General features: G+C 40.6%; 3 protein-coding genes across 8 annotated transcripts in view; 1 reads left to right on the top strand and 2 right to left on the bottom strand.

Annotated features, from left to right (window-relative positions):
* Positions 1-695: 695 nt before the first annotated feature.
* On the bottom strand, positions 696-24,363 carry UBA3 (ubiquitin like modifier activating enzyme 3). 4 transcript variants are annotated; one of them, XM_069084145.1, is made up of 18 exons: positions 24,157-24,349; positions 23,941-23,982; positions 21,515-21,635; positions 19,655-19,735; positions 17,267-17,349; positions 16,279-16,359; positions 10,132-10,175; positions 9,434-9,498; positions 8,450-8,605; positions 5,684-5,786; positions 5,419-5,532; positions 3,099-3,152; positions 2,379-2,415; positions 2,125-2,206; positions 1,452-1,552; positions 1,279-1,342; positions 1,135-1,189; positions 696-818 (listed from the first exon to the last, which is right to left on the bottom strand). In XM_069084145.1, the coding sequence occupies exons 1-18, from the start codon at positions 24,174-24,176 to the stop codon at positions 730-732; spliced, it is 1,392 nt and encodes a 463-aa protein (XP_068940246.1). In that variant the 5' UTR covers positions 24,177-24,349; the 3' UTR covers positions 696-729. The 4 variants fall into 4 exon arrangements, 3 of the variants coding, with proteins under 3 accessions (XP_068940246.1, XP_068940248.1, XP_068940247.1); XM_069084147.1 differs by lacking the exon at positions 8,450-8,605 and having other exon boundaries at positions 24,157-24,363; XM_069084146.1 differs by lacking the exon at positions 23,941-23,982 and having other exon boundaries at positions 24,157-24,350.
* Positions 24,364-38,498: 14,135 nt separating this feature from the next.
* ARL6IP5 (ARF like GTPase 6 interacting protein 5) lies at positions 38,499-65,813 on the top strand. The gene is made up of 3 exons (XM_069084144.1): positions 38,499-39,069; positions 60,649-60,866; positions 64,621-65,813. The coding sequence occupies exons 1-3, from the start codon at positions 38,894-38,896 to the stop codon at positions 64,791-64,793; spliced, it is 567 nt and encodes a 188-aa protein (XP_068940245.1). The 5' UTR covers positions 38,499-38,893; the 3' UTR covers positions 64,794-65,813.
* Positions 65,814-71,211: 5,398 nt separating this feature from the next.
* LMOD3 (leiomodin 3) overlaps positions 71,212-72,089 on the bottom strand; it is a 19,966-nt gene continuing 19,088 nt past the window's right edge. For all 3 annotated transcript variants that reach the window (XM_069084142.1, XM_069084143.1, XM_069084141.1), the window contains one exon: positions 71,212-71,618. In XM_069084142.1, the coding sequence (XP_068940243.1) occupies positions 71,592-71,618 (27 nt within the window). In that variant the 3' untranslated portion in view covers positions 71,212-71,591. The remainder of the gene's footprint in view (positions 71,619-72,089) is intronic.

Genomic DNA, 72,089 nt, shown 5'->3' with positions numbered 1-72,089 from the left:
CCAGTCTCAGAGGTGTGGTTTATTAATAAACAGCATAACAGATTCCGTGATAACTGTTCAAACATCAGGTTATCTTACAGAACGTCTGGGAGCGCCGGGCTTCATCGCTGTGCGTGTGAACTTCCAGGCACAGCTGATACACCCAAGAGCTCCCACTTCCATGCACAGATGTTAAGCTGAAAACACTGTAAAACATGGGGACAGCGTAATCCCTTTACAACACTTACTATTCATGTAGACAGTCAAAATCAAATGAATGTTCACTCAAAAAGGAAACCTCCTAAATTCAATGTATTATAGGTACCCAACTCTTCACACAGGTTATATTATAGTTATCTGACTTTACAAAACGGCATTTAATAGCTTAATTTTCTTTAAGGACATTCTTTTGCATATATGGTTATTCAACTGAAAACTGAAGATTTACACCATTTGACCATCCTAAAATCCTCATGTACAAGATGGCCTTTGACTTCTAAACAGAAACAGGAGCACTACAACCAGTCAGAATCTCTCTCCGGGCTTCTTCAGCCATATGTTAACGAAAACTCACAAACACCATCCCCCAAATTCTGGCTTGGAGGAACAGTTCTGAAGTAAGAAAGTGATCCATTATAAATGAGAAACACTAATACTAAAAGGGACATCAATTAGATCATTCTGAGCATCCACAGAGAGCACAATATTGCAGTAGATTTTAATCCTCTTTTAGATGTGCATTTATTGTTCTTAAGTAGTAAAATGAAGTTTGAACAGTACAGTCTGTGGTGTTGTAACATCGGCAACAGCAAGCTCTTGTCCATCCACAAGGCCCAACTCTAAAATGAGGAAAAATTCAAGTCAATATTTCAGCAAAAATTTCAAATACATACAATATGAAAGGACAATAAATTTCAGTAATCTGGAAGAACTAGTGAAAATAAACTCAAGTTCATTCTCTATAATTATAAGTCAATTAGCTTTTACAAATAAGGTTTTAGGTTATCGTGACACCTGTAGATCTTATCCTCAAAGAAAATACTTTATAAGCAAAATACTGTAAAGGTGCTTCATAAACCTTAAAGAACTATGTATATGTCTACTGTTGTTAAAAAACATTTAAACATATTAGGGAAATGTCTTTACTTAAAATACCTTTTAATGTCTTAGAAAGATTTGGCCTTGTCCGTTCTTCAATGGAAGTTATTGTCTAAAAATATTAAAACACATTTTACTTAAAATTCACAAACACAAATTCTTTAATTCCTAATGAAAGTACAAAAAGTAGGGATCCATCACCTGTAAGTAAAGCGTTCTGTTCTTTCCCTCTAATGTGGCTGTGATGGCTGGAGATTTCATCTGTCTATAAATCAAGAAGGAAATATTATCTTAAGGACAACTTTTTAAAAATGCAGAACGCCCCAAATGCCTAAAACTGTCTCACCCTCCTCCCACCAAAAGTTTATACTTACAATGAGGCATTATTAATTAGATAATCCAAAACCTCTTGCAGTTTGGCTGATGGAGGAAACTGGATATTCTGGGGAAGCTGGCTGCAAGCTGGGCAATTCTCCTATAAGCAGAAATAATAATAGCTAATATTTACAAAGTGTTTTATAAGTAGGGATCCTCACAACAAAGTTGTGAACTAGATGTTATGATCCCTACTTTACAGATGAGGAAACTAAGGTAGAGAATGTCTGAGGCAAGATTTGAACCCACGTGTCCCTGACTCAAAGTCCAGCATTCTATCCACTGAGCCAACCTGCCTCTTGTCAAAACAAATCACAGTATCATGCAAATCATACCAGTCTGTTAAAAATCCTTAAGAAGACTAAATTCCCATGCAAACACTCTGAAACAGTCTAGCATTCCAGTCTAAAATATAAATTAATTAGCTTGAAAATGTTTATGTCTAAGCAAAGCAGCTCTCTTGTTTATCAGAATCAATACTTGACTGGTAAGATTTCACATGCAGTAGGGCATAAAGCCAGGTGAGGCAGAGAAACTAAAGGGAAAAGTCTGGCAAAGTTAAACCATGAACAAGCTCACTCTCTTGTGATTTTAAGCAGGCACTTATGGACTTTAAAATCAAACTATGCATAGCTATGTACACAAACTGTTCATTATAGCAATCATACTAACCTTTCTTTCTGCTTCAAATGTATATGTGTACAGCCCATCTACATCATTAAATACCAAGTAATTATTAAGGGGAATATATGCACTGTAATGGAAAAACATGTTTATGTTTATATGTTTATATAATATAATACAATAAAGTATAATATATAATACAATATAGCCTTGTAGACAGACTTTGAGTATATGTTTATTATATGATATAGTTTGAAGTGTATAAGTGTGTGTGTATGTTTAAGAAAAAGTAAACACATTACCTTGTAGCTATTTTAAAAACTTCAGTGGCACACACAGCTGGAAAAGGGAAAAAAAACTGCTTTGTTCCATGAATTTTGAACACTTAAAAACAAAGTAAGCAACTTATATTTGGTTAGTACTAAGGAAAGATTACTTAACACTTTATTAGTGGAAAAGAAAAACTTCATTTCTAATAAAATACAACTCCTAATGAAAAAAAGCTCAACTGTGAAAAGGTTACTTTATGTTGTTTTATGTAATCCAGGCTTTTTTTTTTTTTAACCCTTTTGGCTAGAATGAGTCTAGTAATAATGCTGAGGACCCTGTCAGGGTGAGAAAAAAGAAACGACACTATAGTTACACCTTGTATTTACTAATTCGTACTTACAATGAACTCTCACATCTAGCACATGTTCTGAAATAAGTCACTACTTTTAAAGCCCTTATGTCACAATTGAAAAAGGTATGAAATCCCTGAAACACCTGAGCTCTCTGAAATCAGATGACTGCAAAAAATTCTACTCACATAATTTCATCCCAGAATTTGTGCTTTCCTCCTCCTGGGGACTCCCTGCACTGACACACCTCTGACAATTCCCTGAGAGCTAGACGGACAATCACTGACGGTGGCCTGGCTGAAAGAGTCATCCCCCTGCAGCTGCCTGCTGATGAGCTCCCGATTAAGAAACACAAGATGCCCAAGAAAAAAAACACATTCAGAGTGGCCTTTATCCTCTCACCTGCAATGACAGCATTTGTGGAAGCCACAGCTGGAATGATTCTTTTTACAACCCCTAGAGAAAAAGAACAATTACAAGTAGATACTTAGATATTTCTAAGAATAGTTCAAAATTGAGAATCTGGTTAGATCTTATACTACATTCTTGTGAACCTGTTCAATATTCAATCTCTCAATCTGCTTTACAGGCAAAAGGAAACACTAGAATTCTAAACAAAATTTCTTGTATAACTCTATAAAATGTATGCAACAAGGCTTATTCCTTAAATAATATATTTATCAAACACCATATATTTAATTCAACAGTTGTTGGGTACCTATAATATACAAGCTATTTGTATTTGGGTGACTGTATAAAATAAAATCACACCAAATTATTTATCAACACCATTAACTGAAGTAGATGAAATATCAATACAAGTATATATTTTAAAAGCCACTTGGCTTGCTTCCAAGTACAGTCGATCCTTCTCACCTTCCAACTCTTTCATGCCTACCTAACGATATAGCAGAGGTCAATAGAAAGAGGCCTTGTAGTCAGACTTTGACTATATAATCTCGGGCAAATCTCTCTGATGCCATTTCCTCAGCTGGAAGATTGGGTTTATAAACTCTATCTATAATCATAGTTGTTTCAATAATCAAATATGTGTGGAAAGTCTGCTGTTAATCATAAATCATTGTTTATATGTAAGCATTATTAATCATAGATTAGAAATTACCTGGATTAGAAAAGAGTAATTCAATTTTTGATGAGCCTTATTATCAATATAGCATTAACACTTATGGTACTCATAAAAATGAGACAGTAGATAAGCAGCTCTTTATTAAACATTTCTCCCATAGCTAGCACACTCAGGGCTGTTTCCCTGGCTTTCCCTATGAAGTTAGGGAATCCCAAGGCCCCTTCTAAACCTTCATTTAACTTGACTTCTCTTCAGCTTCTGATACCGTCAGCCACCTCCTGCCTCCCTCTCTCCTCGGATGACTTCTAGGATGCTGCTTTCTCATTTCTCCTTGTACCTGTGTACAACTGTTCCTTTCTGGCTCATCATCACCTATTGAGACTGGTAAGTACTATTTTGCCCATACTTAACATCTTCAGGACTGGTTTGGGTCCTCTTCTCTATTTCCTACTATAATCTCAGTGATTTCATCAGATGCCGAGTCCAATCACCTCTACATAGATCCCTCCCAAGTCTGTCCATACAGTCTTCATCTCTCAAATGTCAATCCTGCATCACAAACTGCCGCTCCACACTGCCCCTGGACGTCCCATTGGCATCTCAAGCTCACTTCATTATCTTGTCTCCTTCAGAGGGATCCCTCCCTGTCCGCTGACAGCATCGCTACCTGTCTAGTCAAGGGATTCATGTCTTTGGAGGCCTTTTTGATTCCTTCCTCTCCCTCACTCCTCACACTTAACTACTCGCTATGATCAATTCTACCTTGTAGTCACTCCTTACCTCTAGCCTGGACTATTTCAATAGCCTCCAAATTGGTCTCCACTCTCCAATCGATCTTCAGAAAAGTCAAATTCCTATGATATTTAAGTCTCACCATTCACTCAGAAATGTTCACTGGCTCCCTAGGTGGTACAGTAGATACAGCATTTGGTCTGGAGTCAAGACCTGAATTCAAATCCAGTCTCAGATACTAGCTGTGTAAACTTGGACAAATCACTTAAATCTATTTGTCTCAGTTTCCTCAAATGTATAATGAGGATAATAATAGCATCTACATCCCAGGGTTGTGGTGAAGGTCTAATGAGATAATAATTGTAAAATGCACAATGACTGGCAATTTCCCCTAGCATAAAATACAAAATCTTCAATCTGGCACCTGACCATACATATTGCTTGATATTCCCTTACAAAAGACTCTGTCTAGTGCAATCCAATTGGTCTCCTGGCTGTCCATCAAACTTGACATCCCACCTCCCATTTCACAGATGCCTTCCTGCTTCACAAAAGCCCTGCCCTCTTTGAAGACATCACCATCTGCCAGATAGAACCTCCTAAATAAAGCCTTTTGTGATTCCTTCCAGCGGTCAGTGTTCTCTCCCTCCAGAAATGACTCTGTATTCACTCATCTACATACGTGTTCTATTCCCCCCTCATCACATCAGCTCCTAGTTTCCTGCTAGTCTTAGGATATACAGAGCAGTGATTTGCATATCAAAGGCTCTTAATAAATGTCTGTCAAACTGAATTCAGCTAGATCCTCACTGGAATTCTCAAGGCTGTTTTACAGAGCCCACATGAAAGGACAAGGGGCCAAGGTCCCTTCACCAAGGATTACCTAACAACTCACTGGCTTACCTTGGGTTAACCTATAGGTAACACCCCTAATATTAAATTGTGATGCTCTCTCTAGTGATTTTTGAAAAATCCATTGAATGTGATCAGGATCATCTCCATCCAACGTAACTCCCTCTGGAAAAAAGGATATAAATACATAAAAACATTAATTTTTCTAGAAATAATAATTTAAAATATATTTAACATCACCAAAATGAATTTATGGCTCAACAAAATTGAATGTGTTTTGTTAATTATTTAGAATTCTTAAATTTGAGCTTTTTACCTCCAAAAGGTTGTTCCTTGGGCCACTGTAATATCCTTGCATACTCAATACAATGTTCTGGGAGCCTGGGCATAGATGCAATGGTACACATGGGGAAATTAACCTAAAACCAAAAAATAACTGTATTCAGCTGAGGGTTTTAAAGGGTGCCCTTTTTCCCTTTTAAATACAGCTTTAGAAGAACATTTTTTCTTAACTAAATTGTGTGCCTGAAAAATTGTATCTTTTTATTAAAGTATCTGATTCATAAAAATTTACCTTGGTGTGTTACTTATGCAGCTAAAACATTTTAAATCATTATAAAGTTTTCTAAAATGAGCTAAGAATAACAGAACACTTGTGGTCAGCCTAAAACAGTAGGTCTGGCAGTAAGCTTTAAAATGGAGCTACATAGGGTTAAACAGAGAATTAATGAGCAGATTCTCAACACAACAATCCTATTCCCATAAATTTAAATTGGAAAGTTAAAAAAATATAAATTCTTTACAGAAAAAAAAAATTAGCAACAAGTCATGCAAGCTGACATAAATTGTTAAACCCCAGCTCCAAAATTCTAAGTAACTATTAAGTAACTCTGAGATTTTGAGATTAAATGGAATAACCTTGCATTATGTTAATGCCTGCTGGTGCTATCTAATCAACGCTGGCAGAACTAAAAGGAATGGTTAATTTTATCTTCATTTCAACATGCCTAGGAAAAAAAAAACTATGGTGAAGCTTGGGGGTGAACTAGGTAATGGGATAAATCATTCTTTTTCTGGGTGATAGAGAGTATAAATGGACAAGTGATTATATATCAATGTATGAGAAAAAATCCAAAATCCCACAAAGACAACATGGAGACCCTGGCATCTGATGTAACTAAACATCTCCAATTCATGGCAGTCGGGTCAATCTGTAACTAAATAAGAAAGGAATGTGAGAAATTGGATCTTCTTTTGGGGGGTGGGGGGGCAGCCTGTAGATTAAAACAATGGTAGAATCAAGGACTAAGTCAAGTTAATTAGAGGTCAGTAATAGGTCAGTAAAAAAAAAAAATAGGTCAGTAAACTATAAAGCCCAATACTCTTATCCAGCATAGATATATTTGGGATTACTTGAAGGCTTATTATTTATTCCTCTATACTATTCTTTTCCCATATGAATAAATAAGCACACTGCTGGTCTGAAGTGTGTAATCCATGCATTAGAAGGAAAAGAGAGGGCAAGTATTGGAGCTTTCCTTGCACCTAGGTATGATCAGAGCAGAAGAGGAAGTAGTCAGAGCCTGGTGTTCAACAGATCTAAGAAACCCAAGGAGTCCAACAGCATCAGCTTAGTATTGGGAATCACTGAATACAGAACCATTGTTAAAGTGAACTATGAAAGAATCCTGGTGGCCAAACAGAACTCCAGAATCTGGTCAACCTGCACCTGACCAAGAATTAATAAATCACCAGCAGAACACTAAGTCTTTGCCTAGTCTTCCAGCGAGAGAAAACTAATTCTCTCGCCTATCCCCAATTCCTTCACTCAGTGTGGGGAAGTTTTTTTACTCACTTATTTAAAATAGCTTCTCTGTTACTTCTCCTCATGCTCCTAACTTCTGACTACTCTAAAACCAAGCAAAACAAGTCTTATCTCTCTGACATATGACAGCCCTTTCAAGTACAGAGAGGTCTCAATTTACGTAAGTAGGCCACTCCCAAGACCTCTACATAAAGCTACCTTATATCATGTAAATTGGCCCACAGAAGCAAGGGAGGGAGGCAGGCAGGAGGGGGCCACCATAGAATTTAAGGATGTGTGGGGGCCGAGGGCAGACACATGGTATCCAAGCACAGACAGATGGAAAACACATCAAGAGCTGGACATTCGGGCAGGTGGGCAGAGTGAGGCAAACGTCTTTCTGCACTGGAGTCTTGGTACTGGAGGTCTCAAACCAAGCCCCCAATCTGGTGATGGTGGCAATCTCTCCTCCCTTCCATTCTTTCACTTTTTTTTTTAAGGGTTTTTTTTTTTTTCTGGTGGCAGGTTGGGAGGCTGCAGAGCGCTGAGCCGAGGGGCAGAAGCAGAGAGAGCACAGTATTGTACAATGAAGTTAACAAGTATTTTTTTGGAAACGTGGATTTCTTTCAGAATTCTTTATATAAAGCTGAATTTGCATAATGTGAGAACTACTTATACTTGAAGATAACTGTATCACATTCCCACGAAGTCCTCAACTATCTAGGTTAAACTACCCTAGTTTCGACAGCTGTTTATATGATCCAATCGCTACCATCTTAAAGGTCCCTCTTCTTTAAATTCTCCCCAAACTTTGGTGTCCAGAACCAAACCTAGTCCCCTGAATATAGTCTGAGCAAGGCAGAGTACTCAAAGACCCTCACCTCTATCTTTTTGGACACTGCCTTTCTCAAGGCAGCCTAGAACAGGCTTTTCTGGCCACTAAGTCATGTAGTAGATTCAAAGTGAGTGTATCCTAGGAATGCTGAAGGAGAATTGCAAATGATTTAACCACTTGAAGAAACAAGAGGCCCCTGAATGGGACACTCTTAACCAAGTCTCTCTTATCTCCCCAAGTTCTCCATTCTGTTTATGTGGCATGAGCCACCCCAATCCCTACCCTACCCAAGCACACAAAAATGAGTTAATAATATGTTACAAGTATAACAAGGATAAAGATGTTTAGTCTATTTTAATTTCTTTTTCTAAATTATATCTAGTAGGTCTTAAAACATGTTAATTAAAACTTAATTCCCTTCAGTAGTCTGTAAAACAAATTACCTGTGGTGGATAAAGTTCCAATGTACATTCAATACAAGCTGTCATTCCAGGTAGAATTACCCTAGCATTTCCTTTAAAACCTTCTGTTCCCCCATCTATCAAAGGAATAATGGAACTTGGATCTAATACACCATCTTCATAATTTAGAAGTGATATCTAGAAGAACATAAAACAACTATAAAAACAGAATTAATGCCAAAATTATCTCAGAACCTTCAAGGTAACATCACTGGGGAGTTGGGGGAAAGGGGAAAGGAAGCTGTTATAAAGTTAATTAGTTTTATTAATAAAAGTAGATTACCATACTGGTCTGAATATATGCTATCATTAAATAATAAATTCACCCTTAAAAGTGAAATTTCTCCAAAAAGAAAAATAGAACTAAGGATTTATTAAAAAGTTACCACATAATAATACACATATGTGCTCATGAATTTTTTTTTAACATTTCTTTCAATTAAAATACAGATGTTTTATTCATTTTTATCATAACTGTTCTCAGTTATCAGATTTATCATACAGAGACAGCATGGTGCAGAAGAAAGAATATGGAATCTGGAGTCCAAAGACCTGAGTTTGAAGCCCTTGTGCACATCTCTTAACTTTAGTGGACTTCAGCTTCCTATGAAAGGAGGAAGCTAGGCAGGATCCCCTTTAAGCTCAGGCCCTTTCATCTCTAAGTCTATGGTCCCAAGAGCTTTGTTAACAAAGAGATAAATTATAGACAACACTCTGGTTTTGTGCAAGTCAGATTTGGAAGAAAAGTTTGGGTACAGTCAGACAATTCAATAACTTCTTTACCCACAGTCAGAAAGGTTTCTACTAACTAATCTCCTACCCACAAAGCAGTGGGTTATAACTACTAATTCAAAACTAAGCAGTAATCTTGAGTTTTCAAAATCACCCCACGCAATGTAACTCTAAATTACTTGATGCCAGATCACCAAGAACTTAGAGAAACCAGAAAAAATATGAAAACATTACCAGCATGCCATTTATCCATCTTCTAGCAATAATGGAGTCCAGACCACAAACAATGATATGAAATTCTAAGAAAAAACAATGGAGTTTTAGTTAAAAAAAAAAATAAAAGGAAACCGTCTTCTTTATCCCCCTCCCTGCAGAACCTGCACTCTGCCCCAAGACCCTGGGCTCTTACTGGCAGGTTTTTACAATCATGTCCAGAACCAAACCTTCAGCCATCACTTTCTGGTTATTTTCAGTCTCAACCCTTTCAAGCATCCGTTTATGTGTTGCCTTCCCCAGTTAAGTTCCATGGGACAGTCTTGCCTGCCTATATTTATATCCCCACCTTACAGCAATGTGACAAGTACCTAGTATGCACTTAATGATTTTTCATTCATTTATAAATTGTAAATAATTCAGATTTACAAAGGACAGCATATTTTATCGGTATGTAAAAATATCAATTTTAAAATCCAATCTTTTAACTCTGGTTTTGCTAAATGAAACAAGGAGAAATTTAGCCTTTAAATTAGCACCACTTCTCTTTTACCACATCATCAATGGTTGTTAATGACCCAGTTTAGAAAAAGAAATACAAGATACCATTACTTTGCAGAGAGTTAATATTATCTCTATAAAGGAAAAAAACTAACTTTAAAACAATGACTTAGTAAAACATTTATTGTAAAATTATGAGATCTCAAGTGAAAACTTACGTCTATAGAAAGTATCGTCAAAATTTTGAATCTTGTTGAAATGTCTGAATATGAGTAAAGGAACGAATATATGTATGTATATGTACATATGTATATATGTGTATATATCAACATATATACACATATATAAGAGACAGACATACTCAAAATTTAGTTATGACTTAAAGTCACCAGCATTCAAAACAACTAAACTCATAAGACATTTGACAAATCAGACAAGTTAGCATTATCCATTTATTTACACACTTTAGATATGAATAACTGTTGAAAAGCTAATGCCAACTATGAGGTGCTACTAAAGTTTTGGGGGGAGGGGAGACTAAGGAGTCATCTCCTTTGCTGTGTAAAAGAGCCTTTCTATTTAATTCCATACCATATAGTCTTCATCTATCAGTCAGGTAGTTCTGTTAAAGCAGCTAGACTCAGATTAATTATGAAGAACAATTTTGGTCCCAGAGAACAGATTTCATAAACAGAATGCTCCCTATATACACTGTCAGATACCTACCGTGTTTCCCCAATAATAAGACCTATCCCGAAAATAAGCCCTCCCCTTACTGTGTAAGATTCCTCTAAAATAAGCCCTCCCCCGAAAATGAGCCCTATTGAGATTGCTACTGTAGTGAAGGTGATCCCCTGCGCTACACGCTACATTACGGTACCCTCCGTATGCACCGTTTCCCTCCCCCCTGTGAAATGCACCCCGCGCTCCAAGCTGCATCCAATCAGAGCTGCAGCAGTGAGCGCGTCATCCTGTTCTTCCCCAGTGATTTGCTTATTGAATAAAGGTACGTTTTTTTGTTCACATTTACCTGTTTATTAAAATTGCTGTCAATGTTCATTAAAATAAGCCCTCCCCTGAAAATAAGCCCTCTGGTGTTTTTCTGTCCAAAAAAATTTAATAAGACAGTGTCTTATTATCGGGGAAACACGGTAGCTCACCTCCTCTCTAAAAACTTCTCTAAGCAATGCACTCTGGAATCAGCTTTCCTTCTGCAGGATTCAGGATCATTTATGTAGAGCTAGACTAGACTTTGGTGGGAATCTAGGCCAAATTTTACAGATGAAGAAATACCAATTTGGAGAGGCCACCCATGTGAATGTTAAGAAAACAGAAAGAATGAACAAAGTATCATCTAAGTTAGGAAATCTTTGTGTAAGGCAAGAGAATCAAACAATGTCAAAAGAGATGACAAAGGTACACATTGTTTCATGTTCGTACTTTTTTTAGCCAAATAGTATTACACATCCATCATGTGTAAAGATCTGTCCTAATCATCAGGAAAAGACTAAAGAGACAGTCCAATGCTTCAGGGCACTTATCTTTTCTAACGTCCATATTTCATTCTTTACATATCAGTAACAAAAAAACCTGTTTCTTGCCTAATATTGCTGGCTCTTCCTGGATTTTCTACTATCAGCAACTCAAAAGTTGCCAAGCTGTGACATCAAAGTTCGGTCTTAATTAATGTCTCCTCCTGGTGTTTGGGGACCTGGGTCCTCCAGGCCACACCAGCAGAACACAAGGTCTGGCAGGTTCTGAGGTGGAAAGGTCCCAAGTATGGTCTGAGCTATAGGCTGTGTCTGAGATCTTAAGAGTCAGCCTAGCCAAGGAAGGAAATGGCTGTCACCACAAAGCTGGCCACAGAAACAATGAAACCTATAAAAAATACCAAATGGGCTTAGAGTCTAGATAGAAGCCCACATTCAGAGTCAATCATCAGAAAAAGGCCAGAGGCAGTTAAGAATCATGTGTCTTCACCATCTTGAAACATTTAAGTTAATACCAGATACCCTTTAATTTGAGATCTTTCAATAATTACCAACTAGAGGAATAAAAGTCTACAGATCATATTGACATTCTCCCTCTGAATGAAAACAGAGAAAATGAAGTTGGAACAGAGCACAGAATGGCTCAAAGGGTCTCCTTAAACAGGCAAATAAAGACCACAGAATCACAGATTTTGAGTTGTAAGGCACCTTAGATGTCTTCTAACCCAATCCCCCCATTTTACTGATGAAGAAACTGAGGCTCAGAGATGGAAAAAACCTGAAGTCATATAGGTAGTAAGTTGCCAAAGTGGAACTGAAAGCCATTTCCTCCGACTCTAAACCCAGTACTCACTCTACTGAACCATGCTGCAGTTAGTTTTACTGGGGACCCCAAGGCAATATGAAACATCTTTTCATGGGGAATGTGGTCATCTCACTTAAGAGTATTTATAAACTAGTTATCATGAGAAATGTTAACTAGTTATTCTGCAAATAAGCATAAAGACCACCAAGAAGACAAAAAATAAATCCAACAAGCATTTATTAAGCAATGACTAGATACCAGGCTCCAAGGACACAAAGACAAAAAGCAAGTATTTCCTGCCCTCCAGGAACCTGCATTCTACCAAGGAAGACACTAAGTACAACACAGATGCCTAAGTTTATACAAAATAAATACAAGGTAACTTTTGGAGGGGAGGAGCACTCACAGGAGGACAGGAATAAGGCTTAATCAATGCAGGTGGCTCCTGAGATGAGCTCTGAAGAAAAAGTCAAGAGATTAGGAGGCCATTGCCACAGTCTAGTCAAATAAGTGATAAGGGCCGTGCTTCCAAGGAAGAAAGTGGGTATGTTTGAGAGACATTGTGAAGGTAGAAAAGAGTTTATAAGATGTCTTGAGACTTAGTGATGTCAATGGAAAAGCCGGAAAGGATGGCAGGAATTGTTGGAAAGGCATCAAGTATGTCTGATAAAAACCTAGCATCCAAAATAAACGGAACTGGCACAAATTTCTAAGGACAGGAGCCATTCCACAATAGCTAAGTGGTCAAATGATATGAAAAGTTTTCAAAATAAATGCAATTAGAGAACCACAGAATCTGAGTGGGAAGAGACTTCAGGGACCATCTGTCCAATCCATGCCTGAAAAATAACCCTACCTACAACATACCTGACAAATTCCTTCCATGAGTAAGTGCACAGTCTTTCCCGAGCAGTCCATCATCCATCTGAATAGCTCTGGTACAAAGGCTTTCCTTAACTCAATATGCCTCTTTACAATTCCTATTCTAAGTCATGCCACCCTGCCTCTTCTATAGGAAAGCTCCTCTCTCAGTTCCCAGGAGACTGCTCCTATTCAGGCTAAACATCACAGCTCCTTTAACTGATTTTCCTACAAAACATGTTCCAGGCTCGTCACCATCCTGCCTGACCTCCTCTAGACATTTTTTTAGTTTATCAACGAAATATGGTGCCCACAACTGAACATTAATATTCTGAAAATGGTCTGACCATAATACAAAAAGACTATCACTTCCCTATTGCTGGAAAGGAAACCTGTATGCAAAAATGTTCCAAATTACCAATACAGAAAACTAAAATGAAAACAATCCTTGGATATCATCTCAAACCAATGAAATTAGCAAAGACAACAGAAAACGAAAGTCTATACTGGAAAGGCTATAAAAGCACAGCAATTCAGTTAGTGGGGTGAGAAGTAGCTAACAATTCTAGAGGCTAATTTGTGATTATTTGAGAAAAGTTACTCAATAGATTGTGATTCAGAGATCCTACTAGGCATCTAGACAATGATAACAAAAGAAAAGTCCCATTTATGCCAAAATAATTATGGTAGCAATAGAAACAAAGTATAGAACAAATAAAGAAAAGCTGAACACATTTTGATTTATGAATGTAAAGGAATATTACAGAATAACAAATATGATGAATTCAGGGAAACATGGTAAGATTTATAGAAAATGATTCAGTCTAGAAAACAGAACCAGAAGAGTAGAGACTATAATAACATTAAAAAAAAAAACACTAAAAGGTAAAAGAAATCACATCCAATGCAACAGGTTAAAGGCAGAGGCAACAGAAAAAGGAAGAGCTTTCCTACTAAAAGGGATTATATTCCAAACTTTTTTTTCAATGATGATCAAAACTTGGTTATTTATGGCCCAAAGCCACTGAAAAACCTCCAGAACAAAGAGGTTTCAAGGTTACTGATTCAAATTCTGATGACCAAAGAAACTCAATACCTACCTCAAAGTATTTATAATCTTTTACCTTGTTTTCAAATCTTGAGCATCAAAATGTTCCATCACTGCAGGCTGTGAAAGGGCTCTGGAACTAAGGCCAGGACACTCAGGATCACTGAGGACAGTGCATATTTCCTGGCTTTTTGGAGAGGGCCAGATCAGCCCAATCCTAAGAGGGAGTATATGAGTGAGCTGATCTAAAGAACTCTTATAACCAGCAAAGAAATTACATAAAGGACACACTCTATAGGATTTGAGATCACCTAAACCAGGGGTGGGGAACCTGTGGCCTCAAGGCCCTATATGGCCTTCTAGGTCCTTGGGTACATACAGCCTTTTGACTGAGCCCAAGTTTTATACAACAAATACTTTTATTTAAGGGGATTTGCTCTGTGAAGTTTAGATTCAGATAAAGTGCTGCATGTGAGGACCTAGAGGGTCACATGTGGTCTTGAAGCCGTAGGATCCCCACCCCTGACCTAAACAAATGTTTAATGAGTATCTCTGGGCCAGCATAAGGAACTACGCTAAGTGTTACAAATCTGACAGTCAGGACCCTATTCCAGTCATAGAGAGCTTATATAGCTTTGTGGAAAGATAGAAATATATAAAATGTTCAAAAAGCAAGGAACAGCACCTCAAGATAATGATAAGAGAGACATTACAAGACACCACATAATTCATCATCACATTATACAGAGAGAAGACCCCTGGATTTGGAATCAGACACCCTAGACGTAGTTCTATCACTTGTTACCTGTTACCTCAGGCAGGTTAGGTTGCTTTATCTCTCTAGATCCAAACGTCCTTGTCTAGAAAACTGAAGGGGGTGGCCTAGACAATCTCTCGATTTCCTTCTGTCTCTACATCTATGACCTTATGATCCCACACCTATATGGCCTTGGGTAAGTCAGAGCTGTTCCTTCTAGTTCTAAAATGAGGATCTTAAAATGACTATTGGTTCTGTAGCATACTTCCTTCCTCTTGATAGGGAGTGAGCACCTAAAGGTACAGTTACATACTCTGTAAGGCCCACCACTGTATAAGGAGGTTTTGCCTAATTATTTTACCTGTTTTAAGGGAAGGTGCTATGAGAGTATGGTATATAAAATGCATTAACATGACAGTAAAAGGTTATAGATTTTTAAAATGAAAAATAGCAAAGATTGGTAGAGATTCCTCAGAAATTTTACAGTGGTACATCACAAATGCTTTTTACAAGAAGAAAATCCAAAGGCACTGGTCATGACAACCATGAACAAAAATGAAACAAAACAAAATGATACCAAAGAGAATGAAGTTCTCTGACCAGATACACCAGCTAAAGAAAAAAATTAACTCTGAAGGAGCCAAATGTGCTAAAAAGGCAATAAAATAGGCATTTTTAAGGTATCTCAAAGAGAAGAGTTCAAAGAATGGAAAAGATAATAGGTGGTATTTTTATATGTGTGTATATTGAGGGAAATCAGTAACTCATCAGCAAATGATCCATATACATACTTTCTCAACTCTATAAAAATCTTTATGAAAACTATACACACATGAAAAGAATCCTGGATGAAAACCTAACAGAGCTAGCTAGACATACTCTTCTGGAATGCTATTAAAAATACTTCTTTCCAAGAATGCATTTCACTTGTAAGATTTTACAATTTATTTACATCAAAGATTTATGACTTTCCCTGGGTGAGGACAGATGTCACTTCTCTTAGTAGAAAGGCCTCAGGAACTGCTAGCTAAACACGATTCATCATCTCAAGGGCAGCCTTCGGGAAATAAGCTTACCCTGTGCTCCGCCTCCAAGCCTATGGTGACAGTCTAACAGGGACAGCAGAGCTTGTGCTGCAGTGCCAGAGCCTTCCAGAAGTGAAGGCCATCTGATAATCAGGATAAAATATCCAAAGGGAGCATTAGAAAAGGCCCATCCCATTTTCCCACTCCATTTCAGGGTTTTTAACCAATAATTTTTTTTCTAAATTCTTTCTGTCAACCTATACAAAAACAAACCCTAACCCTACACAAAGGTCAAGATTTTTAGAAAAGATGGCATCTAACATGTCATTTTAGTTTGAAATAAATGAATCAAAAGACTGCTTCACAGCAAAAAGGATACGGAACTACAGCACAATTAGGGATCCTTTCGTTTAGGAATTCTGCAGCAACTTCAGCTTTGGATCTTCCGACATCTTTAGGCCTGGAAAAATACACCATTTAAAAAGCTCTAAGTCACGATTACTGTCTACAGAAGAAAACTCTTTCAGAGGATCTATTTAAATTCTCAAACATATCAGTAAATCATTGATTGCCACTGCCTTGCTCCCCACCCCTGCTTTGAAGTCAAGGGCTGTCTCTCTCCCAACCACTCAGCTGCTCCTTCTCCTGCTTTCCTGGTTAAAACCAGTCCTCACCTCACTCAGGTCTTCTCGTGTTCTTTCATACTCAAGTTTTCCAGGCTCCTGTTAACTAAAAGTCTCACAGTGGTCTACAACTCCACATCCCTACCATCCACATCTACACATCCTCCCAGGCCCTCATAAGCACTAACCTCACCCAATACCAGGCTCTGCTGCAGGGACGTCTCCACTTTAGAAATGCACATATCATTACTTCCATTGCACTGTCATTACATGTAGGTGAGTCACATCTACTAGACTATAGAGCTCCTTCATAATTGCAAGGAATGTTTTATCTCAACTTTGCATCTCATTTACCATCTGGCACAGGGCTCAGGAGGAGGTTAAGGTTTATAGTGCAATGAATTTCCAAACAACTTCAGCTGGAAAAATATCACAGATACGACTGCTACAGTTGCATATTGATTTAGCTAACCTGTCCGGTCAAGAATATTCAAAAATCTGCACAGACAGTTCATTATTAAGACAGATTTGCTTAAATGTATTCACTCTATTTTCAGCAGAATATCACCTTGAAAGTGTTTTTCCTGTAAACTTTTAACCTGTAATCAAATATTTTTATAGAAAACAGTATCATTATCCATACATGAATTTATTTTTAAAAGAATCACTGAAATTAAACCTATTAATAAAAGTTTGTAAAATAGCATGAAACCTAAGAAATAAATAATTTAGGACAACACTTACCTAAACAAAAACTGCCTATTTAGGTTGGAAACATCTATGGTGTCCATGTCTATTACATGAATTTGTCTAAAACCAGACAATGCCTGCAGGAATAAAAAAAAAAATTCAAGTAAATAGAACAGTGGGGGATTGTCTGACTTTCAACCAAAGGAAAGATTTCTCTCCCACTTTTCAGTGACGAGCCACCACAATACTACCAATTCTGCCTCAGCAGTAATAAATTCTGGTTAAGATTGCAAGTTCTATCCAATTGTAGAGGATCCTAACAGCTTTCAGCAAGATTTATAAATTTTCAACATGGCTAAAAGGCCTAATACTATCTAGTTCTAAATATAGTACCAGCATCCCAAATTTAAGGGATAATAATATCCCTTATAATCCAGAAACTTCGTTGATCAAATTTGCTGAAAACAAAGTCCCTAATAAAGTCATCTTTTTAAAAATCCTGCTTGACAGGATATTTGGCCTGGTGAAGATGAGTAGCAACACTCTCTTTCTGAATTACAATTCCTTTGGCATCTGCCTGCAGATTTAGGTAAAGCTCACAGTTGCGCCCCCTATGGAGAGGCAGAACGTCTAGCTAGTTTTTTTGTATAATGCTGCAAACAGTCCTACTCCAACATTTTAAAGAAATCAAGCCAACTTTCAATGTTTCAGTTTTCTCAGAAAGATAGTCACTATTCATCTTCACCAGGCAGAAGGTTCTATCCCTGCTTCCAGATTAAAGAATTGTTCCCAAAAGTGACACTTCATTGAAAATGTCGATCTTTACTAATTTGGCCCAATATGTTTAAGTGATCACAATAAAACATTTAAACATTTTATTTAAAATAAATACTACAATCCTCAGACCCTAATCTTGTTTTTGTTTTAAATCAGGTTAACAAACTGAAAAGAAATCTTGTTTGTATTTTATATGATTATCTCTAAAAAGCAAGAGAACAAATTAGAAGTAAAATAAAATTTTCCAAAAAAATAAAATTCAATTCTCCCACTTGAAAAGCTTAGTCTTACACATGAAATGTGTAGGCTGACCAGTAATGAAGTTGTTAAACTATTCTTAAATTATTAAATAGGTAAAATTCCTGTTTCATGAATTTCCACACATATAAATGAAGTCTCCTTAATTAGTATTCAAAAGAAAAAAATTTGTAGATTATCACAGAATGTGTATCAGAATATATCGTTTTTTAAAAACTCCATATTTGCAAATAACAACTTCTTGAGAGTACAGAGGATAAATGAAAGGCAATTTCCCCTTTACCTAAATCTTACTTAGCCTTCAAGAATCACAGTGCAAATCTTTTTCTTCATAAATAAAGTTTTGCCTAACTACTACTCAAACATACACATTGACCTCTCTGACATCCTATGATACTGTGTCTATAACAATGTGCTGCCCCCCTTGGCAACTGTGTGCTATTTCTAGTCATGACTCATTCCAAATGTGTCTAATCTTCCTGAAGATAACATAAGCCCCTGGAAGGCTGGACACCATGGAGTATTTGTTTTGTACTTTTCAGTGACTGCTCAGTAATGAGCACATAATGTGTAATTAATTGCATTTGTGCAATTCCCTTTAAAGATGAGTTTAAAGTTTATGGTTAATAAAATGCTGCTGAAAATAAATACATATTTATACATCCCTCTGCTATCTAATTCCATCTCTACCCACTCTGTCCACTTACCCCACTCTGCATCCCACACAGACCTTCCAGAAACAAACTCTTCAAGAAAACAAACTGACAGGAACTAGTAAACCCCTGCTTTTATGTTAATAAAAATCACTGTTACTACTGGTCACCAGACAAGACACAGTCAAAGCTTCACTAAATAGCACCCTTTATCAAGATAGAATTTATTAAAATGCTGTTTAGCCAGAACACTAAAAGGGGTGCTGGCATTCCTGATTCAAGGAATCCCCTCTCAATACACCGGGGGATCTATGAATTCACCAATGTGAATATTTCCCCTGATAATGCAGATTAAAGCCTATCCACGTTCTCAACAATTTTTTAAAAGTTCTAAAGCCTGCCATCCCTACCATCCCTAGCCTAGTTCCGCAAAAATTTCACTGAAACCAGCACATGCTTTTGCCATAATAAGTCCAGGGTTTGGTTGGTAAAGCACTAAGGTAAGGAAACTATAACCAAGGAATGTTATTTGATACTCATATTTACTGACTTTGAGAGGAGATACTTAAGAGTTGAAATGTAATCAAAGTTCCCAACACATATTTTAACAACCTCCTAGAATTTAATCAGCTGAATTCATCTAAAAAACAAAAAAAGAGAAAAATTATAATCAAATGCAATAAAGTTCCTGGGATTAGAAATGAGGGAAAGGTTTAAATTCTCTCAGAAAAATAAAAAAAAATCAATTCATTACCAGATTTTTCAGGAGTTCACATCCTAATCCTCCTGCTCCAATGACTAGCACTTTACAAGTATCTAACAAAAACTGAAGAGACTGTAAAGAATAGAAAAGTACATTACAATATGGAGATATAAGGTAAAATTTGCACACCATGAAAGGCATCAAATTAAAGATTCATAAAATCTTAATAGTTTTATGTTTGTGAAAAATAAAATATAGGGTTTTTTAAAAGCACACACATATTTAAGCTGCTTATATGTATTCAGTAGTTAAAACTTAAATTCCAAACCTTTAATTTTTCTGATATTCTTTCAGTTTCTTTTTTTTCCTCACTATTGAAATTTTTAAAAGGTATTTTAATTTTCCCTATCAAATTTGATAAAGTGAAAAACTGTTCCTAGGTTAGGCTTGCTTTCTTTTAATGCAGAAGTAGGGAAGGAATCAAGTTTATTATATCTGCAATTTAACAATTTAATGGACACAAAAAGTATCCCAATAATCCTCAATAGGGACAGGGACAAGAACAGGGACTGGACTTGTGATTTCACTGGCAGGTCACTCCAGGATGAAGAAATGTCCTCTACCAAAGCAGGTCAACATCTTCTTTGCAAATTACATACTTAAGATTAGCCTACAGCAAGCACTGAGAGCTTAAATGACTGGAACCGGGTCACTCAGCAGAAGGTGTCAGGGCAGAGCTTGAACCCATATATTCCTGGCTTCTAGAAGAATGTTCTATCCATTAGGCCACAATGCTTTTCTCTCATTAAGTATTTAATGAGCCTTCAACATTTTAAAGTAAGTTCCAAAGTCAGAAGCCATTTTTTCAAATGTAAAAACACAAAACCAACACTTGACAAGAGTTGGCAATATTAAAGAAAAGACAAGCCTATTAACAATGATAATAGTACTAATATTGGGCTGTAAAGGGCGAGCCTGTGTAAAAACTGGCTAAAATGTTATCTGGAAAATTATAACTAAAAAGGCAGGAAATTCGTATTACTTGAAATACAATTATCTTGTAGCAAAACATTAAAAAAATAAATGACCCAACGATAGCAAATACATTAAATGGAAAATTAAATAGAAAGACACATTCTCCAACACTTAGGAAAAAATGTAAACAAATATTCATTCTACCATTCTTTGAACTGTCAACAGTTGGAGAAAGAGAAATTCAAATTTGCATTTTGTTTTTATGAAGATGCTTCTCTCTCAAAATGAAAAAAAAAATCTCAAAGTACAAATACACACATATTTTCCCCCCCATCACAAAGTGAAACAAATAGCTGTGAGAGGAAAAAAACAGATAAAAATTATTTCAAGTCATGTCTCTTCCAGTTCTAAAAATTCTATGAGTCTGAGTCCAAATTAATTTCAATTCAAAATATTTAAGTGTCTATGTGCAAAGTACTGATTTAAATGATTTGTAAATGATTACATGATTTAGAGTTACTCTGTGTTCAATGGGAGTGAATGTTCCAAGTAAACAGCCAATATTATAAAAGTGACATATTAAATGATCAATGCTTATTTTCACTAGAATTCCAAATGAGCTATTACCAGATTTTGAATGAGTAAAATGAACTCTCCAAAAAAGGTTTTCAATTGATACAGCAACATAAAGATGAAACTGATAATTTAAGGACGTGTGTGTGCGTGTGTGTATTCATATGCACATACATTCTTAAAATTAGTTGCAAATATTTGGCTTTTTGATAGTTAAAGAATTAAGATTGAAGATGTTAAGGTTTCTCTAAACATGGTGATTAGTATCACTCCTAAATCAGAGAACAAGTAAAACAGGTATTGTTTTGTTATGAATTTGAAACAGAACTACAAGAGGAGTTATTTAAAATAAATACTTCTCACTTCAGTGCTTGGTTCGAAATCAGGGTGTGTGAATGGTCCAGATCGCTCGAGGAACTTCTTTACATGGTTCCAGCGACCGTCCCAGTCTCCAGTGTCCCCACACCCACCATCAACAGCCATTCTGCATAGAACACAGTAAATTGAGCTGCAAAAAAATCAGTATAAAAAAACTGTACCTACAGCTACTTATGTGATTTTTTTTTTTACATTGCAGGAAAACAATCTGCCCAAATACTACAAGAATATATTCTAAGAATACATGATGCTTTCAAAATTTTTCTAAGCTACTCAGTTCATTAAAAGTTTAGAAATGTCTCACAAACAATCTATTCCTATTTCCATTTCATTCTATGAAATACTCCTACAGCATGTCCATATCCTCATTATTTGAAACTATGTTAACCAAGTTTATGATGAAGCATTTTAAAAATAAGTTTTGATTTTTCTTAAATCTTGTAGAGCAGTATAAAAAATCAAGCTCACCCTTTGGGCTGTCAAGAAAACAAATTCTTGTAATGTCTACAAAGGGGACATTTTTGTAAGCTTTTCCAATTTGCGAGATGCAATTATCTCAAGAAATGACCAATTTTTTAAAATAAAAAAGCTGAAGTCATAATGATGCTTGAAATCAAAATGGAATTTATGTAACCTTTAAAGGTACAAGCACTTTTCATTTTAAAAAATTGTTTCAAAAATAATGAGTAGAATATTTTCACAGAAAAAAAAAAACTAACCTCTCAATTTTTTAACAACTGAAGTCAATGTGATGATGTATGAGTCAAGAATACCTAGGCCTGAGTCCTACTTCTTAAACAGTAACTATGTGACCATGAATTCAATGAAACTCTCAGGGTTCCGGGCAACTCTCATATTTTTATTAATTTAATGGACCTTACATCAGTGAAGAGACTTCTCCACAACAGAAACCAAAAAAGAAAAGAAAAATCCAACCGCTGAATATATCCATGTATTAATTTCCTGTCACCACTAAACAGAGAAAAGAGTTTCTTCAAAAAGACTTTGAATTCCATCACTGATTGTCACTAAAGACTACTTTCCCACCCCACAAATGATAGGCTGGTTTTTTTTTTTTTGTTAACATTCCTACAACTTGTTTCCAAATGCATTAATTAATTTTACACATACAGTATGGATACATAAGGAAGAATTTGCATATTGGTGTTTTTATAGAAAATGTAAAGGTTTAATTATACCTTTAATAATTTAAAATCACAAATTTTGATGACAAATTAATCTATGTTTGTAGCTGGCATATTAGGTAGGATATCTCACAACTACATCCAGTTTCTCCACCCTTTCCACAAGAGGAAACTCATACAGTTGATTTAAAAGAATTACATTGTTCAGAATTGCAAGTTGCTTAATTGCTACTAATTGTACTCAACAACTGATAAGAAACAAATCTGAAACCATTTACCTTTCTTTTGTAGCCACATATTTTCAAAAGTCTTTTAAAACCATGTTTTAAAAGTATTTTGTTAAAAGTTTAAAAAAAAAATCCAACTTCCAATTTTAACAGATTTGGAAGTCCTGACAACTTGAGGGGAGGATATATGAGTTTTGATACAGGTCTCAGGTTAGCCAGTAACTATTTGTATGACCTTGGAGAAGTCACTTCCCTACCATGATCTTCAACCACCTTACCTCTAAGAGGAAAGGGTGAGCCTCAATGACCTCTTGGGTCCGGTTTTATGAATTTGAAACTAGGATGCATCCGATTATCAAAGCCAGAAGCCTTTACCCATGTGACCTTGGGCAAAGCACCGAGTCCCGGAGGACGCAGGGATGCTACATGACCCGCAGGAGCACGTCCTGGTGCTCTGGGGTTTTGCGGCCGCCCGACCCCAAATTCCCTGGTCTGTAACGTGCCCCTACTGATCTCTGCAGGTGGGTGTGGGTGTGTGCGCGCCTGGCACAGAGCGGACGGGTGAAGGGCCCGCCCCCGGCTCCCGCCAGCTCCACGCCTACAAGCCCCACACCCCAAGGCGCCCCCCGGGCGGGAGCAGGCCCCGCAAAGGCGCTAAAGCAAAGCGTTCCAGACGCGGGCGGCAGAGCCAGAGGCGGCCCCTCCGGGACCGCAGCGGACAGCGCCCCTCGCCAGGAAGGGGGCGGCCCGGGCGGCCTCTACGGCTCCTCCCGGCCTAGGGCGACCTCTTCCTCCCCCGACCCAAGATCCTGAGGGCGGGGGGAGCTCGGCATGCGGGCACGGAGGGAAGGATGGAGAGGAGAGGGGCGGGGGGAGGAGCGGGAGGGGCAGAGACGGGGGCGCAGGGGAGGGGGCAGCAGGGGGGTGCCTGGGGGCGGGGCTAGCTGGCGCGCCCGCGGGCGGCGGGGGCAGGGCGGGGACCCCGGGCCCCCCGCCTCCCGGGCCCGGCCCTGCCCGCCCCGCCCCCGGCAGCACTAACTTCTCCGCCAGCAGCTCCTCTACTCTCCTTCTTTTCTTCTCCCTAAAAGAAAGAGAGAATAAAAGAAGGGTCAGCGTTCCTCCGCCGCGCACCGGGCACCGCGAGGGGGAGGGCAGCGGGGGAAGAGTCGGGGGAGGCCCGGGGGTCGGCGGCGCCGCTCGCTCCCTCCCTCCCTCCTGGCCCGGCACGGCTCTTCCGGCGATCCCCGATACTTACGGCTCCTCGCCATCCGCCATATTGTTTCTCCCCCTCTTCCCACAAGGCACCGCGGCAGCCCCTCCCGCCCCGGCGCGGTTCCGCGACGGGAGGAGGAGGCGGCGGAGAGGGGGACGGAGGCCAGGACGGATAAAACGCTGGGCGCAGGCGCGACGACGGAAAAGCGTAAGGGCAGGGGGCAAAGGGCAGGAGGCAGGAGGTGGAGTCTGGAACCCACCTCCCTCCGCTTCCTCTCCTCCACCCACCCCTCTCTTCCAGCACCGCCCATCCGGGGCGGAGCTTCGAATGCGGGCTCCGCCCTCCCCGGTGACTTGCCCTCCTTTACCCGAAGGGCCTCGGAGGGCGTGGTGGCTAGGCTACCGCCTCTTGAAATAAGGGAGACACAGGTTCGAATCCCGCTTCTGGCTGCCAAAAATTAACGCGTTTTTAGTAGAAAGGGCAATAAGTAAGGGCACCAGCAGCAGGTGGTATTTGATGCTATAAAAGGAGCTATTAACTATTTGTGCCTGACCTACGGTAGAGCTCTCTGAGCTCATATTGGTCTGATCAGCCACAGTTGGACACACTGTACACTGACCCTGACATATCTCTTGTAACATAAAGAACTTCACATTGTTGAGCATAATATTATGTCTTATTGATACATATTGATATGTCATCTTTATCAACTCACCCCCATCCACAGCTTAAGGAATCCTTTGGTCCTGAACCATACACCAAGGCTTTTGCTGTTTTGACCAATTCTCTGAACTCAGGCCCACTGAAGGTCCAGAGAGTCTCTTTCCTTTCCTTAGGCAGAGAACTGTGAATGTCTTCTATATCAAGAATCAAGAAACTTTGGGTCCTAATCCCAAGAGAGAAGAAACAAAATATCTGAACTCTGATCTAGAGAACTCCTACTTCTGAGCAGAAATGATGCCAAGGAATTTCCATTCAGAATTGGAGATTAAATAAACAGGTGTTTGTTTAGCGAGGAATTGTCCAATCCCAAAACAGAAGAGAAAAAATTACACAAACTCTAAACTAGAGAATTCTCATATACAGAACAAAAATGACAACATGAAATCAGGATTTGGGATCAAATAAATAAGTTTTTATTTAGCAAGGGAGCATTGTCCTAAGAGCTGTGGAAGTGGGGGAAGCTACGTGGTCCAGTGAATAGAGCACTGGCCCTGGAGACAGGAGCACCTGAGTTCAAATCCAGCCTCAGACACTTAACATAAAAACTAGCCTGTGACCTTGGGCAAGTCACTTAATCCCAATTGCCCCCAAAAAAAGAAAAAAAAGAGAGAGTGAGCTGTGGAAGTGACAAAAGTATAAGATATTGTTCCTGCCCTAAGGAAGTTATGCTATAGTTGTAGAATCTACATAAATCTACAGCAAATCTACATAAATGGGAAAATATCAAATAACCAGAAATAAGGTCTCAAAATCATGCTACAAGAAATGTTACAAGACACTGCTAATTCATTGCCAATGTAGTACAGTGAGAATCACTCCATTCGGTGTCAAGGAGCCAGATTCAAATTATGACTTTGTTTTTGACCTTAGGAACTTTCCTTTCTTTGGATCTCAATTTCCTCATCTGTAGAAAGAGGTGGGGGTGACCACACTGGACAACTTTTGAAGTCTCTTCTAATGCAAAATCCACCATTCAATTAATTCTTCAGGTCAAAACCGCCAAGGCCAAACCATGATTGCCCAATGCACTGCTGGGAAGAGGTTTTGTTATCAGGATAAATTATAGAAAATAAGATTTTCAGGTATAAGGCAGGGAGGAAAGGAATATTGAGGGCTCAGTCCTTAGAACATGTTCAGATTTATCCTCCCTGGTGGGTACAGAACATGTGCATATATTCCCTAATTGGTTCTAATCCAACATATAAAACTTATGAAGATTGTTTCCAGCCACCAGGGACTGAGAGGCTGGTACTGGGTGATGATGAAAAGTCTTGTAATTGGTTACAGAGCCAGAAGAACCCAAGACTTAGGAGGCAGGCACTGTGCTTGAATACGAAAGGGAAGATTTGCCTATTTCTCCTTCTGTTTTCCTTCCTGGAATGGAGTGAAGCCAGGACTTCTGTGAATTTCTGAGTGACTGCTCTCTCTTCTATCTGCCAAGTGGCTATAAACACATGGCAACTCTATTTCTTTTGTGTTTGTCATTTCCTGATCTTAGATGGATGGATGTCCTGAGAGCTGAGTTCCCAGGTGAGTTTGGAAGAGCCAAAAGATCAATCAGAAGTTAACACCAGTGCCTGGAGGGTATAGCATTGGTACTGGAATGGGATTGGCCAACCACAGAGGAAGCACCTTAGGATGTAGGTAGAAAGAGAGAATGTCAATGGCTTTAGGGATCATGCCCCAGTGACAGAGAAGTGCTTTCTACAGACTGAAGAAGTAACAATTTTTAGAGTCTAGCTGAGAGCTAAACCTAAGGGGAACCTCAGAGGTGTCTACAAAGTGAGAAAAGAATTTCAGGGCAAGAGGTCAAATGGTTCCCCTTGGCCATATGTTTCCTCTACATGACTTCTTCACTGCCATTGTCCTTTAAGCTCACTCCAATTGGTTTTTTTATTAGTTTTTTTGAAGGTCTAGTTCTTTACTCTGAAAATCTTTTTTTTTCTGTTATAAAAACACCAGCACTATTAGTTTCTCTTTCTCCAGACTGCCTCCCAAAGAGACTACACCAAAGGAGTACATAATTCTAAGCCAATATTAACAGCTGCAAACCCAACTTAGACCTCATAGAAACCTCACCAAAAAAGGAAAATTAGTAATAGAACAGCACTCAGCCAGCCCCTGGACAGGAGAAATCACACAAAGCCAGAGGAGGGGCCAAATAACATAGAGAATAATGTTTAGAAATTTAAAGTTTTTGCATAAGCTATTCATTATTTCTCCAGTTCTAAGTAATACAAAGCACAATGAAATGGTACTTTTAATAGCAGTTTTGGACCTCGGAATGACTAATGAGATGAGTTTCACTTGACTAGTCAGTGGCCCAAAAAACTGTTAATTTCTTTAAGAGCTAGGGTGGAAATAGGAGTAGGGACTTCAACTTCTGGGGCACATAATCCATTTTGTGAATGGGTAAGGGAAAAGGTGATTTGGTCACAAAGAGGCCATTTTGTATAATTTGCTCAGTTGCTACTGATAAAAAAAAATGTTTTTGAGCTGCCCCAAGATACCTTAATGCTAAAAGGCAAAGGAGCACTCTTTTGGGGCAAACCCTTGGAATGACCTTTCTGGTTTGACTGGTACTGGGCACCAAGAACATTGAGGTTTCCTAGGGTGGAATCTTTCCTTGGGCTATGTTTAGCTCTCAGAAAGGCTGACACCACTTTCCATTTCCTTTGGAGGAGGGATATTGTTTAGGAAGAAAGAGTTATCTCAAAATGAGAAGGTGATTAGATGTGCCTAGAAGCTGGGAAATTATCTGGAATATTTGGCAAATGGTTGCTACTCTGACAAAAAGGCTCATTATATAGTATATAATTTATATTTACATCTGGATATATAATATCTCATGTATATATATGTATACACATGTGTGTATTATAGCACATGCTTATAAATACACTCTTGTATTGTGTTCATGGTCCTTTAAATGCTGTTTCCAAAAGTGCTCAGCCCCTAGTTCAACTGGAATCACTAGAGGAAGAAAACAAGCATTTATTAGCACCAACTATGGGCCAGAGACCATGCTAAGAAATTTATAAATATTACCTCACAAGTACTTGAGAGGTAGGTGCTATTATTATCCCCATTTTAGGCTTAAGGAAACTGAGGCAGAGTAGGTGAATTGTTCAGGGTCACACTAACAGGAAAAACCCAAGAGCAGATTTAAATTCAGGTCTTCCTGACACCAGGCTCTCTCCACTGAGCCACCTGTCTCTTTTCTAAGAAAGCTTGTGGGGCAGCTAGGTGGCGCAATGAACAGAGTCCTGGAGTCAGGAGGACCTGAGTTCAAATCCAGCCTCAGACACTCGACACACTCGATGTGTAACCTTGGTCAAGTCATTTGATCCCAATTGCCCTGTCTTCCCCCCTCAAAAGAAGAGAGCAGGAGAGAGTTTGGTGAATGTGATATAAGAGGCACAGAAGTAAGGGCTTGGAGTATTCAGTTTAAAGGCTTGCTTCAGGAAGGCTGGCATCCTACAAAATCAGTCACAGTAGGAGGAGGGTGGACGGGGACAGGCAGATCATGGTAGTTTCTAGATTCCATTCAGGTCTTGCAAAGCCTCCTCTTTGGTACATTTCCATTTATGGAGAGGTCATGTCACTGAGACCTTGGTCCAGCTCTTTGCTGACGGCCTTTTACTTCAGTATCTGAGTGTGCTCCATCTCCCAAATCAATTGCTTCCAGCGGCTCTTTCAGCAAACTCAGCACAGGCTTCTGCCTCCTTGGGCATGCCTCCTCACACTTCTCAGAATGCTTTTCTTCAGCAGCATTCAGGCAGCTGAGTTTCTGGCCCATCTCTCCAAAGTGCTCGCTCATGGCCCAGCAGTGGGGTTCAGCCAGCTCGGCTCCATCTGCTTGTGGAGGTGTTCCAAGTCCTACTAAATGGTCACCAGCTTGAGCTTTACCTCCTCGTACGAACTTCCTGCATGCTCTCTCTAGGATGTGCCTCCCCTCTTCAGCCTCCATTTCCTGAAGGTCGGTTTTCTGTCCATGTATCAGGACCCGATTTTCCATGACTTACCTCATTCACCGTCTTCTCTACCTCTTCTAGCTTATGTGGCGCAGAAGCCAGGGACTCCTGAGCATGGTCCGGCTCCAAGGCAGCCAGGTGAAGCCCATTCCAGTTTCTGCTTGCACGCTGCCACTCTCCTTCCCCAGGGACTTTTGGGGAAAACATAATCACAACAACAACAACAACAATAACTAACATTTCATGTTCCGGGCACTTTCCAATTATCATCCCCATTTTATAGATGAGAAAACTGAGGCCTACAGAAGTTAAGTGACATGTCCAGAATCACATAGCTAGTAAAATATCCGAGGCTGGATTCGAACTCAGGACTTCCTATTTTCAGGCCCAGTGCTTTATCCACTGTGTCACATGCCCCATTTTAGGGACACTTTTTGTGTCACTATTGTTCTTCCTAAACCTCAGTAATTTTTTTTTTTAAAGCAATGGAGTTCAACAAATTTGGACTGATAAGAAGCATACCGGTAGGGGCTCAGTAGCTACATTTGACATTCCTGGTCTTTCAAAGTTACCATGTAACCTGAGGACAGTGATAGCTCCTCTGTGGGGACCCAGCCTGTAAGTTGACTGACAACTAGGTGGTGACATGGCTAGAGGCTTAGAGGCAAGCACAACTGAGTTCAAGTTTGACCTCAGATACTAGCTTGCTGTGTGATCCTAGTCAAGTCATGTAACCTCGGTTTGGGTTGCTGTAAAGATCAAAGGAGATATTTATAAAGTGCTTGGCACACAGTAAGTACTATATTAAATCCTTATTCCCTCCTCACTCCCACACTTGAGGAATTATTCTAGAGGGACTTCTACATAGGACTATAGAGGAAAGAACTTTGAGGATTGAGAGACAGCATGACTCAGGACAGATTGGGCTGAAGGAGAGATTTGGAGTCCATGGACTCGAGTTCAAATTGTGGCTCTGCTATGCATGATCTGTGTGACCATGGGCAAGTCACAAGCTCTCAGGACTTCTGTTCCTTATCTATGGAATGAGAAGATTAGGGATGACCTCATAAGTCTTTCTCAGCTCTGTGCAAACTCCTTGAAGGAAGGGCTGTTGTATTTTTGTCTTTGTATACCCAGAGCCTGGCACCATTCCTGAAACATCAGAGGCACTCAATAAACTCCCTCTTGTTGTTCCCTGGATGGCTGGATCTACTCCAACCTCCCCCACCTCATCCCTCTTTAAAGGTAGGGGAGCAAAGTGGTAGAAGGGTACCCCAATCCCAGTTTCAACACTTACTCTTTGACCTAGGGCAAGTGACTTCATCCCTCTCCCCATTCCACCCCATCTCAGCTGTATCATCCTTTAAATGGGAATAATGGTATTTACATTGCTTATCTCCCCAGAATGCTATGAGGAAAGAGCTTTGTAAACTTTAAAGAACTAGATCTCTCTATATCTATCTGTCTGTCTGTCTATCTATCTATTCCTCAGCTAAGGAAACTGAGACTCAGGGAGTGGACATAGATAGCCCCTTGGTCTTGGAACAACATCTTGAGTCAGTGCAATGATATTTTGACAAGTGACACCAGAGACCAATGGTTCAGTCACATGTGATAGTAATGGCAATTAAAGATTCCCCTGTATTGGCTTGGTTTTCAAATTGATTGTATTAAAACCCAGAGCTTGTTAATCCCACCTGTGGGATGGACTTTTTGATGTGAAAAGAAAGTCCTGACTGGGAGGAGCTGGTGACGTAGATTTGGAGAGACAAGAGAGAGGCGGAAGTTCTTTTTGGAAGCAGCACCTCGTGGAGAGGGAGAGATTAAGAGATTGCTGGTGGCCGCTTTGAATTGCCCTGGACTTTTGAGACCTGCCCCCTGAGCTGCCAAGGACTGAGGAGACATGGCTGTTTTGCTGGTACTTTGTCTGTCTGTTTTGATGTTATTTTGCCAGATTTGTCCACTGGTGAAAGACTGTCCTGTTGAAGAAGTCCTGGAACCTGGTATTTGGTTAAGAAGGCCTGAGACTGTCCTGCAGACAGAGAGTGAATACTGTCCACTGGTGAGGGACAGTACTGAGAGTGAATACTGTCCACTGGTGAGGGACAGTACTGTTGTTGCAGGGGTCTGGAGACTGTCCGGCAGACAGAATGAATACTGTCCACTGGTGAAGGACAGTGCTGTTGTTGCAGGGGTCTGGGAGCCTTTCTGTTGGTTCAGAAGCCCTGAAGAAGGATTTTCTTGTTGTATGTTTACAGAAATCCTGGGAGAGGGCTTTGCTAATGTGTTCAGGGGTTCTAGGACTGTTCTACAGACAGAGGATAAATTCATGAAGGGACTGGCAATGTATCTTATGGCCTTGCTAAGCCTTGTCTCCCCAGTAACTAAGATTGCTGAGAACTTGCCTCGTGTCAAGATGAAGAAAAGACCTCCATTTGGGTATTAAGTGCTGTGTTTAAACTTGATGTAACTCTGGGGTAGATTCAATTGTGATCCAGGGGTGGGGAACTTTTGACCTTTTTGTGTTCTATGGTTGAGCAAATGAATGTATTTTACTTATGTTTGGAAACTAATCTCCATCTGAGAAGAGGGGTTTTGTGGTGGACCAAAAGAAGGTATAGCCTAGGGGTGGAGTAGTATTTAGAACAGGGACTTTGTAATTGATTGAATGATTGGAAAGTCCTGGGGTGGGGTAGGCCTTGGAGATTATTTAATCACACTTAGTAAATGCTGTATTTTGAATGATGTCATGTTTTGATCTTCTCTGTTCTGAGTTTGTTACTGAATAAAATAGAGAGCACCTATGCTGGTATTTTGAACCTGGGAAGTTGCCTTTGCTTGATATTACATTACATCACATCATCTGAAAATTGACACCAGTGATGGTCAAGATAAGTAACCTGAATTTGATACCTGAAATAGAAAACAGAAATCAATGCTCTCTTTAAGATGATGTAATCTTTAACATCACTTCCATTTCTTAAATCTACACTCAATTCAATTTAGTGAGCATCAGCTATGATTCTGCTAACTACAAGGCACACTGCTAGGCATTAGGAACGCAAAGGCAAAATCTCTGCCCTCAAGGAACCTCCATTCTACTGGGGGATGTGCCACAAAGATAAGTAAAATGTAAGGTTTTTGAGGGCAAAAGAGAATGGTTTTGTATTTGCCTTTGTATCTTTCCATCCCTGGTTCCCAGTACACATGCACGTAGCATGTGCTTACCTGCTTGACTGATAGATAACAAATTGAGTCAAAGGGAAGGAGCACCAATAATGACAAGAATCAGAAATGGTTTCAGAGAGAAGGAAGGGGAAGGAAAGAGAAAAGTGAGGGGACAGATTTCGGTTTAGTATCTTCATTGTTTTCTAAAGTTCCCTCTGACTCTCACTTCAGCAATCCTATGACCTTGGATTTGTATCAAATGGAGGGACGTTGCCAACTTGGTGGATTGAGGGATGGCCTTGGAGCTTGGAAGCAGCCTCAGGCACCTTCTGGCTGTCCCTTAACTTCTCAGTGCCCCATTAACCTTTCACAACTACAAATGACAGGCTAGTAATGAATAAGCATTAATAGACAAGATAAGCATTAGTAGAAGGAATTCTGAGTTTCCTTATCAAGAGCTCCTCGAACCACTGAAATCGCAGGGTGAGGGGGCCAGGGGGAAAGACCCTTCTGGGTAGGCAAGGCCAAAGATAGTAAGTGAGAAGAGGCCACCTAGAGTCCTTGGGAAACAACTATGAAAAGAGTGAGACAAGGCTGTAGTGGCCAACTCAGACCCCTCCTCCAAAGCCAGGCAAATGCAGGCCAATGGCCTACTCGTTGGTGTTTGAATTTTGGGGTTTTTTTTGTTGTTTTTTACTTTCAGAACTTTCTCGTTATCAACGTTGTAACTTATCCAATGTGTAGTTCCTGCTTATATCTTTATCCACTTAAACATTACCCCGAAAGCCCAGATTTATAGTTGATGCAACACAATCCTCATAATTTCTAAGGACGATATCCATCCTTAGATGGGACCTACTGACTTTATACCGGTACTCTGCTGGATGCCTGTTCTCTACCATGTGGGTTCTCCCTCCAGAGAGGCAGATCACAATCTATCCATCCTGTCACTCAGCTGCCATCATTTCAGAGGCAAAAAGGGGGCACAGGACTGGGAACCATTTTTATATTTTTCTTTATTTCGTGGGTTGCCATGGCCAAAGAATTCATCCATCCTGGTGGTGATAAAGCTTTTGTGTTTTTAGCTCATCTGGTCCCCCAGAGGCAGACTCTGGGAGTCCCTGGGACTATCCTTGAAGTTTCAGGCCAGGTAAGACCTGCCAGAGCTTATGGTCTCCTGTGAAAGTTTGGCCCATAATAGGTGCTTCATAAAGGTCTGCTGAATAAATTAATGAATCCCCTTCAATATTTCCCTGCTCCCAGCCCCTAACTTAGAGATTCTTTTTTTTTTTAAGCAATCGGGGTTAAGTAACTTGCTCAAGATTACATGGCCAGGTTTTTCTGGGTGGGTGCTAAGTGTCTGAGCCCAGATTCCATCCACAAGTCATCCCGACGCTGGAGCCGGTGCTCTTAGTCACTGTGCTACCTGGCCGCCCCAACTTAGAGATTCTTAACCTCTTCGTAGTAGGGAGCCCTTTGGGCAATCTGGTGATAGTCCTCCTGTCAGCCCTTACCCTAGCACATCTTATTTTTCTTCTCAAAAGTTCCCTCACTTTCATCACTTTTTCAGAATCACAACATTTAAGAGATAGAATTGACTTTAGCTGCCATCTGGACTAATTCCTACATGAAAAGTAATCCCCTCTATAACATGCCCAATAAAAGTTTATCCAGCCTTTGCCCCAAGGCCATTATTGAAGGACCCAGGCAAACACTGTTACATAGAGCTAATGTTTTCTGTTTTGCTTAAGTATACCTTCATGTTACTGCAACCTGGGTTTCAAGGCACACCTGAGATATTTTCCATAAAATTCACCTAATTGTTAGGGACAATGTTGACATACAATGCTTGACTTAATGAAGGCTGGCATTGATGTGAGTGCTTGAGAGAGAAGAGATATTTCTTAGTTCTAGATTGTCTTCTGGACCAATTCCAGACACTTGAAGAGAGAAAGATGGGAGACATATATGGGAAGCTGGTTCCTTAATGTGCCTCCTGATTTCCAAGTTGCTTCCTTAGAGACCTTGAGGAATTTCCTTTTGGTGAGATTGTGGACTCCACAATGGAAGCTCTTGATTGATTTGAGATCTCATTTTCCTCCCATCTAAAGAACTCATCTGCTCTTTGTATTTTCTGATACAGTCTAATCCAGAGGTCTGCAAATTATGGTGTAGGAATTAAAGTTGTCCAAAGTATAATAAAAGAGAATGAATCAATGGCACTTTATTAAAGGGTCCATGGTCCCCTCTAATGAAGTGGATCTCAGATCTTCCTCATCATCTAAGATGCCCCCTTCTTCCAACACCTTGTTTTTATAGGGTTTGATGCCCAAATATGCAAAAGAGACATGGCAAAATACAGAATCTTAATGGTTGATAGACCTTGCTCTTGAAGTCCAAAAATCACATATTAGCTAGGGGGTCACAGATTGGGTGAAGCATGGGATATCTCCACTGATTAAGTGGTCATAAGATAGTCACTTGCTCATCTTGGACAAGAGAGAGAGGTCCGGAAGTACAAAAATAAATTGGCGGACATTCCAAAGCATCAAGGCATCCCACCCATGCTGGGTTTGCACACGGAATTTGAATAAAACAGGTTGGAGATATCTTTGTCAGAATTCTTGTAATGGTGCAAGTGAGCCTCACAACTTGGTAAACAAGTAGTGAAAATTACATTTAAGTTCAGGAACTACAAGAACCAAGCTATCCCTATATGATTTATGTAGAATATCAAACTGATTAATACTGATTGGGATGGAGTAGAGGTCCAAATGAATTCTCACAATGATCTATGGGCCAAATCCTGTATAACTCCTGAGCTTAGAAATAGTAAGATGATTTAAAAAAAAAATCCTTAGCCAGAAGGCTATACAAAAAAAGGGCAGTGGTTTATATTTTGCCCAAGGGCCATTGTTTCCCAACCCCCAGGTCTAATCTGTTTTTCAAACTTTTCAAACTTTTGGTTGTTATTTGCTTGGATAAATGGCTTTACTTGCTATTCACAATTTACTATGGTCTTTCGTATAGCCAGTGTTTGGTGGAACAGTGCCAAGTTGGATTGTAAACTTGGAGTACCCTTCCACCCCAAGTGGCTTTTTGTTTGGAGTCTATTGTGCTACTAGACCACAGATAGGTATAATTCTATTCAGGCCCAGGCTAGCAGGGCTTGGGGCTTGCCTTCCTCTCCTCTATCACCTTTCTCCACCCCCACACCCCTGCTATTGTGACAGCCTTCTTCCTCTCCAAGGGGATGCTCTAGAACAAAGATCCTATCTCTCAATGCCTCCCATGAGCCTTATTTAGACATAAACATCTTACAAGAGCATACACCCACCTTATATCACAAACAAATAGACTTCCTATTCTTCTTTAAATTTCTTCTTGGGTGATATGTAGAAAATTCAGTACATGTTTCTGAACAAGTTTAGCTCTGAAAATAGAGAAAATATTGGAGCTTGTCTTGAGTGTTTGGCTGCTTCCCACATCACACTGAGAAGGACCTGACAGCATAGCAGAAGGGAAGGTGCTGTTTGTCCACGGCCTGCAGGCTGCTAATGGACATTCCATCACCAGGGTAACATGGGTCAGTCTCACCAGAATCTCCAAAGCACAATGGATGTGCTTACCTGATTTCATGTCCTCAGCTTCCCAGAAAGCCTGCCTCTGGAAACTGCTCCATTTCCATAAACTGAGGCAGAGAGACTCACCCCAAGGGCGGAGTAACAGGTTTTGAAGATTTGAAGATTCTTTCTATATACTTTGGACTTCCTTGCTAAGTATACTTGTGTCCATGCAGTAGAATGTAAGCTCTGTGAGGGCAAGGGATAGATCCTTTTTTTTGTCAGTGTTCCCACACACTGAGCACAATGTCTTGCTTTGCAAGGGCTTACTCCATTTTTATTGAACCAAACTGATTAAAGCACTGTAGAAATATATTACTGTTATTTTTCTTCTTTCTAACCTTTTCCTTTGTAGATAGGAGAATTCACTGCCATAACTGAGTAGGCATTGAAAAAAACCAAATGGTACAACAGAAAGAGCAATTGTCCTTGGAGCCAGAGAGAGTCTTGGGTTCAAATTTGATCCTGTTAAACCTTTGGGCAAGTCAGTTAAACTCTGTGAGCCTTGGTTTTTCCATCTGTTAAATAGCCTCTGTGGCCCTTTCAGCTCCACGTCTATGATCCATTTGCCTTCAACTGGCTCCCTTTTTCTTTGCCTGGGGTCACATAGCTGGTAAGTGTTGGAGTTGGGACTTGCATCCACAGTCTGACTTTAAGGTAGACACTACATCTGCTAGACCTAATCACCTATGTCTTCAACTTAATTTAATTTACCATAGTACTTTATATGTTGTTTCCCCCAATAGAATATAAGCTTCTCTATGACAAAGACTGTTTCTTCATCACTAACTCTGCATCCCCAACACCTCTAAGCATGATGTCCAGAGTACCACAGGCACCTAATACATGCCTGATGAATGACTTCATTCCCCAATATCGATCATGAAATAGAAATACTTGGTGATGGAGAAGGAAAGGACCCACTTGGATGTTTGGAACTGAGGGAACTAGTCATGTTTCTTAGTTCCTGTAGAGGCAATTAGTGCCATAAAGAATAGTAATGATAGCCAAACCTCCTATTCATCTGGGATCCAAACAACCAGAAGGTTGTAAAAACGCATCACCTTGCCTTTATGAGAAAAGGAAACAAAATCCAAGTAAACAAGCTAATATCAGGAATTTTATTTTTGAAAGATGACATAAGGCATGTCATAATTGGCACATATTGTACTACGATTGCTACAGATATTGTACATGTGCTACATATTATACTATAGGTGTGTACAATTGTCCTATGCTGTAACACAATGATAACTGATGTTCCAAATGAAAGGAAGAAAATGAGCATTTATTAACTGCCTGCTAGGGGCCGGGCATGGTGCTATGTGCTTTACAATATTATCTTATTCGATCCTCCAAGCAATCCTGGCAGGAAACTGAGGCAAACAGAGGGTAAGTAACTCGCTCAGAGTCACACTGATAGCAAGCACTGGAGACAGATGTCTTCCTGACTCCAGCCAGGCCCAGCCCTCTCTTCACTGCACTGTGTGCCTCTAATGAATTAATTCAATTCAATTTTATTTTACTTTATTTTTTAAAATTGTCTAGCAGTTATTTTCTCTCCCACCTCCTCCCAATTGAAAAAGAAAAAGGCAAGCAGAACCCTTGTAACAAATATACAGAGTCAAGTATAACAAATTTCTCCATTGGCCATGTCTGAAAATGTGTGTTTCACCATGCATATTGATTGCATCTGTGTTCTATCAGAAGTTGGACAGAATTCTTTGTTGCTGGTTCTCTGGAATCATGGTTAGCTGGTTGCTGGTCAGAGTCAAGGAACATGTATTGAGCACCTCTGGGCCAGACTGTGGAAGGTGCTGAGCATGAAAAGCCCAAACATTCTTGGAGGTGGGAGGGGGTGCATTACAACATTCACACAGCCTGTTTACAAAGTAACACAGAATTATAACAGACTGCATTTATATAGCACTTTGGAGTTCACAAAGCCCTTGATGGGTTCGCTCCTTTGATCCTCCCAAAAACCCTGTAAGGACTATCATTAATCCCATTTTACAAATGAAGAAACTGACGCCGAGGGAAGTTGTGCCTTACCCAGGGTTATACTTCCAGTCATTGTATGGGGCTGGATTTGATCCTAGGTCTGCCCGACTCCAAGTCTTCTGCCCTAGCCACTGCTCTATAGTGGGAAGAGGAAAAGTGTTAATGACGGGGCTGGCTCAGACAAGGCCTTGTGTGGGAGGTAGAACTAGGTGCGTGGTAGAAAGTAAACACATAACTAATGTTTGTTCTTTGAGTGATCAAGTACTACTGTGCTCTGTAGCCGTTTGTTAGGCCTCCAATCTTGCAACGGAAGTTCCAGAGTTAGAGTTCTGTTTAGGATTCTAACGGTAGCGAACTGCCAAATCCAGCAACCTTTCCCTCTCCCCCGCATCTAAGCCATCATCGTCGTCATCACCATTGTTATGCAAGACTTTCAGGTCCACAAAAGCTTCATCTCCCACTTTAGTGCAAGGATTATCCCCATTTCCATGCTGGGAAAACTGAGACCGCAGGGTACTACAATTCATTATAGGCATTCATCTCTAAAGAGACCAAGCTATCTCATTCTTGTAGAATCACACAATGCCGAAAGCAAACATTTATTAAGCACCTACTACGTGCCAGGCTCTGCGCTAAGGGCTATTGAACTGAAGTTCCCAATCCTGCTTCTCCTTTCCCATTTCTGAATGTTTCCCATGCCCGAGTCAGAGACCAAGAGGTATCTAAATGCAGTTCAGGTGTGTGTGTGCCGGGGGGGGGGGGGGGGGGGGGGGGGGGGGGTGTAGTGAGAGTGCCGGCGGCAGCGGGGGGAGGCGGCTTAGCAACGTCTTCTTTTTAAAACCGCCCCATCCTCCAATAGCTGGCCAGCACAGCCCGGTTCCGATCGTCGCACATCTTCCTGGATGGCAGCTGCCAGCTGCTGAGACACTCCCTGTGTTAAATATTCAAGCACCCCATCCCCGCTTGGGGGGGGGGGGTGTTATTGTACCCAGGGGACAGGGAGGCATCTACCACTTCATTTCCTGGGGGGGGGGGTGCTTTGCTTTCTCTCTCTTGCTCTTCTCCTCCAAACACCCGGGGTACTCGCTAGATAACTTACAGCCAAGCCAGGAGGCGAGCACAGAAACCCGCCCTCCTGCTTCCGCGTACTCCGTTCTCTTAGCTCGCCAACCACAGAGCCGACGTAGCCGGAGCCCGTCGCCTGTGCTTTAACCCTGCTCAGCTGACCCGTGCCCGCCGCCTCCGGATTCCCGAGTCCCCGTCTCAGCCCCAGTCCCAGCTCCAGCCACCATGGACTTCCAAGTCCCCGCGCTCCGCGCCTGGGATGACTTCTTCCCCGGTTCCGACCGCTTCGCGCGCCCCGACTTCAGGGACATTTCCAAATGGAACAACCGAGTGGTCAGCAACCTGCTCTACTACCAGACCAACTACATGGTGGTCGCGGCCATAGTGATCTCCATCGTGGGGTACGTAAGGGCGCTCCCCGGGCAAAGGAAGGCGGAGGGCCGCGGGTGCGAGGTGCCAGAGCCCTGGAAACCCGCTGGCCCCCTCCGGGCGGAGCTGCCTCTCCGCAGACCTCCCCAGGTCAGGTCAACTGGCCTTTCGGGCGAGGCCAGGCCGTGTCGGGAGCGCCCTCCTCTCCCCACGCTCCCCAGCTCTGCCCACCCCAGACCAAGGGGCCAGCGCCGGGAGCCTCGCAAAGGTCCTGGAAGAAGGCTCTTTCCTGGAGCCTTAGATCGGCGGGGGGCTGGGGAACTGCGCTTCCATGCCCCCACCCCCCTTCAAGTGCAGTGATCCTATCCCCCAGAGACAGTCTAATGGCTTAGTGGGCTCCCGCTCTTCAAAAAAAACCCAAAAAACATTGCATCCTATTTATCTGGGTTTGTTGAAGCCTCCAGTGGAATATAAGCTTCTGGGGGCAGAGGCCGATTTATTTGTGCCTTTGTGCCTTGCAAGGAGTGGGCACTTACTACATGTCTGGTGGATTGGATGGGGACGGTGGTGGGTGCCCACGCAGGGAGCTGACGTTTACCTAGCGCCTTAAGGTTGGAGGCCCCGGGCAGCCAGTGCGCTCCGGAAGGCTTTGGGCCGGCCCAAGGCCACGGGGATTCTGGCCAAGGCGTGTTTTCTGGAGGCGAATTCCCGAGAAAATGAATCCAGGCGCAGGGCAAGGCTCGCCTTTGTTGCGCTGCCCCTCGTCCGCCCAGGGGCCCTGAAAACGGGAGCAAGTAGCGGTGTGGGGGTGTGCGTGCGTGCGTGCTCTGGAGGCTGCGTGTCGTCGTGCGTGGGTGTGTCAGCTCCAGGAACTAAAGGAGGTCAGGGGTGTCAGCGCTCTCCCATTTTGAGCATCGCACGGGCTGCTGGTTCTGGTGCCCAGCTTTGTTCAGGGCAGCTTCTGCTGTGGGCGTCTTCGGACCTCCTCTTCTCCCCCTCCCCCTCCCCAGCCCCCTGGGTGGACACGATGCCCACACGAGATTCCTTGTACAACGGGATTGTTGTAGTTCACTCCTAGAAAATGTCTCCCCCCATTCCTGCAAAGAGTGAAAAAGCGCTGTAGGTTTTCTGCTTTATCGGTCTAAACGATAAAGAGACCTCTACCCTCCTTGGGCTTGGACCGCTCCGTAATCCTAGAAAGTGATCCTGCAATTATGTGATTGATAGAAGTAGGCAGACATACTTTCCCTGGATAACAACAGCAACTTTTGTATTAGTCATTCCCAAGCATTTATAAGAAAACCTTACAGGCATGTGGTGCCAGTGGCTGGAGATGGGGGTGGACGTGTGATTTTATTATTTCCCAGGTAAGTGTACTCCCTCCACCGATGCCGGTTAGCACCTTCTCTTCAATTTATACTTAGTAGAATTCTGGACCTGGATCAGGAATACTTGAATTCACATGCAGCCTCAGACACTTACCAGCTATGTGACCCTGGGCAAGTCACTTCACCTATCTGCCTCAGTTTCTTCATCTATTAAATGGAAATAATAATAGCACCTTCTTCCCAGAGTTGTGCGTGAGGATCAAATGAGATGCCTGGCACATAGGAAGTGCTATGTAAATGTTCGTTATTATCATTAATTATTACCCTACAGTCCTGGGGTTGTGCCTTACCTAAGGCAGGGATGTGTCTGAGGCCAAATTTGAATTCAAGTTCTTCTGACTCCCTGGCCAACCTCTCCACTCTGCCAGGACTGGGGATAGAAAGGCAAAAATAAAATAGCCCATGCCCTCCAGAAGCTTACATTTCTCCTGGCGTTTAAAAAGCTCTTTACATGCATTATTTCATTTATGGGTAGATCCAGCCTCAGTACCCCAACCAGATCAATTCCTTCTCCACTCACTGGTTTCCTCTTCTGTAAATTGAGGGTTTGGGCTAGAAGGTCCATTCTGGCTCAAGATCTGTGATCCTATAAAGCAAAATTTACTTTGAGGCAGCAACCTTTGATGCTTTCTTTATCCCTGGAGCATATTGCTGATAAAGGGTATAGGAGTGGGTGGAGGAACTGATCGATTTTCTGAAATAGGAATGTGGATTTAGTATTTAAAAAGCAAAAAAAAAAAGTAATTTCTGGTTGACACAAATCACGGGGCAGATAGATTGATATGTAGATCTATCGATGGATGAATAGAAAGCTATATATTTAGATATATATGTACATATATACACATTCTACATATAATTTCCATAACTTCTGAAACTGAGGTTTGGGACAAGGGGAGAAAACATTCTACGTTGTTGATTATTGACTTTTTCAAAGCCCTATTGTGATGTATATCTGGAATAAAGCTAGTCATCTATTTAGTTAGTCTGGGTAGAATCTGTTCTTAATTGTGGTGTCATAATAATAATAATGATAGCTAACATTTATATAGCATTTAAAGTTTTTCAAAGCACCTGAAATATTGCATTTGATTCTCACTGTGACCCTTTGAATGAAGTGCTATTATTATCCCCATTTACAGATAAGATAAACTGAGGCAGAGAGATTAAGTGACTTGCCTACAGTCCACAGCTAGTAAGACTCTGAGATTGATTTGAACTCACATCTTAACTGTAAATCAGATGTTTCTGTAGAGCAGAGCAGGCCACCCAACTGGTTTCGAGAACATAAGTCAGGTCGTATGAGTAAATATAGTTCAGTTACTGTGGTTTCCCTAGGTCTCTGAGTCACAGAACAGTGGGTGTGGGCATGTATTTTCCAAATAGGGGATAAAGTCTAATTGTAGTATTCCTAAAAGGGGAGGGGAGGGGGAAGTAGGTGAAAGACTTAGAGTTGGGAGAAATCTTTAGGGGCTATTTAAGCCAATCCAATGCAAGAATCTTTTCTTCATTGCTAACAGGGATTCTTTTTTGGATACCGCTATTGACAGGGAGCTCGTTATCTATCTAGACATTTAATGTATACCATGTGCATGTTGTCTCCCCTCTTAGAATTTAAGGCCCTTACAGGAAGTGACTTTTCTATATTTCTTCATTTTTCTAGTACTTAGCATGGCACCTAGCACATAACAGGAATTTAATAAATTATTTTTTCGTTGATTGTTTCATAGTCATTCCTACTACATTTTTTATTTTAATTTAGCTATATAGTGCCTTTTCAACATTATGTATTTTTCTTTTATTCCTTTAAAATTTGATTTCTTTTTTGTTACATTTTTAGTTCTGAACTGTCTTCCTCCCTCCCCACCCCATACAAATGTGTAGTATGTATATACACACACGTACATACATATATATGAACTCATGCTATGCATACTTGCATTTGTTGGTTCTTTCCTTAGAGCTGGATAGCATCTTCATAGATCCTTTGTACTTGATTTACATAACTATAATATTTAGAATAATGTGGTTGTTCACAGTTATTCTTTGAACAATATTACTATTACTGTATACAGTCTTCTCTTGGTTCTGCATTATATATTCTTTAAAGAAATTTTATTGGGAGGGGGGGTGGGGGGGTGTATATTCCAGGGACTGTGCTAAGCACTGGGGAGATAGAAAACAATTCATGCCCTCAAGGAGCTCTGAGTCTGAGGGAGATAACATGCAAACAATCATGTACAAATAAGATAGATACAGAAATGCCCAAATCCTTCTGACTATTGATCTTAGTATAGGATAAATTAGAGATAATCAACAGAGAAAAAGTACCCTTTGTTGATTATAAAACCTTCATTTCTGAATATATCTTTCCCCTACCCAGGTAGATATTTATAATAGATAAAAAATAAAAGGAAGGACATTACTTCATATCAGACTTTGTTATTTTTTTAATTCCTCATATGTGTCATTTCTTACAGCACAATTCATTCCCTATTCGACAGGCATTGGTTTTTTGTCCAGTCGTTACCAAAAAAAGTGCTGCTATAAACATTTTGGTATATTTGGAAAATTTCTAGCCAGTACTGTTTTTTTAGTTAATAAGCATTTATCTTCTCTCCTCATCCCCCTGAAGAAAAACACCCCCCCTTTTTTTTAGCAGATGTACATATTCAAGGAAAACAAATTTCCATATTGCAATGTCCAAAAAATAATAATAGCAAGCACTTATATTATACTTTTAAGGTTTGAGTAGTGCTTGACAAATATCATCTCATTTTATCTTTACAACATCCCTGGAAGCTAGGTGCTGTTACTATCCCTATTTTACAGATGAGGAAACTGAGGCAGACAGGCTAGGTGACTTACTCAGAGTCACACTAGCTAGTGTCTGAGGCAGGATTCAGACTCGGGTTTTCTTGACTCCAAGTCTAGTGTGCTGTCCTAGCTAGCTAATTTGTAGATGGTATTGTCTTAGGTTGAATTGAAATGGACCTCTTTGTATTTTATGTCATATTGGTCCTCTGCCTTTTAGAATGATAGAAGGAACCTTCATTCCATGTGACAGCCTTTTAGCCATCTGAGGACAATGATCTCCTCACCCCCAAGTCTTACAGCTACTGGAGATGTGGAGGTTGCTAGGTTACAAAGCCTCCTAGCTTTGGAAGACAGTGTGTCTTCATCAGTGATTAGAATATGGTGTCACTGAAGTAATAAAGACCTCGTGGCTTCATGGACAGGGTGCTAGACTTGGAGTTAACTACTCGTATGACTCTGTGCCTCGAGCAACTCCATAGGCCTTCATAGATACGTCTTTATAGTAGGCTTCGGCCCTGAAAATAGTCACAGACTTTCAAACAAAAATATGACTTAATCGACAGACAGATAATCAGCTTCCACTTATATATGCCAATGTCTTTTGAAACTCAACAAGTAGAAAATGATGCTCATTACCTTCTCCCCCCAAATGGCCATTTTTCTATCATCTAAGCTTGAAACCTTGGCTCCGTTTTGGCGATGTCCTTTTCGCTTTGTACCCCCCATTGCCATATCCAGTCAGCCAATGTTCAGTTCTTCCTTCAGAGCATTTCTCAGATTAACCTCTTTTTCTATTCCCGTTCCTATTTAAATTCTTTATAACCACATGCCTTTACTTCGGTAAGAATATCTAGTACCAGGCTCCCAGATATCAGTTTCTTTTCCTCTAGTTATACATTGAAATGGTTTTTTAGAGTTTCCTAGTAAGAATGATTCTATTTACAATAAATAAATACAACTGTATTTATAATAAATGAGTATGAGTACAATTGTACTTAAAAATAAATAAGTATGTGTACAGTTGTACTTAAATAAATATGAGTACAGTTGTACTTACAATAAATAAGTGAGTACAATTGTACTTACAATAAATAAATATGAGTGAGGAACAACAATAAATAAGTACTTTCACTCATGGTGAGAAGTACCTCCTATGTGAAGTATGTGCTGTTATTATCCCCATTTTACAATTGAGGACAGTGAGGCAGAGAGAGAGGTTAAGTGACTTCCCTAGGGTCACACAGCTAGTAAGTGTCTTTGAGGCTGGATTTGAATGTAGATCCTCCTGACCCTGGGCCTAACTCTTTATTTGCTGTGTGCTACCATTTACCTCTAAGCAGGTGAAAATTGTGTTTTGACTGCCATATGACACTTCCTGAATTGCTTCTACATCTTGACTCTTTTATAGTTATTTAATTTTTTTGTTGAGTGTGTATCCCTGTCTCTATGTCTTTCTCTGTCTCTACACACACACATACACACACAGAGATATATATACTTGTATATCTATGTGTATATACTCTCTCCCTAACTAGATGGCCACTTCAGATTGTGAGGACAAAGGAAAGCCTTTCATACTGTATTCTTCCCAGTATCTCCTATTATACCTTAATAAATATTTGTTTCAATACAGACATTTATTGAATACCAACCATATATCTAAATTAGACCTAGTCTCTGATCACAAGTAACCTAACATTTAGTAGGGGAGACAAGATATGTGCTCAAATACTATATTCTTAATCAAAGAAAAAGGAAAAAGACCCATATGTACAAAAATGTTTCTAGCGGTTATTTCTGTGGTGACAAAGAATTGGAAATTGAGGGGATTCTTATCAATTGGGGAATGATTGAACAAGTTATGGTATACGACTGTAATGAAATACTATTGTGCTATAAGGAATGATGAGAGAAATGGTTTCAGAATACCCTGGGAAGACATATATGAACTTAGGAGAAGTGAATTGAAAGGAATTAGAGGAACAGTATACACAGTAACATCAATATTATACCATGATCAGCTGTGAAAGACTTAGGAACTCTGAGAAATACAGTGATCCGTGACAATTCCAAAGGATTCATGATGAAAAATGAGAACTGATGGACTCAGAGGGCAGATTGAAACATTTTTCACCTTTCTATTGTTCTTGCCTTTTTTTTTTTGGCAACATGGCTCTGTGGAAATGTTTCTCATGACTTCATATGTATAATGGGTATCTTTTTTCTTGCCTTCTCAATGGATGGGAGAGAGAGTTGAGGGAGGGAGAGAATTTTGAACTGGAAATAAAATAAGTAAATGGGGGAGGAACACCCATTTCTGCGTTCTATTTCTAATACAGCTCAGTTTGGAGTATGTAGAATCATAGATTTATGGCTAGAAGGGACCTCAGGAATAATTTAGTACAACCCCTTCATTCTATAGACGAGGAAACTGAGTCTCAGGGAGGGAAAGCAGCTTGGTTATAGTCACTTTTTAAAGCCAGGTTCTCCAGATCCTGCACTCTTTCCACTAAAATGCCTAAATGTTGCAAAATGTCATGAGAATTCAAGGGAAACTCTCTCTTCAAGAATGGCTGAAAAACAGCCAGCAACAAAATAGAATATTGTTGCCCTGTAAGAAATGATTAACATGTGGTATTCAGAGAGGCAAGAGAAGACGTGTTTGAACTGATGCAGAGCAAAGTAAACAGAACCAGGAGAATAATATATAGAGTGACTAGAGTGCTCACATAGTAGGTCTTTGAGTTTGTTTATGTGGGTGTTTGTTCCAGCAAAATGGAACTCAACTCATCCATGCCTGCCCATCCTATTCAGTGCTTGTCCATGGTCTCCTATCAGTTCACCCAAAATACTATTCTCAGGTTATCATTCTTGACATGTAACCAACACATCTTCTTCTTTGATTGTACGTTTCTTTGATGACATCTTTTAGACCCTTTTTTAATTCCTCAGCCATCATATCTTGCAGTTGGCTTATACCACCCACGTGCTTCTCTGCTGCCCTTTGGCTGATCCTCACTTTCAGTTCTTCAGAGACTTAGTGCTCATGACTCAGTCAGACAACACCCATAGGACATTGGTATTTAAAATTAATGGACCTTTGTTTCAGGGGAAAGGTTGGGGCCATTTTCTACAGGCAGTCTAGCCTACTATTGGTCTGTTCCATTCAGGGGACAACTCACTGACCATTGGAAGATCTCTCCAAAATGTGTGTGTGTGTTACATATAGGTCACCCATCAGTAAGTATATCTGTTTTGGAAAGTCATTACTACATTCCAGTGCCCTAAAGAGATCAAAGAAAGAGCAAACAGATCTATTTCTCAAACTATTTCTAGCAGTTTTTCTTTTGATGGTAAAGAACTATAAACCAAGGGTTACCTATCCCCTGGGAAATGGCTGAATGAGTTTTGATATATGAATATGATGGAATACTTTTGTGATAGAAGAAATGACAGGGACAGCTTCAGAGAAACTTAGGAAGACATATATGAACTGATTCAAGGTGAAGTGAGCAGAACCAGGAGAACAATTTATATTCAGTATCAACAATATCATAAAGATATACTTTAAAAGACTTAGAAACTCTGATCAAGCTGGGACCCAAACCTGGATCTCTTGATTATAAAGTATATTCCTTCTCCTAATACTGTGCTGCCAGAAGTGGAACTTGAAACTTCAGCTTGCTTTGATCGGGTGTTAATGCTGATTTGTTGAATTGTTTGAAGTGGGTTACTCTGCCAGACTTATAGATCAAGAGTATCCAACAGCCCACAGAGCTCTATTTGCTTTTATTGGCTTTCAGCTCCTCAAACTCAAAGGTGATGGAAGCCCTGCTGTTTCAAATGGAGGAGTATTAAGTCTTGTTTGACAGATCCCTTTGAAATCTCACCTTTCACCTCATTCTGTCAGGTAGTAATGCTGGATGACATTGGGCATGTGCTGGCTTCTCTTTCTAGCTCCATGATCTCAGGTTTCCATCTGAGTTGTGACTTTACTTCATGATATATTTTGTAAGGACTTGAAGTCTTTACAAGCACAAGGAGCAGGGTAGGGAAGTAATGTATGTTGTCCACCCTAAACTGACTCAAACAAACTATCCAACCAGCCATTTAGAGTTTCCTAAGACTGAAATGTATCTGTCTAGCACCCAGAAAATAAATAAGAAGATAGTTTGCTCCACAGAGGCAGATTCCCTGGGTTCAAATTCCAGCTTTGCTCCTTACTCCTAACTGTGACCTTGGACTGCATAACCACTCTACTCAGTTCATAAGGACTATAGATTTAGAGGTAGAAGGAACCTGAGAGGCCATCAGCTTCAACCCTCTGATTTTACAGATGAGAAAACTGAGGCAAAGAAAGGTTAAATGAGTCACTCAGGGGGATGCAGCTTACAAGCTTCAGAGGAGGGATTGTTGACTCCATTCCACTGCCCTATCTGCTGTACAGTGCTTCCTCTCAATTTTAGTATATGTGTTGCCAAGGTTAACTTTCCTCATTTGTAAAAAAAAAAAAAAAGCTTTTGTGAGGCCCAAGGGAGATGATTCATATAAAAACACTTTGCACATTTTAAAGCATTACTTTGAAGAGTTAGGAGACTGTGGGTGTGGAACACTGAATATAATATCAGATTTTTTTCATTGTCTTGGTTGTTTTTCCCCCCAGACTTGAAGAAAGCCTGTTGTATTCTTTGTTGTGGGGTTGGCTCTTGAGGAGAGGGTAGGGATACTTGGGAAATATAGATGATATGAAAACAAAAGTTATCAATAAAAGTTTACTTTTTTAAAAATTTTAAATATTTTGTAAGGATCAGTTTTTGTTTTTATTCCTCCTCTGTCAGTCCTTTGGGGAGACCTCCCAGTACTAAGAAGATAATGGAAGCCTGATACCTCACCCTTCTTGTTTTCAGTAGCCTACTCCGAGTAAATCACTTTGGAGTATGGGGTGGGAGAGTGGGGGACAGAGAATTAAAAAAAGGACAGACCACTCAGGGCTTTTATTCTAATGGATCTGTGATCTTAATGGGGATGTTCTTTCCCCTGATACAGATTGCAATCCATCCATGCTTCCTTATCCCCCTCAATTCTCACTCTGGTCCTACCACAAATTTGTTGTTGGGTTTTTTCTTTTTTCTTTTTCCTCCCTCACTTTCTCTCGGCATAAGGAGGTTACTTATAGAGCACAGAGACTATCAGTTCATTATCCTTCCCTCTTGCCATGGGACCAGTGGGGTTGGGGGGAAATCTTTATTATTATTTTTTTGGTTGACATCCTTTGCTTTGATTCTTTATATCCTATATTCTTCCATCCTTATTTGTCACATGTCGAGTCCTGCTTTTCCTCACCATGTCTCTCCATTGTCATTGCCCTCGGTGTTATATTAGCTTGCAGTTCTTTGACAGTCATATTAGTCTGAAGATCACAGAAGGAGGCTCTGGAGGAACCCCAGACAGGAAAGCCAGTTTTGAAAGTAGCATGTAGAATTTTGTACAGCTTTTTTCTTAAAGCAAGAAGTATGAAATTGAGACAGATTTCATACAGAATCCTTTTGTGTGTGTGTATGTTCTACTGTGTGTATAGAAATGTTCCTTTTTTTTCCATCTGTAAGTTCATAATTAGCCCCGCACCCCGCCCAAAGTTGTGTTGTTTTATAATATTTAACAACACTAGCATTGTTATTAACAAGATGGGTCTTTGCTTGTTTGGGTCATTAAAAGAATTCTACAACTTTCCATACATAATTCAACCTATTTGCTTCCCCCTTTTTAATCCAAGACCTAACTCCCTCTCCATTTGTGATTATTGTCTGATACAGATGGTTCATACAGATGGATGTCCAACAATATACTGTGGATTGTTTAGCTAGCATCAACTAGACTGTGGCAATAGGCATTCTCATCCAGGTGGTTTTTCCTTTGTGGATAGTTAAGACTGTACCGTGTGAATGGTTGTTGATGGTATCAATACAGGATCCCTTAAAGACAGACACCACATATCAGAAATGTTGTATTACCTACTCATGTATGTGCCTGGTTCTTTACACGTCTCTCCCATTAGAATATATGTGACAGGGAATGTTTCTGCATTTCTTTGTATCCCCAGAGTTTAGTGTATCGCTTAGAGTCAGAGCTTAATAAATGCTTTTTGGCTGAATTAAGATTTCCATTAACTTGAACTCAAGTAACAGGCTCCACCCATAATAACACAAGTCTTCACTCATCTGTCTCATTGACCACCTGGGGGCAGATTACATCCCAGCAGTACTTGTACATCCTGTGCTCACTAACTCTGGTGCATGTCTTCCTATGAATAGTCTAGGGGATTCACCCAGTATGGTGGGATTCTAGCCTGAGATCACTTGACATTGCATCGATAACAGTGATTATTCCTCATTAAGTGAGGAATCTAATGATGGCTTGGAAAATATGTATGTCTGGCCCCTCCTTTGTTTTGGTCACACACCTCTCCAGTAGAATAAAAACACATTTCTCTCTATCTGACCATGAACCTCACTCAAGCTACTGGGTTAATATTCACCACCAGGACTCAGGGTTTTTGAGTACACAATTCCTCAGTCTGCATAGACATGCTTTAGAACTATTCTGTTTCCCAAATTCCCCTTGCCCTCCTTGTCTTTTCAGCCCCTTGCCTTTGCCCTTGCCCTTTCTCCCAGGTGTCTTGGCAAGTTCATGCCCCTTTTGCCCTGGTGAGGGGAATTCAGGCTGACTTGGATCTGACTACCCTTCCTGAGGAAAATGTCACTAAAAGGAGTATTTGCAGATATAATCAGTTAGTAATAATAATTAGTATTTATATGGCACCTAAAAATTTTCAAAGTGCTTTACAGATAACTTGTTTAATCCTCACAACACCCCTTTGAGGTAAGGTACTATTAGTATCCCCATTTTACAGATGAGGAAACTGAGGCAAGTGGAGGTTAAGCAGCTTGCTCAGCACCAGATGGGTAGGTAGTCCACTTAGCTGCCCCCATTATAGATTCCATTCAAGGCTTTGAAACTTGTTAAGGTGAGGAGCTTCTGATTGAGAAAAATCTTTAACCAAAGATAGAAGTTGATTTTTCCAATTTATATAAAATTATATGTATGAGGACTAGGATCCTTTTAAAAAAAACAATCGTTATTTACAGGAGAGATTGTCCCTAAGGAAATTGAATATAATTTTGTCATCGTTCACTTGTCTTCTCGATATTTAACTTCAAGGTTAAGTGATGCCCTCGCGCATCACTCATCCTGAGAGATTTCCTCTTTCTGTTGTTATGAATCTTTTCTTTTTCATATCCAAGTCCCAGCTCTGAAAGCATTTACTGTTAATAGGATTTACACACACACACACACACACACCCTTCCATATGTAGTGCATTAGCTAATGCAGGGATGTGGCGTGTCTAGAAAGCCCACTCAGGGTAGGAAAGGAACACTGAAGTCTGCCCTGGATGTTTTGGAAAGAGAGCTGGACTTGGAGGTAGCAAAGAAACATGGCTTGGAATGTCACTTCTCAAACTTAAGAGTTTTCTGAATTGGAACAAATCACCTCACTAATGTGCCTCAGTTTCCTCATCTGTAAAGTGGAAATAATATTTACCCACCTACCTCACAGGGCTAGCATGAGGAAAGAGTTATGTAACAGTGACCTGACTATTTTTTGACCTGCTTAGAATATTTTACCTCCATGTTGCTTTAATAATTTAGGAGGGAAAATGAGCATATCAAAACTGTTATTAGAGATCAATATCAAGCTAAGTAGAATTAAAATCTCACTGTACCTATCATTTTATGTTCATAGGCTCTTAGCTTTAGAGCTAGAAGGGACCTCAGAATCCAGCCCTTCTTCCATTTTACAGATGAGGAAACTAAGCCCCAGAGGAATTAAGTGACCAGACTGCACATTCGTAAGAAACAGCTAGCATGCCAGGGCTAATTTCTGTCTGGTGACAGTAAATTGTCTATTCCTTAGCACAGTATACTTTTTAGTCCTTGCCCCTGGTTATACAACTAATAAGTGCTAAGGTGGGATTTGAACTCAGGTCTTCCAGACTCCAAGTTCAGGCCTCCCCACTATACCAGGCTTCTCTACGAGCCTTTAAAAGATTTAGAATCCCGCTTTGAGATAATAATTGTCTAGTGCTCCCTTTTGGCTACTAAGACAGCAAGGAAGAATAGATTTACACCTAGGTTCATAGGGTTAATCGTTGGTTGTTCATTTGTGTCTGACTTGTCATGACCCCATTCTGGTGTTTTCTTGGCAAAGATACTGAAATGGTTTGCCATTTCCTTCTCCAGCTCATTTTACAGATGAAGAAACTGAAGCAAACAAGGTAAAGTGACTTGCCCAGGGTCACACAGCTAGCAAGTGTCTGAGGCCAGATTTGAACTCGGGAAGATGAGTCTTCCTGATTATGGAGGCACACATTATCCTTCCCTTTACACTTCAGTTCCTAGGGTTAATTGTTCACTGCCACCTCATCTGAAGTGTTTCTAGGTAACTTATTAGCTGGCCCACATCCTTGTTGAAAGGTAGCAGCCTTGTAAGAAGGTAAATAGAACCATTTTATGAGTTCTAATCTATGTTAAACCTCCTAGATATAAAAATAAATTCATGTCTAGTATAAACATAATTCTTGCCTTGTTTTAAGTTGAATAAATTGGTTGTTACAATAGACATAATGAATAATTAGGAAAGCATTAGGCTGGTGGTATTTTGTACTTTATTTAATTCATGATTAGGAATATAATAATGTATTTCTGTATCTGTGTACTTGTTGCATCCTCCAGCAAAACTGAAACTTCTTGAGGACAGAGATTTATTTCTTTCTTGTCTTGGGTTTGTAGTGGCTAGCCCAGTGCTTTGCATATAGTAGGCACTTAATAAATGTTTGTTGAACTGAAAGGCTTCAAGAACTGCATCATGGAAGAATTGGATTGCTCTTACTCGCTGAGCCACCTGGCCGCCCCTAAGCAATTGGGGTTAAGTAACTTGCTCAAGGTTACACGGCCAGGTGTTTCTGGGTGGGTGCTAAGTGTCTGAGCCCGGGATTCGATCCCCAGGTCATCCCGACATTGGAGCCAGTGCTCTTACTCGCTGTGCTACCTGGCCTCCCCTGCTTGTAATATTTTCTCCTTGATCTGGGAACTCTGGAACCTGGGTATAATATTCCTAGAAGTTTTCTTTTGGGGATTTTTTTCAGGAGGTGATCGGTGGATTCTTTCAACCTCTATTTTGCCCTCTGATTCTAAACATCAGGGCAATTTTCCCTGAGAATTTCTTGAAGGATGATTTCTAGGTTCTTTTTTTTTTTATCATGGCTTTCAGGTAGTCCAATAATTTTGAAATTATCTCTCCTGGATCTATTTTCCAGGTCAGTGTTTTTTTCTTTTCTTTCTTTTTTTTTTTTTAAAGCAATCGGGGTTAAGTAACTTGCTCAAGATTACACCACCAGTTATTTCTGGGTGTGGTGCTGAGTGTCTGAGCCCAGATTTGATCCAGGTCATCCCGACACTGGAGCCAGTGCTCTTACTCGCTGAGCCACCTGGCCACCCCTAAGCAATTGGGGTTAAGTAACTTGCTCAAGGTTACACGGCCAGGTGTTTCTGGGTGGGTGCTAAGTGTCTGAGCCCGGGATTCGATCTCCAGGTCTTCTCAACACTGGAGCCGGTGCTCTTACTCGCTGTGCTACCTGGCTGCCCTGTCCTTCATTCTTGAAGATGACCAAAGGCATCAGGAGGATGATGTCTTGACCTGCAAGTGAATTGGATTTTAGTGAGACAGAGTCGTTGCCTTTCTTTGGTCTTAGTTTTTTCCATTTGTAAAATGTAATTTGGACTAGATCAGTGGTACCAAATTCAAATAGAAATGGGGGCCACTAAATCATATATGAGGATTCCTGTGGGCCACATATTGACTTTGAAAATCACCACTTATTAGTGGTTTTCTTAGAATACGTGTATCTATGGTTTATCGTCTTTTTATTTTGCTAAATATTTCCAAATTTTATTTTAATCTGTTGACTTTGTACTTAATGATTCAAAGCATCTCTCCATGAAGAAGTTCAGTACTGATGCTTCTTATTTACCCTTAGTCCATTACAGATTTTAGGCTTAAATTATTTTTTTCAGGCCTTTGTATTTGCCTTTTATAGAATTCCTTGATTGTTTCAAAACTCTGCTGAAGTGGCATCAATCTGGCCCAGTCCTTCCCAACTGTTGATACCTTCCTTGTCCCCCCCCCCAAAAAAAAACCCCTTATATTTATTTTGTATATGCAGTTTTTCATGCCATTGTCCACCTTGCTAGAATGGAAGCTTCTTGAGGGCAAGGAATGTTACTTTTTATTTTTTTTCTTTGTATGCCCCTACATATTTACTTATATTTATTGATTGGCGTGTCAAAATGAGTTCTATGCAGAATACTTTAGAAACCTTCAAAATATTTCATCTCCTCAGTCCATTTACAAATCCCTGACTTTAACTAATTGCTACATTGTGATGCTATGTAACCTTGGGCAAATCACTTTCTCTGCTCAAAGATAATTTCAAGCTCCACAGATCTTTGCTTCTGTGATTAGGATAGGATGCAGCAATTTTGTTTTTCTTCTTCAGTAAATTGCAGTTAGATTGCAAGAGGGTCAGCTCTCTTGAATTACTTTGGCTGGCTCTGTGATATGTCAGCACCCATTAATAGCCAACTTCTCTTTCCTTGGAACAGGGAGTGCTGATTGCCTTCTCCCCTCACCCCCCTCCCAGTTTTTCATGACTCTTTAGTTACAATGGAGAAAATGACTCTAGTTACAATGAAGAAATTGATTCTTTACAGTTGGTTAATAGCACAGAATAGGCAAGGCTGTGTGATATTGATATGTATCCAGGCAAATTGGCCAGTTTCCCCAGTTTATTTAAAAAAAAAAAAACAACAGCAACCCTTTTCATCTGGAGTTGGTGGTTATGGCCCTTTTACTCATTATAAGAAAGACCTTTTTAAAATGTATTCTCTCCAATAGAAAATTATTCAATTAAACACTTTTGGCTTTTTTTTAAAAAATGAACTTCTTGGCTATTTTCCCCACTGAGTGTACAGTTGTCCTCATATGAGGCCAAGGCAGCAACTGTGTATATATGACTCCTAGCTGAGACCAAGGCCAGTTGTCTGCATGAAATATGGGTGGTGTATTTATGGAAAGTTGAGCCTGAGTCTTCCTGGGGTTTCCTATGACATATGACTAACAGCACAACTGTTACTAAAGTTTGACTCATCTACACCTAATACTAGTTTCAGCTTTTGAAAAAAATGAAATACGTTTTCTCTGTAGGTTTTTTTCTTTTTCTTTTTTGGAGTGGTTTTGGTGACAGGGGCCTTTGTGACATTTGGCATCTCCAGATTCTTTGCCTTGCCCCGAGAATCCGGTGGCCCATGAAAGGAACAATACAAAAGAATTCCTTTGGAGTTGCACACGCTTAAAAGTGATTTCTGGCCTCAGTAACGTCGTTCATTTTTTCCAGTTTGGATGCTCCAGTTCCTTGTCTAATTACAGATCAGGACTGGGTGTGTTGTAAACCAAAACCAGATTCTTGAGGACTTTGTACTGTTCTTATAGTGACCACATGAGCAGCTGGTGCAAATGAGAAGCATATTGGGGAAGAAAGGCTACTTTAAAACAAAAGACGACATTATATCTAGAATGTACTCCAGACTCTTTTACTTGTCTGGAGGAAAATAGGAGAAATTTGTTTCTTCGTTTTTCTCCATAGCTTTATTTTCACTTCTAAGGAAAATCTTGATCTATTAAGGAGGATCAAATCTGACCCTACCCTTGGTCCATCATATGCAGTTTCTGATAGTTAGCTGCAGTCAGTTGGTGAAATAGAGAGAGCATTGGACCTGAAATCAGGAAGACAGTTCAAATTCTGCCTTAAACCCTTAGATATGTGACCCTGGGAAAGTCATTTAACCTCAGTGTATCTCAGTTTCCTCAACTGTAAGGTGTGGATAATTACAACACCTATCTCCCAGAGTTGTGAGGAGCAAATAAGATGCCATGTATAAATACTTTGCAAACATTAAAGTACTATATAAATAATAGCTTTCATTATTGTCATTATCTGAGATCCTTTCTGGCTTTAGGTCAGGAATTCTTCATCTGGAGTCCATGGATAGATTTTAGGGGATTCATGGACATGGATAGGGGGTGGGGGCTGGGAGAAACCAAACTTTATTTTCACTCATTTTAGCTGAAATTTAGTACTTCCTTCAATTACAAATTTTAAAAAACATATTAATTTGAGGATTCTATAGGTTTTACCTGACTGCTAGTGTGGGGAAGTAGGGGGGAGCCTAGGACACGAAAAAAAGGTTGCCCCCCCTTTATATCTATATTTCTGTGTCTCACCAAATTCAGGCACACTGGTTTTCATCATAAAAATATTTGAGTGGGTTATAGCTCACATTCATATTGTACTCTAAGGTTTATAAAGTGCTTACTTCATGACCACCGTGTGAGAGGTAGATTGGGCAGGCATTATTGTTTCCATTTTTAAGATGAGGAAACTGAGGGTTGGATAGTACAGTGACTTAGCCAGGTTTACACAGCTAATAATGGTCAAACCAGGATGTGAATCCAGGTCTCCTGACTCCAAGTCCAGTAATCTGTCCCCTGATGATAAGAGCTGATATGTATATAGCATTTTAGAATGTGCAAAGCACTCTACATACGTTACCTCATTTTTTTCATCAGCATGATGAATCTTTGGCATTCTTAGAGTTTGTTGCATTCAGACATTCACTTCTAAGGCATTTCCTAAACCATGCTATCTCCACTCCAGCCATCCTCCTCATTTATATTATATTATAAAATTTATATTATTATTTTATTTTTATATTATATTCTTTATATTATATATTCTATTATATATAAATAATATATTATGTATCAATATAAATAATACATTATTTATTCATTTATATTATATAACTGCACCGTGCAGTTCTTATAGAAGTTAGACTGGTAACATGTGTTTGAAAGAAAACTATTAATCTAAATTACCACATATTTGCCCTTTACAAGGTTCGTTTGTTCAAATAAAGACTTTCAGAATGAACAGTGGGAGCATGATATAGAAACATGAACACATTTGGATTCAGATTTTCTGATCTCAGTGTGAATCTGGACAATAACAAAGATATTATTTTCCACTTTTCTATTGATACCTTTTGTATATGCTTTTTTTTTGGGGGGGGGAGGCAGTCAGGGTTAAGTGACTTACTCAGGGTCACATAGCTAGTAAGTGTCTGAATCCAGATTTGAACTCCGGTCCTCCTGATTGTAGGGCCCCTGTTCTATCTACTGCACCACCTAGCTGCCCCTGTATTCTTTTAAAACATCAGTCACTTCCCAGTATACTGCCCTAGAACCTTCTCTCAAAACAAAGAAAAAGAGAAATGAAACTGGTACAACTGATGAAACAGCCCCATTTTCAAGAATATGCAATGTTCCATACCTGGAATGCTTCATCTCTTCAGGGGAAAAAATGTTGATTCAATCAACAGACATTTATTAACCATATAATGTATGCCAGGTACTATGCAAGGTGCTGGGAATACAAAGATGAAAATGAAACTTTCCCAGCTCTCAAGCAGCTCAGCTTATTAAGGGATAAACCACATGAATGAATGAATGAATAAAGCAGTCATTAAATAATGACTTTGTGTAGGCACCGTGCTAAAAACTGGGGAGATATACACCCACACATATATACACCAATGTGTATATATGGATATATGCCTATATACAGATGGATTTGTATGTGTACATACATAAGGATATATGTGTGTATACATGTGGACATGTGTGTACATATGGCTATACATGTGTGTACACATAGATTGTGTATTTGGATATATGTACATATAGGCATGTGTATAGTGGATCTGTGTGGGTGTATATGTACATATGGACATGTATGTACTCATGGATGTTGTATAATGTGGATATGTATATATGTATGAATATGCATGTGTGTACAAACAGATCTATGTATGCAGACATGTATACACAGAGAGATATGTAAATAGTAATTTCTTGAGAGAGGACACCAATAATCCTGGTTAGACCTCCTGTAGAAGGTAGCCCTTGAGTGGAGCCCTTTGAGGTGGAGCTGAGAAACATGTGCATCCCAGGGGACAGGGGGAGCAGTCACTGCAAGCATGTGTTTCACCATCCTCCATTGTTGGGAATTTTAAAAAACCCGCAGTGTGTCGTGCTGGCCATACGAAGAAAGGTAGAAGACAGTCCCATATAGTACTTGAGACCCTTTCATTATATTTTATTAGGTCTTCTCTTTATTTTGCATCACTATATATCAGTATATTCCAGACCACTCTCCCATCATTGGAGAAGTAGGGGACTGTCTATACTGTCTGACTCGATGGATATATTGGTCAGTTTTATTGAATCACTCTCTTTTTTTCTCTTACTTTTTCATCTTTTTGTTATGGAGAACAGTTCCTGGGTTGGTGAGGAGGAACAAAGTTTTCTTTAGAGATAAAGAAGATATGAAAACTGAAGATATCAACAACAAAATATTTTAAAGGCTATTTCAGGAAAAGACACACCTCTAGTCTCATGTTGTGTTTCCTCAAAATTTAGCTGTTCCAATATTTCTTTAAAATAGAAGAAAGGGGCAACTAGGTAGTGTAGTGAATTGAGCATAGGCTCTGGAGTCAGGAGGACCTGAGTTCAAATCCGGCCTCACACACTTAACACGTACTAGGCGTGTGATCTTGCGCAAGTCACTTAACCCCAACTGCCCTGCCCTGCCCTCCCCCCACACCTCTAAAAAGAGAAAAAAGAAAGAAGATATATTTAGACCAAGTTCTCAGTACATTTCAGCTTGGATTATCCTTCCTCATTGCTTAATTTCCCATTAGTGTCAGGTCAAGGGTGACAAAGAGAATCTGAACCCATGAGGCTCTTTCTTGTTCTCAATAAGATGCCATTTATCCTTTCACCCTCAATAAAGAAAACAATCTCTAATGGCACCTGGTAACAGACTTCATTTTTTAAAATGGATGAAGCCTAGTCCTTCCTGCTCCTGTATTTCTTTTTGTTTCTACCTTATGTGTTTTCTCCATTCCCAAGGGTTGTATAATTGTATGCAATATAAATATTAATAATAGTAATATAATGATACATAATGTATAATTAAGAAAGAGTCAATCTCTAATGGTACCTGGTGACTATACCATTTTTGAAAAGGATAAAGCCTGGTCCTTCCTGCTTCCGCGTGTTTACGCTTTGTTTCTACCTTATGGTGTATTTTCCACATTCCCAAGAGTTGTATAATTGCTACAAAATAGCTTAAAAATTGGGCATGAGACAAAATGGAAAAGTTTGAGTATTTGGGGGTCTTGGTGACTAGTCCTCTGTCTACTGTGTCATGCTGCCTCGCATTTATAAGTTAGATGTACTTGATTATATTAAACTTTAGATTAGCCCAGCTAATGAACACAGAGAAATATAGAAAGAGCTACAGAAACTGATACGGATTCAAGCAAGCAGAGCCAAGAAAGTGATAGGCACAATGTAACGGGAAGGACCAGTAATAAACAATCAAAAGGGAATGTTGCCAAATTCCACAGGACGGGCATGGTTCTGAAGAAGAGTCATGAGAAGGCACTGATACCCAGGATGTGAGATTCACAGGTGTGGCACTTTGATCATATTTTCAGACTTGAAAAATGTGTTCATCAGTTTTGCCGATTTTTTTCTTTCATTTTTCCCCTTTAAAAATATTATTCATTACATTTGGATGGCTCATTTGGAATGGAGGAATATTGGGAGAAATTTTGGTGATTTTTTAAAAGGAATATGAATAAAAATTTATTTAAAAAAAAAAGGAAATGACCCAACTATCACAACCTGTAGTATTGGATTATAGGAGAATTTTAGCTCCTCAGGATAACAATGGGCAGCTAGATGGTGCAGTAGATAAATTGCTGGGCCTAAGGTCTAGAAGACCTGAGTTCAGACACTTAATGGCTGCATGACCCTGGGCAACTCACTTAACCCCTTTTGCCTCAGTTTCCTCATCTGTAAAATGAGCTGGAGAAGGAAATGACAAAGCACTCCTGTATCTCTGTCAAGAAAAGCCCAAATGGGGTAACAAAGAATCCAATGTGGTTGAAAACAAATAAATAAAAAAGATAGAAAAAAATGCCACAGCCAGTGACCTGGAACATAATGCTAGCTGATGGTGAGAAACATTGTGGGGCTGTGGAAAAAGTGGTGAATTTGGAATCATAGGACTCGAGATAAAATCCCAGTTCTGCCTTGGGCACATCATTTCCCTTTCTGAGCCTCAGTTTCCCCACCTGTAAAATGAGAGGGTTGGAATAGCTGGCTTTGAGGTCCCTTCCACAAATAGACCAATCCTATGACAGTCATGGTAACAAGTGACATTTACTTAGTGCTTTTAGCTTTGCAAGATGCTTGGTACACACTCTCGCTTTAGCCTAACAACCATTCTACAAAGGGAGCGCTAAGCATATTCTCATCCACAGTTTACAGAGGAGGAAACTGAGGCTTATAGGTTAAGTGACTCAGCCAGGGTTATACGGCTGCTGTGTGTCAGTGGTAAGATTTAAATGCGGTGGGAAGAATGTCTGGGGTTTGTCGTCGGAGGTCCACGGTTCAAATCCTGCCTCCGTTAACTTGCTTCCTTTGGGATTCTGGGAAAGTCTTGCCATTTACCCGAGCTTCTGTTTCCACCCCTTTGTGAAGGGATTTACCTTAGCTGGGTAATGAGGCCCCTTCCGTCTCCGAGTCTGTCTGTGATCCTGGATTCATTAAGAGCACCTGCCGCCCAGGGTTGTTGTGAGGATCAGATGCACATAGGCATGTACATAGTAGGCACTTTGCTGTTGTTTTTGTTATTCAGTCATTTCTAACTCTTTGTGACCCTATGGACCATAATATCCATGGGTTTTCTTGGCAAAATACTGGGGTGGTTGCCATTTCCTTCTCTGGCGGATGAAGGCAAACAGGTGACTTGCCCAGGGTGACACAGCTAATAAGTTCCTGTGATTGGATTTGAACTCAGATCTTCTGAGTCCAAGCGCCGTGCTTTATCTACCACACCACCTAGCTGCTCCAGTAGGCTTAGTATTACTAAATGCTTATTTCTCTCTCCATCCCCTTCCTGACTTTGTACAAAGCCTGGTGCTCAATCCATGCCACTGTTTGGATGCCTTAAAAAATCATAGCTAATAGCCATGTCATGCTTTGCATACATGATCACATTTGATTTGTACACCATTCAAACATGCCAGCCCCCACTGCCTGGCAGTTTAAACTGTGGCCCTTGCCTGGATCTGACCCTTTGCTGTCCTTTGTCTCTCCAGGTTCCTGAGTCCCTTCAACATGATTCTGGGGGGCACGGTGGTGGTGCTGGTGTTCACGGGCTTCGTGTGGGCCGCCCAGAATAAAGATTTCCTTCGCCGTCTCAAAAAGAAGTACCCCACCACCTTTGTCCTGGTGGTCATGCTGTCCAGTTACTTCCTCATCTCCTTCTTTGGCGGTGTCATGGTCTTCGTGTTTGGAATCACCTTTCCTCTGCTGTGTAAGTGAAGTCTCCTCCTGCCTTTTCAGTTTATAAATAGCACAGAGCCTGTAGGGCTGGTCAGTGCCCTGAGTGGCAGAATCTGCCTCCATAAGGATTGCAGCCAGTTTGAACTGAATAAGATTTTATTTAATAGGGGAAAATGTAAAACATTACTCTTTTTTTTTTTTGGTTTGTTTTTTAGAGGGCAAGTAGGGTTAAGTGACTTGCCCAAGGTCACACGGCTAGTTTTTATGTTAAGTGTCTGAGGCCGGATTTGAACTCAGGTTCTCCTAACTCCAGGGCCAGTGCTCTATTCACCAAGCCACCTAGCCATCCCAAAACATTACTCTTGAGTTCAAAAAAATTAACTTTAGAAGTGCAAGATGGGAGAAATGTGACTGAAAAAGAAATGTAGATCTTAGTGGACTACAAGCTCAGTATAAGTGTGTACTGTGAAATGGTAGATAAGAAACCACTTTCATTCCATATTGAGAGACATGGTAGCTTCTGGGCAGAAGGACATCTTGGCTCTTCTCAGATCTGGTCAGACTCTAACGGAAGTACCATGTTTGGTTCCTAGGCCTCATTCATTCTTAAGCTGGAGAGTATCCAGGACAACGAAGGGGCCACAGGGCAGGATAAGTTAAAGGAGCTAGGGGTATCTAGCATAGAATAGAGAAGGATTAGAGTAACATGATAATTGTTTCCAACTATTTGAAGAGATATCATCGGGTCTTAGAACTGGAAGGGCCCTCAGCTTCCTCATTTTACAGATGAGTAATAATTAATGATAATATTTGTATAACATTTACAGGTTTGCAGAGTGCTTTATAAATATTATCTCATTTTATCCTCATAATAACCATGGGAGTTATACTCATTTTGCAGACTAGGAAACTGAGGTTTAGATCAAATGACTTGCCCAGGATCACATAACTATTAAGTGTTCCAGGCAGGATTTGAACTCAGGTCTTCCTTACCCAAAGTTCCATACTCTTATCCCCACTGCCTCCTGTGGACTAGAGATTAAACTTGTTCTTAGCCTCTGAGGGCAGAAACAATGAGTGAAAAGATAAATTTAGACTTGTGGTCAGAAACTATTTCCTCGGGCTGGCCTGGGAGCTTGGGAGTTTTCCTTCATTGGGCAGTCTGCAGGCAGAGGTAGGGTGACCACTTGACTGGTATATTGTAAAGATACTTCTTTGGTTATGAGTTAGATTGGATGGTTACTTCCAAGTCTAATCCCATACATCTGTGAAGCATAGTAGCCACTAAGAATGTTCAGTGCCTTCAAAGAATGGGCTGTTCTTTTGGAGATCTGTCATTTACTGTCTATATAGGTGGTTGCACAGTGGTTAGAGTGCTGGGCCTGGGGTCAGGAAGACCTGAGTCCAAATCTGGCCTCGGACACTTATTAACTGTGTGACCCTGGGCAAGTCATTTAACCTTGTTTGCCTCAGTTTCCTCATCTGTAAAATTGGGATTGTAATAGCACCGTTGTGATGATCCGGTGAGATGATGTTTGTAAAGCGCGCAGTACAGGCTTTGGCACATGGGAGGCATTTAATAAATGCTTCTCCCCTCCCCCTTGTCACTTGTCACTTGTCACGAAGATGAGGGCAAGGCCTACCCTATACCGCAGCTTCTTACAAGAAGTCTTTCCCTCCCTTAGCTTTGGCTCTGTTTGCAAGCTTAAACTTCTTTCTTGGCCTGACAGTCACATCGGCCACCATGTTCTTCCTGTTATGCTTCTGAATTAGAATCAAAAGGTTGAACTAACTGCATAGAAACAGTGTGGGATAGTGTGGAAAATAGACAGTGTGGGAGAAAAGCACTGGCTTGGGAGTCAGAGGACCTGGGTTCAAGTGCTGCCGTTGTCTTTACTCACATCACTCTGGGCAAGTCACTTGGATGGGTCTGGGCCTCAGGCTTCTCATCTGTAAATTGTCCATGGGATTTGATAGGCTCCAAGGCTCCTCCCAGGTCTAAAACTGGGAACCCATGATCCCAGCGTGATTCACTGGAACCCACATTATGAATGTCCAGGGAGTGAAGCCATTTCTGCCTCGAGGGGCAAGTGAACATAGACCATGGTTCATTGTCCACTGACACCAGGCCTTCTGCTTGCCGTGTGCAGTGAGGAGCCACTGGTGAACTCCCATTCTCGTTAGCGGGAATCAGGGTCTCAAACTGCATGCACTGAAAGATGCAGGAAAACACCAGCACTGATGATAGAAATACAAGCAAAAAGAAATAGTCCCTGTGCTCAAGAAGCTTCTGATCTAAAGAGGAAAGACATAGAAAAGGAGCTGAAAAGCAGGGATATGGTGGTAAAGTCCAGAGAAGCAAAAGTAAGGCCAGGAAAGGAAGGAAAGGCCTTACAGCCTGAGGCCCTCTGCCCCAGAGGAATTCGCCAGTGGGACAAGGGATGGCATGGTGGAGGGCTGTTCTAGGGTGAGAAGGCAGCTGAGGCATGGAGGTAAAAACTGCAAAGTAAGCAGGAGAGCCAGCAACAGGAATCCATCCCCCCATCTTTCAACCCCCCGCAATTTATGCTTAGCCGACCTACACCTGGCTGGCATCTCCAAAGGCATCTGGTGTCTGCACACCCATAGCATTTGTGAAAGACTGGCCCCCTTTGTCCTCCTCAATATATAAACCCACACAACCTTGGGCTGCCTTGGGCCACTGAATCAGGCTAATCTAGGTAGAGAAGATTTCCTGAGCTGTAATTTCTCTCAGAGCCAAATCAAGACTGGTCGGGATTCACTTATCTCTTGTACCCATTGGTGTGCTCCAGTGTTCTTCCCATGGCTTGTAGCTATGAGTAGACCCTGTAGCTAGATTAGAGGGGGATTCTTCATTGCTCTTGCAGCTCTCATTCTCTGGACGCCATCCCCGATATTCTGGAGAGATGATTCCTTTAAATAATGCCTTTGTGTTGTGTTGAAAGGCATGTTCAAAGGAGTACATTTTCCTGCTCAGCTTTTCAATGTATTTCTTCCTTGACTTTCAAAGCCACGCTAACACATCTTTCTTCTATCTAAAATTGGGGCAAGAACACTTGTAAAAGATTTTAAAACCATAATGAACAAATCTCTTCTCACAGTCATGGTTCATTACCTATATCCATGATTGAAGGGAACATTCAATTTCAGTTAAAGGTTAGTGAAAATAAAGACGTAATGTTTTTCTCATCTAAGTTTATGGACCCCTTGAAATATAACCATAGATTCCAGGTCAGAAACTTTGGATATAGTATAACTTACTATCCTAATCAAGTATGACTAGGTATCATGTAAAACAAACCCAAATCGGGGTGGCCAGGTAGCACAGCGAGTAAGAGCACCGGCTCTAGTGTTGAGAAGACCTGGAGATCGAATCCCAGGCTCAGACACTTAGCACCCACCCAGAAACACCTGGCTGTGTAACCTTGAGCAAGTTACTTAACCCCAATTGCTTTAAAAAAAAAAACCCAAATACAATGCATTTAAAAGCTGGACCATGTGGGAGGGACCCTGAGAAACAAGCAACCCCCTGCAATTGTCTTGCCAGGGAAAAGCATCTAGTGACCCCTCTAGCCCCTCTCCTGGTGAGTTGGGGAGTGGGAAAGAGAACAAAACGTTCCAGATAAATTAGAAAACTCGATGTGGGTGGGCTGGATAGATGAGAGTGTGCCATTTAACCCTCCCAATTTTGGAAACAATGGATGGAATGTTCATTGGGAGAATGGATACAAACTTTAGCTATATTTGTCTTCTTGTTTTTCCAGTGATGTTCATCCATGCTTCTCTGAGACTACGGAATATCAAGAACAAATTAGAGAACAAAATGGAAGGGATAGGCTTGAAGAAAACCCCCATGGGCATCATTCTCGACGCTCTGGAACAGCAGGAAGATAACTTCAACAAAATCGCTGATTATATCAGCAAAGGAAAAGAATAAGTGTCTGTAGCCCAATGGTGTTCATTAAGTCCATGGCAGGAATAGGCGTTTTTTCTTTGCTCTTGTCCAGAACTCGCTTCTTGTTTGTGTGTATGAAATGTGAGGTGCCCATAGAGAGAGTCCTACTAAGACTTAACTAGGTGGCAAGATGTGGGTAGGCCAAACTACATCCAAATCTTGACATAATGGAGAGGAGGAGAACCCAACCAAAAGTCACCCACCTTTCTCTTCTCTCCTAAGACCTTTTTAGTCTTTTAGTCTGTACTTGTTTAGACAAACTGAGCAAAATCTATGTTTCTTCACAGGGATAAAATAACCCTTGATTCTTTGTTATAATGAATATATTTCTAAGTATTGATCAGTGTTAATAATGTCTACTACAATGATAAATATTGTTTATATCTTAAAGGAGTCCAGAACAGCCTTAAGAAACAAACAAAAATATGGAGGTATATACAGGTGAATAGAAATGTCTGTTAAGTAGAATAGGTGTTATGAGACATACCTCTTCCCCTACCCCTCCAAACCCTGGGATGGTAAGCTTTTGTATGTAAATGCTCTTTTCAGAGCTTAGTTCATGTATTGCATTTCTCTCTGCTTGAATCTGTGCAGTGAAAACTGGATAAACACTCCCCACTCTGTTTACAGATTTAAAGTCTGCTATGTGGGAGTCTAGCAAAATATATGTTAGATCTCTATAAATTCTTTTAAGTTGTAATCGGTTTTGCACCAGCAAGCTTGTGCTACAAAATGAGCATGAGTGTTGCCTTTCTTAAAGAAGGCATACATATATATATATATATATAACCTGTGTCATGCTTGACCAGATGCATTAACAAATCTTGAGTTCTGAGTACTATTTATATAACTCATATAGCTTTTTGTTGTGGTGGTTCTAGGAAGGATGGTGGAAAACTCACGTCCGTAACTGGTTCTTGTTTGTTTGGTTTGGTTTTCCCCTTACCTTCTAATTGTACCATTTGGAACGCAGTGAAATAAATATTCTGGATAGATAATTCATTTAAGTGGTTCCTTTGTGTTTATTGAAAGGCAACTTCATATTCAATCCAAAAGCACATGGAAACAATCTTTAAACAAAAATGACATTTCAGAAGCGGCTAGATGGTGCAGTGAATAGAGCACCTGCCCTGGAGTCAGGAGGAGTTCAAATGTGACCTCAGACACACATCACTTACTAGCTGTGTGACCTTGGGCAAGTCACTTAACCCCAATTGCCCTGCCATCCTTCCCTGCAAAAACTCCCCCCCAAAAAATTTTTAAAGACATTTCATAGTTAGTGGGAAAATAATAATTTGTGGGTATTTAATTCTGAAGTAGCAATTAAACTGAAATAGTCTTTGATTTAAGAGGATAAAAGGTCTTACAATCAAGTCAATGTGTGCTCAGATCACCTGTGATAACTACTCAATTAAATATTTTATAGAAATATATTATAGAACAGGGTTTCTGTAACATCAGTCTCACTCTCCAGGGAGGAACTTGAGTTTGTTTCCCTCCCATTGCAGTCGTTCAGACACTTAGAACACCTCGTTCCGTGACAGCATCCCGCTCTGCTCGGTATTTACCAAGGAAATCTCTGTATTTCAAAGTAGGAACAAAAGCTTGCTACATTTTCTTGCAGTTTAGTTTTTCACACTTCTGCAGCCTTTTCTTCCAGTGTGGCTGTCCTGGTGATGAGGCTCGATGTTTTTGAAGAGTACATGAATGTAGGATATAAAATTTGCTAACAGTTTTTGCAAGACTTTTTCTTAAACATGTGCTCATTAAACTCTTTAGCCTTGGAGGAGAAAGCATTGTTAAGCAGAGGAAGAGGAAGTGATTTGTGATGATGACCAATGGAATTACCTCAATTCTCAATTACTGGGCCTTGTTAAACCCCTAACTGTGCCAGGCACTGTGTAAGCCTGCAAAGGCAGATGGTACCTGTTCTCAAGATGCTTATTTAGTGGGAGAGACAATACATCCATACATGGGTAAATACCAAATATGGGGATGGGGGGCTGGACCAAGGATTTCAGTGAGAGAGGGAACTCCATAGTGAGGAAACCCCTCCACCACTGCAGGTCAGTCACCCAGTCAACAAGCATTTATTGAGTGCCTACTGTGCCTTCTATCCATTATGCCACACTGTCTTTCACTGTTCAACAATATCTTTTATATTAATTCTTGGATGTAAATTATTACTAGTCATATATTTTAGCTTTATGCTCATGGCTCTATATCTATATCTATTCCATGGCCTCCTGACTATATGGCATATATTTGGAGTCAAAACAAAGTGATTTAAGGGAAACACTGGCAACTGAGGCCACGAGGACAGTCTCCCTGAAGAGAGGGATTCCAAAGTGTGAGACAAAGACAGCGTCATGGGGTAAAATATCAGCATTGAATGCAGTTGGATTCTAGGAGAACCCGTTAGAAAGGACTTCCTCCTATGCCCTTACAGAGGGCAGTACGTCATATAATACATATGACTATAAAATGTGGAGACACACACCCACTGTACACCCACAAGTTATGCAGAGGAGGAAACAGCAATGGCATCTTAGAATTTCTGACAGAGGGGGCGGCCAGGTAGCACAGCGAGTAAGAGCACCGGCTCCCAGTGTTGAGAAGACCTGGAGATCGAATCCCAGGCTCGGACACTTAGCACCAACCCAGAAACACCTGCCTGTGTAACCTTGAGCAAGTTACTTAACCCCAATTGCTTAGGGGTGGCCAGGTGGCTCAGCGAGTAGGAGCACCGGCTCCAGTGTTGGGACGACCTGGAGATTGAGTCCCGGGCTCGGACACTCAGCACCACACCCAGAGATGGCTGGCCGTGTAGCCTTGAGCAAGTTGCTTAACCCCGATTGCTTAAAAATAAATAAATAAAAAGAATTTCTGACAGAAGACAAAACTGGGCATAGTCCTGGGGGGAGCCAAAGTCATAGACTTCAGAGCCTTCTGCCAGAAGGCTTTCCTAGTCTCCCTTAGCTCCAGCCCCTCCCCTTTGCTGATTACCTCCACTTTATCCTGCCTGTACCTCATTTATATGTGGTTGTCTCTTCCATTAGACTGATAGCTCCTCGAGAATAGGAACCATTCATTTGTTTTATTCTTAAGTTCTAGCACTTAGCAAAGTTCCTGGCATACTGTAAATGCTTAATAAATGCTTGATTGACCCCATTCCTTTTTCTGGCTGTCCCCCATACCTGCAATGCTGTCCCTTCTCTCCCTAGCTTCCTTCAAGATGGTTCAGACTCCTATTTCTCCAAGATGTCCTTTCCACTTTCTCCCCTGGCCCCCGCTTTGGCCACCAACAGCACCCTCTCTGAGATTACCTACCTGGATATGCTTTTTATGTTTGAAGTTGCTTGCATGTCGTCTACCCCATTAGAATGTGAGTTCCTTAGGAACAGTGACCATGTTTTTGACTTGCTTTTTATCCCCAGCTTTTAGCATTTCCCTGGCACATAGTAATTTATAGTGTCTCTGGAAGTTGTGGATCTCCTATTATTAGAAGTGTTCAGGGGAAGGCTAGATGACCAACCACTTGCCAGAGACATCATCCACAAGATTCATCTGAGCATATCAGACTAAATGATTGAAGGTGTTTCCATTTACAGTATTCTGTGACTTCATTGAGCAGTCAATGGAGAACCATTGAAGCCACTGTCAACTTTACTGTGACAATGAATACTATAGAGTTAAAACGGGAAATCAGTTTTATATTATTTGGGAATGACATAGATTAGTTGTTGGGGCATGTAAAATAATTATAAATGATCACTGGTCCATCAACAAGCATTTATTAGACACCTGAGACTGGACTAGGTGCTAGGGAGGTAAATGCAAAAATGAAATAATCCCTCCTCTTTAAGAGAAGAAAAAAGAGGTACCTACGGTATATAGGCACATGCAGACTAAATATAAAGAGAATAAATGCAAGGTCATTGGGAGGAAGGGGACTAGAAGTTGGAAGGGTTAAGGGTGGGGTACGTCAGGAAAGGCTTCAGATAGAAGATGGTGCTTCAATTCTGAAGAAAGGTTTCGTGAAGTGGGGATGAGGAAGGAGTGTGTTCCCGGTGTGATAGCAATACAAAGACCCAGAGGTGGGAGATGGACTTATGTGTGGGCACCCAAGGAAAAGGAGTGTTGAATGTGTACATGCACCAAATCTATATCAATTTATTCCTGACATCCAATAAAACAGGGATTGGCAAACTATTGTCCAGGGGCCAAATCTGGCTGGAAGGAGAGAAAGCTTCTGCTTCCTTGGCCTGCCGGAAGGGAGTGAGCTAGAGCTGAGTGAAGTTTCTGTTCATCTACTCACCCGGCAGGAAAGAGCTGCTGTGTTTGTCCTTTGTTTTCAAAGAGGACCATGGCATCAGGGAAACGATGACACGACTTGTGGTTGACTTTGATTTGAGTGAGGGAGAGCTGTGCAAAGTCACCAGCTTCATTTCTTCCCCTTCCTTCCTTCCTCCCTCCCTCCCTCCCTCCCTCCCTCCCTCCCTTCCTTCCTTCCTTCCTTCCTTCCTTCCTTCCTTCCTTCCTTCCTTCCTTCCTTCCTTCCTTCCTTCCTTCCTTCCTTCCACAAAACTATAAACCCAGTTCACTCAAGATTAGACCATAATCTGGCCCTGGAGTCAGGAGGACCTGAGTTCAAATCCAACCTCAGATACTCAACACAAAAACTAGCCATGTGACCTTGGGCAAGTCACTTAACCCCAATTGCCCTACCTTCCCCATCCAAAAAGAAAAAAAAAATTGGACCATAATAGGTCCCTGCCCAAGCTCCACTTAATGGCTGTATTTTGGACCCTCCTGGCTTACTGAATGTCAATGGTACCGGTTCTCTTTGGAATAGCAACCCTGAGGGTCTTCCCCTCCCAGCTTGATTTTTTTTCTTTTTTTCTAATTAAAGGGGCCATCCCTTGACACTTCTTAAAGAGGCCTATGCATTGAATGAGCATTACCTCACTCTAAGTGAGTACCTGAAAAGGGTAAAAAAGTACCCTAAAAGGGCCAGGGTCTCCCGTTGCATGCTGGACCATCTCCAGTCATCCTGATGAATATCTGGTCACTGGACCCAGATGGCTCTGGAGGAGAAAGTGAGGCTGGTGACCTGGCACAGCCCTCCCTCACTCAAATCCAAGTCAGCTGCAAGTCATGTCATTGTTTCCCTGAGGAAAGGGAGCAGATTGAAGAGAAAGACCCCAGAAGATCCTGCTTGAAGTCCTGCCTATGACTTCAGATCTAGTCAGGCCACATGCTGGGATACAGGTCTGCTCATCTCTGCCCTCTTGAGAGCTGGAAGCAGCACCTTCTGCATTCTACGCCCTGCCAGATGTGCATCACCCACCCAGATGTGCATCATCCACGCCTCTTCCAAGAGACAAGTCAGTTCTGAAACAAGGGGCTCCTACCCCATTAGTAAACAGAAAGCTACCTCCTCCATTCTATCAACACAATTTGTGGGGCCACTTTCCTTCCAAGAGCCGAGGGAAGGTGGTGTGCTTTGCCCTCATTATTCCCAACACCTGGAATGAGTATCCATCAATGACAGCAAATACAGCTAGGGAGGCAAGGTCCCAGCAGGACAGACTGCAGAGGGCCATTAACAGAAGACTAAGGAACATGCACATTGTTCTTGAGGGGATGAGGATCTGATAAAGACCTAGAGTGTGACATGACGAAAGCTGTAACTTTAGGCAGCCATACCATTTAGCGAGGATCATGGCACTGATTCTTAGCAACCTGAATAGCATCGGAAAAGGGCGCACACACACACACACACACACATGTACACACACACACTAGCGTGCACACACACACACACACACAGAAGAAAAACTCACTTGTCGAGTCCCCTGCAGAGCAATTCCTTCACAAATTCAAATTTTACTTTATGAAAGAGAATACATAACAAAACAACTAGCTTCTCCTTAGATATTTTATTCATCAAAACTTTTCTCTCCCTAAAAATACGATGTTATGTTTTCCACCAACTCCTGGGCTTTGAAGGAAATTCAGCTGCAGGAGACTCAATATGTGAGTATTTTTTCTTTTTTGTGTGTGTCACTCAGCTGGCAATTCTTCATAGGACAACTAACGTTGGCACCACGTCCTGTGGTGAATGTGATAGCTGCTTACATGTTAAACCCTTTACCTAGAGTATTGGTGGACAGGGAGCAAGGCTAGGAGGGGACAGATGCTACTGCAAAGTGGACCTGGGAGTAAGCTTGATGCTGTTGTAGATCAGCCCTTTTCTGGACATTTGCAGGCATTTTGGGGACCTAACCTGAGGCTGACCCCCATATTCTCACAGGGTAAAGTGCTCAGGCATGATAGTTTGCCCTGGATATAACAGCCAGCAGAGAAGACAGAAGGACGCATGATAGCAATATCACAATTGATGTTTCTCACGTATTTATTGGTAGAAAGCAGTGTCCAAAACAACACGATTCAATGAAGAGATTCACAAAATTTCCACTTATTTTCTCTTCTGGAAATGTTACTCTAGGTTCAACTAGTTCACCAAAATACACGTGAAATAAGACAATCATATCCCCAATGGATTAAGCTTTTAGGATGATTTCTTCTCCACCTCCCACAGCAAACACTCCTTTGTCATCGTTCAAACACACTGATTTTAACAAATGCCACTGGTTGTTGCGTGCATTGTTCCCGTATCCGACACCAAGATTCTGAAGGGCCTTCCAAATGCTTTCCGGCAATGGCTGCACAACCTATATTTCTTCTTTCTTGTTCTTCCAGATGATTCTGTATCCCTTATGCCAGCTCTTTGGGCAGTTGCACCTGTAGGGGGAAAAAGGGAAAGGGTGATGATGTGAGTTAGGCAGGATGTTAATATCGGAAACTTGTTTACAGGAATTTTTTTGAGTTTCAATTTCTTCATCTATAAAATGGGTGTAATGATAGCACTCTCTCCCAGGGTGTCTTTGAGGATCACACGAGATCACAGGAGTGTTGATCTGTCTGTGCTAGAAGTGACTTTAAAGGTAACACAGGTTTCTAGCCAAGTCTGGGGCATGTTGCGTGCTCCATATTAGGTGCTAGTAATCGATGGGGAGACTGCTGATATATTTTGTGTGCCTGTGAGAGGGATGGAGTTGGTGTGAGAGCTTCATTACCTTCTTTAGGTGTGTGATACCCAGGAGCATGTTGGAGTCAGCTCAAAATGGAGAGTTGGAATCAACACCTTCTGCATTCTAAGCCCTGCCAGATGTGCATCACCCACCCAGATGTGCATCATCCACGCCTCTTCCA

Source organism: Petaurus breviceps, unplaced genomic scaffold (genome assembly GCF_028583685.1).
Source record: "Petaurus breviceps papuanus isolate PSGF00001 unplaced genomic scaffold, PetGlider_PUasm1.0 174, whole genome shotgun sequence".
Taxonomy (NCBI): domain Eukaryota; kingdom Metazoa; phylum Chordata; class Mammalia; order Diprotodontia; family Petauridae; genus Petaurus; species Petaurus breviceps.
The sequence above is the reverse complement of the archived record's forward strand: the minus strand, read 5'-3'. Positions and strand labels throughout refer to the sequence as shown.

Excerpts from the sequence above, each read along its gene's own strand:
- UBA3 (XM_069084145.1), bottom strand. The coding sequence starts at position 24,176 with ATGGCGGATGGCGAGGAGCC. Across the intron at positions 9,499-10,131 it reads TGACGATACTTTCTATAGAC|AATTTCATATCATTGTTTGT; the intron begins GTAAGTTTTCAC and ends GTTTTTTCTTAG. Across the intron at positions 1,343-1,451 it reads CTAATTAATAATGCCTCATT|ACAGATGAAATCTCCAGCCA; the intron begins GTAAGTATAAAC and ends CTTGATTTATAG.
- ARL6IP5 (XM_069084144.1), top strand. The coding sequence starts at position 38,894 with ATGGACTTCCAAGTCCCCGCGCTCCGCGCCTGGGATGACTTCTTCCCC. Across the intron at positions 39,070-60,648 it reads ATAGTGATCTCCATCGTGGG|GTTCCTGAGTCCCTTCAACA; the intron begins GTACGTAAGGGC and ends TTGTCTCTCCAG. Across the intron at positions 60,867-64,620 it reads AATCACCTTTCCTCTGCTGT|TGATGTTCATCCATGCTTCT; the intron begins GTAAGTGAAGTC and ends TTGTTTTTCCAG.